This window comes from Ornithodoros turicata, chromosome 2 (genome assembly GCF_037126465.1).
Source record: "Ornithodoros turicata isolate Travis chromosome 2, ASM3712646v1, whole genome shotgun sequence".
NCBI classification, from domain to species: Eukaryota; Metazoa; Arthropoda; class Arachnida; order Ixodida; family Argasidae; genus Ornithodoros; species Ornithodoros turicata.
In genome coordinates this window covers 134,572,429-134,633,376 of record NC_088202.1, presented here as the reverse complement: position 1 = coordinate 134,633,376, position 60,948 = coordinate 134,572,429, and the positions used below count along the sequence as shown (strand labels likewise).

The window sequence follows — 60,948 nt, the reverse complement described above, 5'->3', positions numbered from 1 at the left end:
GATATCCGAGCATCCACAGGACGCCGCCTATGGGGTGAAGACTATAGTGACTCTGTGAGGACCAAGAGCCTAATACCGCCAAACGATTGAATGGAACGTAAATTGCGTCTTTCAGATTGAGTGCAGACTATATCCAGTGCCGCGATCGAGGTGTGAAGGTGACACCGAGTGGACCTTCACGTGAGTGCGTAGCAGGGCCAGAACTCGATCATGCCTTATCAGATGACTGTGATCGTGAGTTTCGAATGCCCGGAACGCCCAGCTACGCTGATAAGACACTTGCCAGCCACACCCATGGACTTTGAGTTGCCTAATTTGTGGCACTTGAGATGGAAGTCTTCCCAAGCAGCACAATGTACTGAAAGTCGAATACAATGGGGGTGGACGGGTGGGTCTAGGACATTTCGGTGCACGGACATTTCGGTGCACGGAGATTTCGGTGCAAAGCGTTACAGCATCGGGGGCGGGGGATCACTGCAACGTCGGTTCTGGGAAAAATGGTCCCGGAAACGGCTGTCACAATGTCGACATATCGTAATAAAGCAAAGGGAAAGAGGCGGCTTGGCATCAAAAGTAGTGTTGTCAAGAAATTTTGTTTACATTGAGAAGAACGTGCTTTATGTATTTTTTGTACTATTATAGATTTAAGACCTGACCTGCATGTGATCGTGGTCTGTCGTGACTTTGGGGGCATTTTCTTTTTTAATATTTAGCGCCCCATGTTCTAGTCGGTGCTGTACAGATATTCAATCTTTATTTCTTTTTTCAAGAGTAGGTGAAGAATTGCTTTGTCATTTTGTAGTGAGTATATTGTCTCGAAAAGGGTATCTTCAAGGTACGGATATTATGCAATTTGAATTCCATTCGTTGAGGACGATGATGTTGAGGACGAAGGGGGATAACGTCTAATGAAATGCTTCCACCAAAGATGTAACCGGCACGTCCTCAACGAATGGAATTCAAATTGCATAATATCCGTACCTTGAAGACACCCTTTTCGAGATAATACTCACTACAAAATGACAAAGCAATTCTTCATCTACTCTTGAAAAAAAAAAAAAAAAAGAAATAATAAAATGAATATCTGTACAGCGCCTACCAGAACGTGGGGCGCAAAAGATTAAATGAAAAGAAAATGCCCCAAAAGTTTAAAAGCCACGAGAGATCACGAACACATGCAGGTCAGGTCTTACATCTATAATAATACAGAAAAAATACATGAAGCATGTTCTTCTCTATAAAAACCAAGTCCCTTGACAACACCTTTTTTGATGCCAAGCTACCCTTTTCCCTTTGTTTTATTACGATATGTCGACATCGTGACAGCCATTCCAGAGGCCATTTTTCCGGGACACCTCAGCAACGTTTTGATCCGGAATGTCCGTGCACCGAAATGTCCGGACCGCGGACGGGTAGGTGCAAGGCCTTGAATCAAGGTGTATATATAAACAGGTAGCGCAACTCCCATAGGCCCTTGTGTCTTCAGAGTGACGCCATGATAGAGACTGTCAGCGCCATCCATCCGTTGCACGGACTACTACGATCGTAAATAAATGACGTCAGAGGTGACGTCAGCAGTAGGAATAATAAGTAGTGCATAATTAGCCATGGCACGTTTGCGTTCGCGCACTTCGTTTGCGTTGTATTCCCTTATCCTCACCCAGGCAATAACACCAGACGAGAACACAGAAAAATAAATCATATCAGGTTTAATGAAACATATCAATTCGAAATCCATACAGTTATCACAGATTTTGACAACTTCAAACAGAAGGGCATCGTGATGACCACACAGAAATTGGGAAGGTTCACTTAAGGTCCATTTCTCACCTAGAGCTATACGTACACGTAGCGATTAGAGGTTTGTATTTATTCAAGGAGTGGCCATTATAGGCCCATTGCAACACGTTCGTTGCAAATCGTTGGTGCACAGCTGATTCCTCATAACACTCACGCTATCATGGCCACCCATCCCATGAATTTTTGTTCGCAAGGCCAGCAACAGGGGATGCATTGTATTCATCTGTTCACACGTACTAATCTTCGTCTACAGCTCCGAGATATGAAAGTCGCTTCCTGTTTAACCCAAAAAGTGTACGAACTCCGTATTACAATGCACGGACACACGGCACGGACACACGGTACGGATACAGAGATGCACGAATAAACACCCACTGTGACACATGCGCAAAGGAGCAGGACACCGAAATGTACTTGGGTGGTAGATGATTTCGTTTATGTGCACCAGTGGGGCGACAGACAATTTTTTCTGCATTGAAATTATGAATAACCTATTAGTACACACACAAGCCATGCCCATCTTGTGAAGTTTTTTTTGTTTATGATCGTACCTCTACTACCAACACCCAGGATCGCTCGCGCCTCATGATGGTAGCCTTGCCAATGGGTCTGATTTGGTATTTTCGCTTGTTTTCGCTACCAGTTTAGATATACCTTGCATTGAACAGACTGCTGAAACTAAAGGACATAGATAAGACACCTACTCTCCACCCCTATTGCACTCGACTTTCAATACATTGTGCTGCTTGGGTTTGCTCGCGACGACTAATGGCGGCCTTGGACTAATAAGGTGGCCTTAGAAGCACATTGTCTACCGCATCCAATCAATGAATAAAATTCTGAGTCACGCACAATGCGACTGGTTCTAGTATGGGCACGACAACAAGACGTCGGCGTTACCAACGGCCAACCAAAATGGCCTAATGACAAGTACTGGGGTTGGGCATCATCCGTGCCTTGCGTGGTCTTCGCGCAGAAAGCTTTAAGCCACTGCGGGCAACATTAGCTTGCATGTAGTATGACAGTATTTCGAGCATGTCGATGTTCAACAGATGGATGGCCACAGTGGTGTAATCGAATTTGCTTGAATGATTGAGGCGAACACTTGAATATTGCACAGACCTTTCGAGACGAGAAACGATTTATCCGCCGCACAGAGGACAAATTTAAAAGCTAATATTAGTGTTTCAAATGCCTAAGGTCGCGCCTGTTCGGGTTTGCGGGATTTCTTCTTTGCGTTCTTTTCATAGTTTCCTGTCCTTCTATATATCTGTGAGAATGATATAGCCACATCCAATCATTAAAAGTACCGTTATATTTCTCGTAAATATTTCACGTGACCAGAGAACGGCACACGTGTGTGTCCTGTAAGGTGAGCAATAACACCAGTCTTAAAACAGTTGTGTGATATAGTTATCACTCTTAACTTGTGGCAAGCGCGAGACGTCACTGCCAAGACCGAAAAAAAAAAGAAAAAAAAGAACATGACATGGAGAGAGGTGTTTCACTGCTCCTTTAATACCACGCCGTAACTTTTATTGCTGAATCAGTTGTCAATACAATGTTAGTCTCGGAATTGGTGGGTACACGTATTCAGAGTCTTTGAGAATTGACTCCAAAGTATAGTGCGGTTGGGTGATTTCACGCCGAATCAGGCAGGGTGGTCCGGACGACCTCTCCGACTCTTTTCGTTCAAACATATATTAAGGCCTTGTTAGTAGGAGGCATATTGGCGCTGAAAGTAGTTGAAAATAATTGGTGGTTATTTTTAATTAATCATTCGACCACTGCGCTTCCTACGAAGTTTGACGCCACGTATCTTCATAACTATTCAACATATTCAGCTGAAGTGCTCCTTTTTTGTGTGTTTTTTTTTTTTTTTTCACATATTGTCAGGGATAGTTAGCATTGCATCCTGAGTTCTGAAGATTCTAAAGGTTGCCTTTGAGAAGATAAAAAATCGCAAAGGTGCCTCATTTGTAAAATATGGTACGTTTTGAGAACCCCACTAGTTGTCTCCAATTCGTGATACCCGAAAGTAATCTACATCATTGTGTTCGTCTCGAAATGCCCTTCGTTCTCATGGTAAGTACATCGTATTGTGACTTGTTGCAACGCACCCGACAGTCTTTTTGTGAGGGGTGTCTACCGAAAATGCGTAAATTCGACAGCGCGCATCCCATATATTCCCACTCGTGACATCGTTGATATTACTCACAAACGTTCTTCATGACGACTCAAAACAGCATATCAAAAACATTTTTGCTTCAGAGATTCGAAGCAAAAGAGATCTGGAGCATCTCTGAAGTAAAACTTTTTTATGTGTTGTTTTAAGTCGTTATGAAGAACGTTTGTGATGCAGCGAGATGCAGCATAGAATGTAGCATAGTAAAGTGCCTATGATGCTACTCTGTCGTACCTCTGGCTTAATGTGGATAAAAATTTAAATGTTAGTGATCTAAGGTAACGAGATGACAGCAGTGAGAGAGACGGATCGGAAGAACAAAATACTATCCCCACGAACACCATAATGATTTAGTTTAGCAAAGAGAAGGCAATGATTAAGTGTGTTGACAGCTTTTTAAAAATCCGTGTATCTAGCGTGACTTTTTTTTTCTTCGAAATTGAATTCTCTCTGTCGAATGAGAGCAAGTGCTGGGAACTTGTTATGTCTAAAAGTGCAATGTCTTGATGAAAGACTGCACTTACTCACTGCACTTACTGCACTGTAACGAGCTACTCTCTCGTAAATGATCTCCTGCAAGACCTTGAAGAAGTGGGACAAGATAAATACTGGTATATGGTTCTTTTGTCTATTGTGTGGAATTGCCCTTGTTGAAAACAAAGGTTACATACATAGGAAAGTGATAGGGCAATTACGTGTGACATGCGCATATGCACCAGCATTACACAAGTCCCTAAATACATGGGTATTGCCATCAAGTAGGATAGAAGACCCCCTTACAAGATTCTATCTCTCATAAGTAACTCTCAAAGAAACCGTTAGAAAAAGAAAAAAAAAAAAAAGAACGCTGGCGCAGGCGCGGGATAACAACTCCGTGTGAGTTCGCTTTGTGAGATTGCTGCTCACAATTATCATGCCTTGTGAACAGTCCTGAAGATTCGGAGGGGTCACTACGCAATGAAGCTCGCGCAAAGATTTCAGGTATATCATCGCACCCAATCGCCCATACACCAAGATGCCCAGTCCCCGTTCTGGATCTTCATCCCCAGTTCTTTCTTTCCAACCGCTTCAGGCTTTGGACTCCTGGAGTCGGGCTGCGTCACGAGGAAGAACGAGGTCAACATCATGGTGAAGAACGCCGTCGACGTCGTCTTTGGAGGCCTTGGCTATTGGATGTTCGGCTACGGGTTCAGCTTCGGAACAGATGCCGGAACCAACGGTTTCATTGCTTTCGGCAAGTTCTTCCTGGACAGTGACGAAGAGGACATGGGAGTGGTATTCGCTACCTACATCTTCCAGCTGTCGTTCGCAACAACAGCCACGACGATCGTCTCTGGGGCCATGGCTGAGAGGTGTGTATCTAAAAATATCGCAGGGGTGCACAACTGTATACCCCTCCTTAGAAAATAGCTGACCGGATGAAGGCAATGCGTTCGGGACAGGACCTGGCCCCACGCCATTGCAAACATGAACGTATACGCGTGATAAAAAAAAACAAAAAAAAAACGACGGTGTCCGTTTGGAAACAGCGCATTTGCTGTTTAGTATTGTGACGCCTTTAGGTCTCATTAATTAGTTTTGTCCAATATTCTTACCCTTGAACAGGTACACTCTAAATCTTTTCACACCTTTAAAGGTGTAATAGCGTGCTTGGCGCACGCCTTTTTAGGTGTAATTTTTGTAACACCATAATGGAGCACGGTTTCGCACAAATTTTCTTTACTCGAGTGTTGTCTGTCCTCCAAAAATTCAGTCTTGCAACATCTCAACATTGTTCAACAGTACTGTAGACACTTGCGCGCGCTCCATTATCGATAGCGATGCATATATGCATTAGCTCATACCTACAATATCCAAGACATAATGAAAGCAAGATTTGCACTGACACTTGATCTTTACTAATGCTTTCCAAATTTTGTAAAATACCACCCTGGAGATGCAATGTTACGCCACCAGGTTGAATGTTCATAGCGCACACCTTTAAAGGTGTGAAAAAGTTTACAGTGTAGTCTTGCGAACGTGGCCTCGTAGTGCTCGCCGTTCACAACGAAGTGAGGACTCACTCAGTTGATGCGATGCAGTAAGAATTTGCAGGAATAAGCTATTACGTCGTGTTAGAAACACTTTGCAAGGTACATCAGCAAAATACTCTTGCCAAATGATATTACGCTGGCCTGGACATGTCGGCCAGCGCCAAAACAGAACAAAAAGAAACAAGGTCAAATGACATTAAAATGACGTTGCCCCTGACGTGGGACCAGGACAAGACGGCGATTTTGCAACCAGCGACCTCTTGAGGGTGGTTACGAAGATGAGGACGTACGGCATGCCTTCGAAAAATATAGCTAGTCTTCATCTCTTCAAGGATGTTCTCGATCGTATCCCCGTTCACAAATCATGCGTGCCTTTGATGTATTCCAGGTGCAACTTTGTGGCATACTGCGTGTTCTCCTTCCTGAACACGGTGGTGTTCTGTCTACCCGCTGGTTGGGTCTGGGGCGAGCACGGCTTCCTCAACAACTTACGGGTCGTCGACATCGCGGGTTGTGCAGCCGTACATCTTGTTGGAGGGACGTCTTCTTTGGTGGCTGCAGTGATGCTGAAGCCAAGGAGAGGCAGATACGATCATGGAACGGAACCTCCCCCAATGGGTTCTCCGACGAATGCACTTGTCGGCATGTTTATGCTCTGGTTAGTTAGCAGAATGTACTTTCAAAAAGCTGGGAGCCGTGAAGAAATCGCACGCTGTATTTCATGTCCAGAATGTTGATTTCTCGCAAGAGCGAAACATGGAAGTTAAATGAGGATTTAGTATCTTTTTCCTTTAGTTGCCTTTAGTTTTCCTTGCCTTGTTGCCTTTAGTTAGTGCCCTTAGTTTTCCTTTAGTTAGTTTAGTTTAGTCCTCATTGAAGAGTGGCACAAGTATTAAGAAATATATATGCATTTGGGGAAGAATAAGATGGAGTGAGCGTAATTTGAATGGTAATCTGAATGGCAGCTTGACATTCATTTACATGCGTTGTCAGTAGAATTTATGTGCGTAAGTGTGGACTACAGTAAGCGCAGTGTTGTACCCGTTACCGCAACAGTTACTTAAAAACAGTAACGCGATACTTTGGGCGATACTTTTGTTTGAAATACAGAGGTGACACAACATAGAAATATCGCTTACGTGAGCAGTTTTGCAGTGAAACGACAGCATATTTCATATGTAGCTCGAAAACGTTACGCATAACTTTTATCAATAGCTGGTTCTTGAAATCGTCTTCTGCCATCCTTGCAAGCCGCGCTCTCTCCGGCAGCTGACAGAGGCCGGTGTGACAGTTACGTTAGTGTCGGGCCCACACATACCATGGAGTCCAATGACCAAGGAATCCTATCCGAAGTTAACAGTGCCACAGTATATGTGAGCGTGACTCAGTGCGGCACGGCAGCTTAGCAGTGGAATTCAGAGCGCACTGTCAAAGACTTGACCTCTGTTCTTTGACCTCAACTCTTTTGTTGGACACAGCGTGGTTATTTCCTTCCCTTTCAAAGAAAAACGATGAACACGTGATTGGTATAATTTCATAATTCCGGTTACTGAGCACGTAGGCGTGTCCACAAGCTTCTTGTCGAGGGCTAGGCGGGCCATTGATGAATAAGAGTGACAAATATGGTCGGTGAAGAAAGGGTGGGGCACTAAAAAGTATCGGAATCGGTAACGATACAGAGATCGCGTTACCACAAATTTGTAACGAAAATACATTTCCGATACCGACTTCCGATAACGAAAAAGTATCGATTACTGTAACGGCGATACGTACAACACTGAGTAAGCGTCACTCCCGCTGGGTTTCTGAAGACTTTTGCATCGAGATTCCCCAGTTACCAGGTCATCCTTCACCACAATATTGACTTGAGCTGAAACTTTTCTTTGCCTGAGGGAGTCAACAACCCTGGGTGGCGATGCTCGATACAGCAGCACCTGAAATAGGAGCGGAAATGAAGCTACGATCAAGAACGGGGAGGGGGTTAGATGACGTGTTCGTATTTCATTTATCCAAGCTTGCTTTATTGGCATGGTTCCTGCCATGTGCGCATGCGCTACACCGAGAGAAATTGCTCGCGGTAACCGCTTTGATACTTGTTTCAGGTGGGGTTGGCTAGGTTTCAACTGCGGAAGTACATTCGGTGTTTCCGGCCATAAATGGAAGTACGCCGCCAGGTGAGGTAATTTATTCATCACTATTCCTCATTTATGCATCGAAGGGTGTGACTTTCATTAGCAAGCTGCTCTTGAATGATGCCATAAAGACGCCGGTTAACGCCGGTGATGTCCCACAATCAAACAACATTCGCATAACGATCGCATGCGAGATACACAAGCCCAACGACTGACCCGTCACGCTCGCCCGTTATTTTACATACCCGTTCGGCTGATCTTTCTCTCTTTCTTTCTTTCTTTCTCCTCGATTGTAATAAATATGGTAATATACCCCCCGCACACACACACACACACACGTTAGTTGACTAATTTTCTGGTCTGCGGCAGACATCATGGCGATGTCTTGGTAGCTCACAACTGTAGTTTGCTGCGAGCTCGGCCATGAACAGCGATATCAAGTAAACATCCTATTTCAAGTCTTAGCAACAACGAACAGTGACAATACATGACATTACATGGAGGCAGAAAGAACAGAAGTGAATAAATTCCCAGACAGAAGATTTTGTGCAACAATATTCCCATATCGACCATTCACGTCTTGATCCTGGGCTCGATTCCCAAGGAAACCAGTCGATCCTGAGTAGTACCTAAGTTTTAAGTAATTGTAACTGTAACTAACGTTTTGCAATAACTACTTACTTTCTACAACAGTAACTTGTTACTGCTAGTTACTACACTCTTAGAAATGAACTTCACCACATAGCACGGTCGTAGCCAACCATCATCCCGAATGACAACGTTCTCGCTCCTGATTTGCTAAAAATGGGAGGAGGAGCCTATTTTATGTCCATTATGCACGGCACAAAATAGGCTCCTCCTCCCGTTTTCAACAAATCTATGGCGAGAACGTTGTCATTCGGGGTGATGGTTGGCTAGGAGCGTGCTATGTGGTGAAGTTCATTTTTAAGAGTGTAGTTACTGCTTTCGGTTAAAGTAACCGTAAAATGTAACTAAGTTACTCAGGCATTGCAATATTTTAAACGCGTCACTCCCCTTGTGAAATGTTGTCGAGGCTTCAAATGCCCTGCCGTTCTTCCCAAGCAGGAATTCCACGAACTTTCCAATCTCATACGTAGCAAACATGGTAACCAAGATGACCTCTAAGGGCTAGTTCCCACATACAGCATTTTTCTAAACCACCCCATTTCTAAAGCTATATTCAAGCTGTTCGATAATGGTCCGTTATTAAGGTGAGAAAACGGATACACCTGTGCCAGTCTTGGCTTTGACCAGTCTATCGTGGGTCCTCGGTGTGGCCATACACAAAGAAGGAAGAAGTAACAATAAACTGTAGCATAAATTATACTCAAAGTGAACATTACATTCTAAAAAGGTATGTAAATGCATTGGGCAATATGCCATAGTCATTTTACAGAATGCTGTAAATAAACTGACATTTTGACGGCCTCTCGTGCGAAGCGAAAACGAAATGCCCAAGCCACGAGAGCGTGCCTCGCCCAGACATCATTCCGTGCAAGGCGTTCTAGATCGCGCTTAGGCTTGGAGCCTCATGCAGCTCGCTGCCTCAGCGGCTTAGAGCCTCACTGGCACAGTCTACGACCTGCAGTTCTACTCATCAGCTCACCGATGGCAGAACCCTGTGAAGCGACAGCTACTCCACAAGGAGACCCTGAGACCCGCGACCTGGGAGACCTCGAGGCGCCTGGAAAGGACGAGAAGGGCGATGTGGTCGACACCGGAGATGGCGTCGCCCAGCCGCACATCGAAGGCGTCGGCTATCAAACGCGAAAGAAGGCTCATGACGGCCAGCCGGTTGACGTCCAGGAAGCGGCCGAGGACGCGCAAGAGGTTCCTGTTGTCCTGGCACCGGGCTCTCCTGCTCTAGCGAAGGAACCTGAAGCCGCCCAGGAGGTCAACGAGGTGTCAGCGGGGACTGAGGAATCCGGTGAGATTGAGTCGTCTGAAGACGATGCAGACGACGATAGTTCGGAATACTCCGAAGAGCCGTCCGAAAGTGATGACAGTGAAGCAGCTTACTCAGACGAGCAACCTGCCACGTGAAGTTCGAAGCTCCTTGCCCGAGGTCTAATGAACAGTCGGAATTCTTGATTGTCTCGATTAAGCCCAAATAAAATCCTCTCAGGTGCGGGATTTGTGTTGCGCTTCTTTCGTGCACATCGTGGCCAAGTTATAGAATATGCTGGTTGGTATAAGAGCATGTGTCTCGCGCAAAGCGCCCTGTAAACGTGCATTGGCTCAATGTGCAAACTCGTCGCTCCTAGGGTTCCTTGAGATGGACGTCGGTGACTGCAATGGAACGCAGCTCTTCTTGCGTGTGCAAATAGAGGATAGCGATGAAATAATTTCTCTCATGGATGCAACTACCTAGGACGACTGCTTTGTGGGCTCAGTTTTCCAGCAGCTTTTTTGGCTGTACATAGCTTTTCTGCTTTATTTACAGCATGAGAAAGTCCAACACCTTCGTACATGGAATGTCAATACTACTGTGTGCTTTCATTGCATTAACACAAACTATGCGCTGCTCTCCATTAGATAACGATGTATCTCATTTCAGATCCGCCATAGTGACAATAAATTCTTCTGTAGGCGGAGGGATCACTGCATTAATAGTCAGGTAGGACTAACACCAACGTGATCGATTGTTCTGGTCACGGCACTTCCTCTTCCAGTTACTTCGCAAACAGAAAAAAGTTTTCAGTCATTCGACTCATCAACGGCATTTTGGCATCCCTAGTAGCAATCACAGGTACGGTATGATTTTAACACCATAGAGCACAAGAGATCAAATTTGAGGAACATGATACGATCCGAAGTCTCTGTCCATATTTTTCTACATCTTTCTTGCAAGGAAACATGAACTCAGCAGGATATAACAGTAAGGCGTCAACGACTATCAGAATTTATCAACGGCGGGGCAACCGTGTCGTTATCGCCACCTGATTCCTGCGCCTGAAGAAACAGATGGCATTTCATTTTGTTTCAGATAAAAATACATTTGTGTGCACAGAATGCCACCTCCTTTTTTGATAGCATTCATGAACGCTCGCTTCGCGATGACATCGTTCGTAGCTGAGCTGAAATGTCATCTTCGTCTTCTCTCCCTATTATTTTTTTCACCAACATCCAACATCAACCTCGTCTTTTTCTTCTTTTTTAGCACTCGGATGAAATCAAAACCTCGTCTTTTTCTTCTTTTTTAGCACTCGGATGAAATCAAAACCTCATCTTTTTCTCACTCAGCGTTATATTGGCCAAGATCGCCACACTAGCCAGAATAGAAAACAATCAGGCAAGGCTGCGTTGGAGACAAATTGGAAACACTAAATTTGCGACCTGCAACATGCCGACGACTCTCTTACGTAAACTTCGGTGTGAAACAGACAAGAAACAAGTGGGTTGAGGCGGGGTGGTTGGTTGAAGTACATACCCGAGTGGGAGTGCAGCGAGGGACGCGGTCAAGAGGGTTAAGCATAAACGACAGGAGACCTGCAGACTCGCAACTATAGCAGAAGATTAATGGAAGGAGAGAAGTATGTACATTACGCAAGGCCAACAACCTGGAACTAAGCTGAAAAAAGATTTCCTTGCTTGTTAAGATTATACACGTAGAGATGCCTTTTGTTATCGCTCCACGTGCTACTACTGTGTTGCAATAGACCACTACCAGAGGGACGTCATCATGACGTTGGTAGACAGACTGAAACCGAAACAAATCGGAAGGGGAGGGCTGGGTTCGCTGCTTCCTATTGAAAGAAAAGTAGGACTGGAGGTCGCGTCCCTGACCACCGTAATACCCTCAAGACCGTGGCTTTCGGGCGCGGCCTTATTCGCCTCTAGCGTAGCGTAGCTTCGAGCGTAGTTCAAGTCTACCAAACTGGTGACGCTGTCGAACGGTATGACGTCATTTGTTTACAAACAGGGAGAGATGTATTGGTTGTTGGCCTTGTGTAATGTATATATTTGTCTCCTTCCATTAAACTTCTGGTGGTTGCGAGTCCACGTGTCTCCTGTCGTTTATGTTTTATCCGTCTTGTCCGCGTCCCTTGCTGCAGTACCACTCGAGTATATATAGACAAGAAGTCGCTAATCCCAGGGGGGGGGGGATATGTTTACTAAAAATCCCAGGGATCATCGACTGGATTGGATCTATACATACAGCAGAACCGTACACGAGGGAAACCCCAGATTAGATAGTTAGAAAAAATATTAGTGAGAAATTGGCAAGGCTATCAAGTGGCTTCTCCTGTACTCCAACTCCCACACAGCTGTTGTCACCCATGGTTATAGACCGCTATCACTCGCTATCATTATCATCGCTATCACCGTCACATCTTCAGATGTGTCGGGTGTACGCCTCTCAGAGCAATACCCGATTTCCACACAGACGGATGTGAATGTTTCGACTTGTATCGAGCAGGGGAAGTACACTCCTGACAATGACAGTTCCCCTGCTGTCGTTACCAGGGGCGGCGCAACGTCCTGAATTCAGCGGGACCCCAGATCCCAACGGGCGCCCACTTTCCGTCCCCCTCAGCCACCACCAATCACGCAGGGGCCCCACAAAGGCAAAGGAAAGGGGTTACTGCGTTTTATTCGCACAAATTCAGGGGGTCTACAGTAACCCCTGTAGCCCCCCCCCCCTTTTTTTTCCGCCGTCCCTGGTCGTTACTATCATCGATTGACGACGTAGAAGCACTCTTTCACCCAGGTTGACCGAACCGTTAGCACATAGGTTTGAGGAGGTCGAGAGTTAATTTCCGCAGTTGCAGCAGAAGAAACAGAGAAACGGTACAGGCTGCATCCGAGAATTCTCTTGGGACGCGCAGTGCCGTCAGCGGCGATCGTCTGCGAGATTGAAGTCGGCTAATAATCCTTGGGGAACCCACGCCTGTGCAAACGGCGAAAGTCATTCGTCGCGCCGCAATAACGTCTGGCGCGGTAAATCAATGTTTGTCCGAGTGGACGCGTGGAACTGATGGATAACGATGGTTTGCATGACAGGGTGACTCGATAATACACACAAAAAGGGGTAACAGAAAGGTTACAGTCTCTAACCAGTACTAAGGCATGTCCTAGCGCCTATCACAGACATTATGTAGTGCCGGACTCCCCTGATTATAGGCGTGGGTTCACGTATCGATCGTTTACTCATTCTAGTAGATGGTACGTATAAAGAGAAGTGAAACGCTCTCTATTCTTCAGTACCTTTGCTTTTTATTGTCAATGTCATATGACTTGCGATTGAATCATATGTAGATGATGTACCAGACAACAACATACTGGGAAACGGACCACACTTCTTGTTCTGCTTTTAACATGCTCTTTCTGCTTCCTCTTCCTTGCAAATATATCCTCGAGACAGCTTTGCGAAAACGGGACGGGGAGAGCCAGTTATGAGCGCTATAGACATGCTGCTCCGACGATTGCTCTGGGTTTTAGGTTCTCGAGCTGTTCGTAGCGCATAGCCGAACAAATAATGCGCTGTTGTCAAGGGTATACTTTAAGTCAGCGTAGTAGTAGTGTCATGGTATAGTAGAATGACCTAACACTGTAGATGCTACCCTCCGTAGTACTGATATGACCTTTTAATGTGCCTCCATGCAGCGGGTTGCGCTTTATACCACCCATGGGAAGCCCTGGTCGTGGGCGCTGTCGGCTCACTTCTGGCCAACGGTGCCATGCCACTGCTGGATCACCTCAGGGTTGATGACCCCGTGGGAGCTATAGCAGTGCACGGGGTCAGTTCTGTGTGGGGTATGCTCGCCGTGGGTTTGTTCGTCGAGAGTGACACCCTCCTGTGCCTCAGCAAAAACGGTGCCGGTGTCTTTCGCGGAGGAGGCGGCAGACTACTGGGGGTGCAGTCTCTCGCTGTCATCACAATTTCATCGTGGAGTTGCGTTTCTACGTTCGCAATTCTGTGGGTAAGTGTTCAATGCAAATATGCGATAAGGGGCGCTGTTTGAAGAACAGTGAATTCGTGAAAAAGGGTTTCTAACCATGACGCTTCTGTTGCTATGCACTACATCTTACTTGACAGGAAGAATGTGCTCATAATACTTCGTTGCGCTGCCGTACCCCACATTAGATGAACAACAGTGAAGTTCCATTCGGAATAACGAATTAATTTTTGAGAAATTTAAAAGCAACGCGTTACGATAAGTCGCATAGAACAAAATGCTAGTTTGTGCAGCGAGTTCCTATCAGGTAGACGTGCAACATTCTTGCAGACACCACCCTTGACGTCGTGACCTCCTCTACCTTCCTTCTTCCAGTCTATCAACCGATTCATTCCCATACGCATGAGCCCCGAGGAAGAAATGGTTGGAGCAGACTTTGTGGAACACGGTATCCAGTACTTCCAAGGGACCAGCGAATGTGCCGTCCTGGAGTCCAACAAGACGAACACCGACATCGCTACGCTTAGCAATGGCAAGATGGCTGTCAACATGACCATACTGTCCGTCTCGCACGACGAGAGAAGAGCAACAATCTCGACCCAGACCGAGGCTTGTCCCCAAGGTCACATCTTAACACCGAGGCGGCTCGTTGGAGCTCCGGTGGACCGTCCAGAACTCAGAGACGCCTGGCCAGAGAGGCCAAACACGTAGCATTACAAATGCCGTGCTCTAATAAAATGATCTTTTTTTTTTGCAGTCGATCTAGGAAGTGCTTAACAATTTCCGCGCGTTTTGGAACGGAACGGTTCCGACGTTGTTCTGTAAGATATTCGGAGAAAATAAAATATTGTCAGATTCATTTTTCGAAGAAACGAAGAATGCACATATTTGCTGCTTTAATATGTAACGACCAGGCTCTCAAGAATTTGCACTTGGTCAGCGTCATGGGATTACTGAACTATCCTGTATACTGTTTCGACGCGTGGCGTAGTAGCAGGCCGAAGAAGAGCCTGCGAGGAAAAGGTGAAGACGTACGGGTTTATTCACATAAGGACATAGGAATCAGAGGGATGAGCCAACGCCATGTAAAGCCCTTGGCTCGCAAATATGGCATGGTTCTCATGCACAGCAGAGTTTGGCGCATTTCATCTCCAGCCCGCGGCGGACAATTGATCTCGGACGACAAAGGTACCTTCGCATTCTCAAAGTTGCTCAGAGTCGCTGCAGCGCGTCCCTGTGCCCTCATATATGTGCTGGCTTGGCCAACGTCGTGTCCTTCGGTATGGCGCCCAATTATAACAGTACGAATTCCAAAACATCTAACAAAAAAAACAACTAACCGCGAAACCCAAACTGCAAGCGAATTTTTAGTATTGTCTTGCTCTTCGGTTGGCAGACCTCCTCCGTGCTGCGCTCCCTTTGTGGAGTTTGTCGTTTCTTTATTATTTCTGTCGGCGTTTCCCAGGTAGAAACTGAAATCCTAAGTGCATCCATTTGAGAACCAAAACCGTAATAAGTGGATCCTTTTGAGAGTAAAGTGGTTCCACTTGGCTGGAAAACGGTTTCAAACTTGTTCTAACCATGCTCCGCTTGCGTGCCAAGAGATTTTCATGCAGGAGCAAAGTGGTTGCATTTCACCTGTAAGTGGCTTTCATCTGTTTCCAACTAAGGTCCAACTCACTGGCAGTTGGTTTTCATTTATATCAGTGTGGTAGTTCCACTTCTCTGGCAAATGGACTTGTCCCAGCTCCACTGTAACTTCAACTACGTGCGCTAGAGACCTGGGAATCTCGACCAGGATGAATTGAAAACGCTATGCATTGTTTGTGCATACTGATGCCCGGGTGGTACATGCAGCGTCTATGCAAGGACAATTGTAATCTTAATTTACTTTTTATAACATATCAATCGCCTATGACCCTTATCTTTTACATTTATTATCTTTTTTGTTATTTTGTTTGTATTATTTCGTGTTTTTGTTATTATTTGTTATTTTTGCACAGGTGAATATATCAGAAATAATCGCGCACAGTACTGAAATCTGAAAGCCTTCGTGATTTTCACTTGAATTTGAAACCGAAATTTTACTGGCTTGTCGTCGGGTCGCAGGCTGGTAAATTACCGTTTCCTCCTCTCCTTCAACTCTTCAGAACGTGTAAAAATGTGAAAGTTATTGAAACTGCGTCGTGAGGCGCTATACCACGTATAGTATCTCGTCTTACAACATTTTGCACCAGCTAAATCGTGAGAAACTATATACAAGCGACGCATATAGTACTGTAATTATATCAGCTAGGTGAGTAGTAGTGATTTGATAATTACGAGGGCGTGCTAAAAAGTTCTCGTCCGACCAATCTTCCAGATACATGAACGCGATCCCGCAGCTGCAGAAGCAGCGCTGGTCTTTAAAATTCGTTTATTTAACATGTAAAAACTTTGCGTATGAAAAAAAAAAAACAAGCATAGATTGTTGACCGATGCCGAACATAGTGGTGTCTGTTTCATACATGGGTTTCTGGATGCGGCTGTCCCTTTAAAGGGACTATCGCATCCGGAAAGGTGTGTATGAGACCGATACGGTAATGTTCGTCATGGTTCCACAATCTACTTGGCCACGTTTCTCTTCCGAAAACGGCGTATTTATTAAATAAACGGGTTTTAAAGATTCACACTCCCTCTGCAGCTAAACCAGAATGACGTAAGCCGGGCACACGAATGGGAGCGCAGCGCAGGTGAAGGTCTCCGAGGTCGTCTGCTTCGCCTTCGCGCCGCAACATACTAAGTGAAAAGACCTCGGTGAAGGCGCCGACTTTCGCTTACCAGTGTGAGTGCTGACTTGACCATGTTCCGTGGAATACGGTGTTACGCTCCTGGCTGTACAGATCCCGACAAAAGTCTACGGAACACCACAGCGACGTATTTCTTGATCGGAGCGACACCCTAGCAGCGAACGGTAGTGGGCACACTTACTCAGAGGTGCATGGAGTACCCTGTCACCGGTTTGTAAGTCTATCTGCTTCCGTTTGCAGCTACGGTATCGCTGCGATGGCTATAAACGCCACTGCGGTGTTCCGCAAACTTTTGTCGGAAACTGTACAAACACGTACGACGCTAACCAGAAACAGCATGCCACGAGCCGATCTCAGAACACTCCGCGACCTGCGGTCGCCATCACTCCCGCCCGGCGGTCGGACGCCAAGGTCTCTGCCGCTCCCTGATTGGCCTTGTTCGCGACAAAGGGCGCACATTGATTCGCCTTGTCCAAGTGACGTTCCCAGAGAGGGAATTCTGTAATGCTTTCAACATCCGTCGTCTGCTCTAGCCATGCATTGCATCAAATTGCGCAGAAAACACTCCACTAATTCGCGTCGGGTTTTCGGCGTCATTGTCGGTGACGAACGTTAAGTAAAATGACACTGTATAGTTTCGGAATCAACCGCGACGAATGCGATAGCCCCTTTAAAAAAAAAAGCAGCGCGAGAAGCGATGGAAAAGCTGTCTCCTTTTGCAGGACAATGCATCGGCTCACAAAGCAGGGAAGACGATTCAGGTTCTGAAGGACTTGCGATTTGAATGCGGTGTACATCCGCCGCACTACCCGGATCTTGCCCCATCGGACTGTTTTTCGTTTTCAAGCCTGAAAAAAAGGTTTGGAAGGAGAGAGATTCTTGGACGACTAGGAGGTGATACGAGCAGACGAAACAGGTATTTAAGCAGCTATTTCGGATATTTAACTTCCAGTTGGCTTAAAAGATACCACGTAGATAGGGCAAACTGTATAATGAGGTAAAATGATTGTTTTCAATTCATGGTATGCTTTGTCATAAATTCTAGTAAGATTGCGTCACTGGAGAGCTGCTGTAGCAACAACGATCACAGGTGGGAGGTAAGGGCTGCCGTTAATAGAACATTTGTCAATCTTTCAACGATATTAAATGAGCCATAATACGAGTGAGACGGCAGGCGATAAAGAGGGGGATCCAGTTGGCAGCTGTCCGTCGAACTTATAGGGGTTGGGACACCTTCATAGATGTGGTTCTACGTCTTGTGCGCATTGTGCTACATACCAGAATACTGAGGAAAAAATAATTATTCTTCTACGTGGCGTACTTAGCGAGATACAAGTCCTCGAACACATTCCCGAGCACAGCGCAGACGTCACAGAGCTCAGAGCTGCGTCCATTCCCATTGGTAGCCGTAAGCACGTGACTTCTCGTGCGCTGCCTCACTGGCGGCGGCGAGGGCTGTGATGTCAGAGCTGCAGGAGTTTCGGTGTTCGCGGTGCCCGTTTTCTCCGCTTCGATTACCCGCTTCTCTGTGAAACTTTCAATGCAGGTTCACATCGGTATAGAAAGAACCGTCTCTTACGTTTATCTGGGATAACGTGGGTTGTGATGTCGCAACCCCTTAAGACATGCGTGCATCAGGTTCAATTAAGGCAATATAATAACGTATTGCTTTTTATTGCCAGAGGTTGCCCTGTAGAACATGTAAGATATGCGTACATTTTATACATGCATATTTTTTTAAGGATCGTACTAGCTTACGCTACGATCCGTATGGTCTCACAATCTGTATACAGGGTGGCCCACCAACCATGATAGAAATTCATAATAAAAAACGTAGGCCCCGGAAAGACATGCGGTCAAGGGATTTTTTTCTGCCAATAACTTTTGCCACATATTGGTAACATTTTTATTTCATTTCAATTGACGGAAAGTTAATTTCTTGAATTGAACTCTGAAATTTCCCGAGGCAACCTAACGTTTTCTTTGCGGAAATGGGTTCCCCGTGGTCATTTTACTCAGTATAGCACATAATCCCACTCGTAATGCAATGGCAATTGCCGAAATAAATTCACCGAAAATTCGTGGAAATGAGCTCTTGGCTCCGCCTCTTTTTTGACGGCTCGTAGTTTGGAGCGCAAAGCTGCGAAGAAAGGAGGTTACATTGACACGCCACACGAGGGGGGAAAGGGTTACAAGCCGTCGGGTGACCTCATTTTTGGTAAGATAGCTCTGATTCCCGCACTCACCGCGCGTGTTTGTTCCGTGGGTAAGGCTTGTAACCCCTTCCCCCCTCGTGTGGCGTGTCAATGTAACCTCCTTTCTTCGCAGCTTTGCGCTCAAACTACGAGGCGTCAAAAGGGAGGCGGAGCCAAGGGCTCATTTCCACGGCGAATTTATTTCCGTAATTGCTATTGCATTACGAGTGGGATTATGTGCTATACTGAGTAAAATGACCACGGAGAACCCATTTTCGCAAAGAAAACATTAGGTTGCCTTGGGAAATCTCAGAGTTCAATTCAAGAAATTAACTTTCCGTCAATTGAAATGAAATAAAAATGTTACCTATATGTGGCAAAAGTTATTTGCGAAAAAAAAATCCCTTGACCGAATCTCCGAACCAGCGCAGCAAGTTGCACAGAACTCCTTTTCTTTGGTGATAATAGCCACTGGTAAGGAGTCTCCAGGTCGGCTGATAGCGTCGCCCTTTTCTTCCCAGAGGGCATCACAGTTGGGGCAGTAGCTTGATTGGAGGAAGTCGTTATGACACCGCCTGAAGAGCTGTCGCTATCCCCGGTGGTGCAAAGTCCGTAGGTCCAAGCTTCCGTACTGGCGGAAGTACCGCTCTATCTGCCCCCGTCTTCACCCGGAGGTGTTCTATCGGCGCGCGACTTCTGGCACATCTAAACCAAACTTGACTGGTGTTATACTAATCACGTGTACCTCGTATAGCTAAGCTGAGCTAGAGAGCTCCATGTCTAATGACACCATGGGCTAGATTTTGAACTTTTCGCTATCCCGTAACGCTTGCTAAACACTCGTGCTTCCCGATTGACGGCCAATGCGCATGACGGAATGAACGCGCAAATTTTGAAAAATAGCTATAACGATCGCTATGTGTACATCAAGATTGAGGCCCATGTCGTATGGCGATTCATAAAAACGCCATGCGGCAGTGGAACCCTGCCACAAAAGAACAATAAATGACTTTCTCTTTGGGACTTGGATGACAGGAACTTAATGAATTCGAAAAATCAGGATCCATCAGGATCGGCTATCAGGGAGGCTGACCGCTCAGTTAAACAACGACCGTCGTGACGATGCCCACTTGAGTGCGGCCAACAACGGAAAGCTACTTCGATCCCCCCCCCCCCCCCTAAACAATGACCACCACCACTACTACCGTGCCGACTTCGCGTGAGTTGTAGGCCACGAAAAAAGCCAAGTAAAATTTTTAGACACGATAGTGCCACGGTGAAAATGCGAGTGGTAGTGCAGCCCCTTTATATACAGGGTGATTCACGAACAATGTCATTTGAGGTTTATAAGAAAACGGTAAAACGGGAAAATATGCGGTCAACGGCTTCCGTGCGACAATTAAGTTTGCCATCTTCAAAAAATACTTTTGTGGAACTTCAGTTGCAATAAATTGAAATTTCTGTATTGAACTTAGAAATTTGCCTAGTCAATATAAGTTTTTTTTTACAGAATACACCGGAAGCCGAAATCGCTAATGCTACAGCGAATGCGAAAAAAAAAAAAAGAACACATACAATTGTGAAAATCGGCTTTTTCCGACACGCCCTGCACCAATGGGAATCCATGTAGTTTCAGATTACTATCGCGATGTCTCTCCCTTTCCCTTTCCTTTTTTTTTTTTTTTTTTTTGCAGTGTTCTGTCTATAATCTGGGCAGGCGCATGTCCTCCTCTCATCGCATCTTTGCGGCAGATTTAGTGCGCCGATTAAATACGCGCGTCAGCAAAAAACGATTTACACAATGTCTTTTTCTCCTTGTTTTTGCACTCGCCGTAGCACTAGAGATTTCGGCTTCCGGTGTATTCGACTAAGTTCGCCACGGGCTTCCCAACCCTGTAAAAAAAAAAAAAAAAAGAAAGAAAACGCTATGTTGACTAGGCGAATTTCAGAGTTCAATTCAGAAATTTCAATTTATTGCAATTGAAATTGCACAAAAATATTTTTGAAGATGGGAAACTTAATTGCCGCGCGGGAGTCGTTGACTGCATGTTTTTCCGTTATACCGTTTTCTTATAACCCACAAATGACATGGTTCGTGAATCACCCTGTATGACACGGGTACGCTAGCGAGTTAATAACGAATGATTTCAAGTGTGACTTACTGTGAAATAATAACATGGTTGTACCCTGGTAATAATAACCCTGGTATTTTTGTTGGAATAATAATGGAACACCCTGCGTGTCCCTCTCATGACCTTTAGGAGATCAAATACATTCTCAGTTTGCTCTCCCGTTACTACATTGTCGAAAATGCCGTTCAGAACCTCTTTACAGTCCCACTGTAAGGCCCCCCCTCTGTTCAGACTCCAGGCAGTTTTCTTTTTGCAGCGGGGATACATTTGGTTGATATACATGTACAGGTACACTACACAAACAAGGAGAAATATATCAGATGCAAGTTGTTTATTACCAAGAGCAATAAAGCATTGTTTTGAGGCACCGTAATAGGTACACGGTAAAATACTGGTTGATGAAACATAAAATGCTGAAGAATTACTGCTATACCGAGGATTTCGCACCCTTCTCTCCAGCTGCCACTTCCCGTATTGCTAAAATCTCCCACTGCGAAAATATTATCACTCCTTATCTTTTCATTACTGCTGGTGTGAAACAGGCCCCGCACACACCTGGCACCGGCCCTGATGATAGAGAGCGTTAAGTTTGGGTGCCTGGCCGCCCCAGAAAATTTAAGGGGGGGGGAGGCAAGTCCAAGTCCCCACGCAGTCTGCGCCTCTACCCACTTTACTTATACAATATACCAATCTTTATATCTTTACCCATCACCGGGGGCACTCAAGTGGACGATGATGATGATGTCGATTCGGTTGTTTTTTGCGCATTGACAACTAGACGGTCCACTGAAATGGAGCGAAACCTCGTTGATCCAGAGCACGGAGACCCCAGGCCCCAGGCCACGTCCGTGTCTGTAGCCCCGTCTCTTTTCGCGTTCTTAACATGTTGAACGCAGACACAGCTACCACAAGAAAACGAACCACACACGCGCAGCTTCGTAGCTTCGTCTCCAGCTGCCGACCGGCGGAGGAAGGAAGAGCAGGTGGTGGGTGGAGCCACAGCGCTGCCCAAGGAGGCGCATGCGTAGAAGCGCGGAGCCAAGTCTCTCTCGAGATGCAGGTCCAGGCCAGTGATCCGGAGGATGGCAGATGCCCAAAGACCAGTGGCTCCACCTTATGACTTTATGAGATTTCAATTTTACGGCTTCGATAACAAGCCAGCGCGAGAAGCCATGGCAAGAGTAGAGTAGTCGACATCAGCCGCATAGGTAGCCGCAGCAGATAGCAGTTGTTTGAGAACGTCTGCATGAGCTCGTGCATCACCTGATCAAAGAATCCAGCACGTTCTGTTTTCATGTTCAAGATCGGTTTATTTCGCCTTCACCTGCACGGCTTGTCACGTGCGAGACCAGATCAATATTTTACATCATTCTGCATTTCACACAAGCTTCGCTCTGTTGCTGCTCAGCGACTATTTGTGTCCACTGAAATATCGTCGAGAATGACCGCCCCGGAAATATTCGTACTATCTCGAATTCCGTACCTCGCCGAAGATCTCAGAAAGGAACTACACGGCCGGGCAAATGTCGTCGAGATCGTTGCGAAGTGTAAGTATACTTCACCACATTCTGGTGTTCAACAGAGAGCACGGTTTTCTGTGGTCAGTTTCCGTTTAATAGTTTACCAATATTTATGTATATTTATTCGACATTTAAGCTCTCTATGTAGCACGGATATAAAACTCCACACTATAGTTGACAGAAGTGTCAAGACATATATGTCAACCGTTGATACTTGCTCAATCTTATTTGTATGAGATTTATATGCCCGTCATGTACACTTGCCCAGTCGTGCTTTTCTCATTCTAGTCACAGTTCACGACGAGGAACCACAGCTGAAGCATCAAGTGACTGAACGACTTGCCACTACTCAAATTCTTGTAACAGATGTCCATATCTTGAAGGACGTGTTGTATAAGCTACCCAGCATGAAGTGGATACAGCTGACATCAGCAGGTATTTTCTTTGTGACTATGGTATGCATGCTACTTTTCGGTATCAAACGCTATCTCGTATCACTGCAGGCGTGGACAGCTTGCTTCCTCACATTGACCCTTCACAAGTAAGTAGCAAATATGAACTCTGGAGTACATGCTATGCCATGCCATGCCAGTGCACAGTGATAGGAGCTGATCCAGAGTGATTTTGCAAACACTGGATAGATAGCTCAACGTAGTAAAAACAAGGAAATGTGGCTCCTTAATTTGCGTGTCAGCAGTTGAATAAGATCACATGAGGTACTGTGGCTAATCCATTGATTGCTGTGATTTATGTTCCCTGGCCAAGTAGTGAGAATATGGTGATTTGATTCAAAACCAAATTTGAGCTTCCAAGTGGTGCAACGTTAGGAAGATTCCCTATGAAAAGAGTACTTTGAAAATGCAACACGAAACTACCTTGCCTAAAACTTAGACAGCTGGAACATATGACAATGGTTGGGCACATATGTCTTAATGAAATTCTGTGTAAATTTTGTCACAGGACTACTGAAATGCCAAAATTACATTACAGAAACGATAAGGGAAAGCAGTAAATTATCACTGTCTCTCACTTCTGCGACTCATTAGTTATGCAGGGTAACTTTAAGATACGACTCAGTATCTTGCGTATATGGGAGTACTTATAAAGTATTTACAAAAATAAATACCCAAAAAATGGTATTGAAACATAATTATAAATACATTTCTCAACTCTGTATTTAAATACAAAATATAAATACTATTTTAATTACGATGTATTTAAATACTAGCCATCCCTGAGGCAGCGTCACTGGCTCATTGGTTCGTAACAACACTACATCCGTACGACAACCCGCCAGCGGGAGCGGAGATATCCAAGCAGTTTTGTCGTGCTGCAACATGTCGTAGAGAGCTGCGGCGACAATGAGCTATTTCACCAGAGTCTGTCCCAGGATGCTTTGCGCTGTGACGCATCGCACGACATGTCCCACATGTGTCTGGGCCTCTAGGCACTTGGGCACACTCATACAAAACAAGAGCCCATATCGCAAACATACATGTCTCTATCATACATGCACTGGAGACATGTTTCACTTTTATTAACACCTCGTCAGCTGTGCATACCTAGGCAGTGTTTGAGGAAGCAGTCCCAGAAGGTTATGTGAAATATGATGCTATCCCATTCAGATTGACAAACTTCCTCAGGTGGGATCTCTGTGGAAACCATAGAAACATAATTGCAAAAGCAGTCAAATGCCCATTGGCTGCACAGTAATGCGCGAGTTAAATGCACAAGTGGTGTCTCAGTTGTAAGCTTGTGTACGCTTGGATACTTCTGCATTCACAGATAAATACTCTTTCTGTGACTGTGATGTTAACGGAGACATTGTTCTGCAGAAAATTGACACCTTGGAGACGAAACGGTGGAAAGCATGGTTTAAAAATTAAGACTGCAACCCCCTTCCATGCATTCCTAAGGAAATTGTGCCACCCTAACTTTCGAGTAAAAAGTTGCTTATGAACACTACAAAAATAAAAGTTCACTTTTGTGTCTCTTGTGCAGCCCACTCCAACGTACATGATAACACGTGCCTCCTGCTTTGGAATCCTCATTGCAGAATACGTCATTGCTGGGATAATCAACTTTGAAAGAGGACTCTACAGGTATTTCGAATACCAGCAAAAGAAGGAATGGTGAGTACTAAAACTAGCATATCACTAACAGTAGTGCACCTACTTGCTTAGGCACTCTTTATCCTGTCTTCTTTCACAGTGTGATACCACTTAAAGGGACGGTCACATCTGAAAACCCGATCTATGAAACCGGTACTACTACGTTTCACATCGGTTAGCAATCTACTCTCATTTTTTTTGTCCAAAAAGTGCTTAGATATTAAACAAATTCTAAAGATCAGCATTGTTACCTTGGTTCACTAGGAATAAAATAGAGCTGTGCAAACATTCGAAATTTCGAATACCAATCGAATATCTGACGCTATTCGAATGCTATTCGCAAACCTATTTTCAGTATTCCAAATTTTCGAATATTTTTTCGAATAGTACTGAAGCGATGTATCGCTATCGCCATTCTGCAAGTTCACTTCGCCTCCTGGCATCCAAGAGTTAAGTGAAGCCCACTTCACAGTACGGCCATTCTCTTTGGCTCCGTTCTGCAAGTCTGCTTCACATCATTACGCTCGAGCGTTAGGTGAAGCCCGCTTTACACTTCTTACAGTATTCTGTCACTAATGTCTACAACTTCTGTGCCCTCATGGTCAACACTGTACTCTGGGCACTGCATGTTCCAGTAAATGTACTCCGAACTTTCAGAATTATGTCCAGTAACAGATGGAAATATGTGCAGTTTCTAAGAAAAAGTACAGGAAATTCATGATGTAACCATAGAAATGAGGAGATGCACACAAAGCAGGCTGCATGGATCATGTTGACTAACTTTCAATGGAGTTCATCCCACTAATGCAGTCTACCATACACAACATAGAGGGACCCTTCTCTCACGATATGTTATGCTGCACGAAAAGGCTGACAAGTTTGGAGCAGAACATCATTGAATGAGCACAATACCATAAAATATTTCATCATGAGGTATTCGAAATTATTCGAATTGGGACTTTTCTGATTATTCGAATGCGATTCGGCTTCTGAATAAATTATTCGGATTCGATTTGCAATGGAAAGTTTGCTATTCGCACAGCTCTATAATAAAATGACACTACACTTCTGAAATTGATTTAAACGGATTCGACCGTCCCTTTAATGGGACATGATAGTGCCTAACTGGTAGATGGCTGCCACTTTGCAAAGTACATCAACCAGGGAAACTACTGCAAAACTGTTCATAAATGTCATTTGCTGCTTCAGGAACGATTCAATGTCCACCAGATTCCGAACCCTTCCAGATCTAGCAGTCGGCATTTTAGGCGCTGGAGTCATAGGAAATGAAGGTGTGTATGTTACAACTTTGTGAATGTTATGAGCAAGAGCTTTCCAAGAGCTATAAGCTTTAGTAAGAGCTCTGTGTTAAGGTTGTGATGAAGTGCGCTGAAATTTAAATGGCGTTGAACAAAAGTGTGCAGACGATCGCGGAAGGTGTTGCGATTTTCATCGGCGGCTGTTACGAAACGTTGCCACGACGACACTGTGTTGCCATGACGACATGCCTACACGATGTGCGATATACCGGCGCCACTCTATTTACACAGTAGCTATGATGCCTTTGTCGGTCCGAGAATTGATTGCTGATGATGTTGATGTGGTGAACCGAGACCACGTTCGGTCCGGTCACCACAAATTTTATGCAGGCGCCGTTGAGCGTCGTCTGATGGGTGACGTCGTTTTGGAGCACAAATCCCATTCGCTTGTAGACGTTTCCCGTGAAGGTGATGACGATGACGATGGTGACTAAGGTTTTTTTGGCACACACTCAACTGAGGCTATGGTGTTCTGTGAAGGTGGACATCTTGACTATGTCTGCGTTAAAGACGCAGAGTACTATCAGTATCATACGGCAATGTACTGTAAATGTGTAACGCATGAAGCGTAAGGCTGGGGCGATTCGATCCATGCTATGCGAGCAGCTGTCACTCCCTCTCACTACGCACCCCCTCGCCCAACACCACCTAGATAGATAAACCCTGCTTACTCGTCGCTGTGACGTAACAACTATGAGTCGGCTAATGAGGATCGTGTTTTCAACGGCCGTAGCCAATTGCGAAACGTGCTTTCAGCGGTCGTAGCCATGGAGACGAGCCACCGTCAGCCGCACGTGCAGCCACTGTCGTCTGCAAGTAACGAACGTCCCCGCCTACTAAATGGGAAAACAAAATAAAGTGCAAAACGGTCCCATATTTTTCTCGAGACTGATTTTCCAGAAAGCGTGTCTTACTTTCAGTGTACAGGTATATAAATTTGCGGGTTCTTGAATCGACAGAATGGCGAATCGCTGTAGCAGACGACGTCTGACTATACGTGTCCATGTAGCGAAGGAGGGAGAGGAGGCAATAAGCATGCCTTCCGTATCTAGGTGGTGTTGGTACTTGTCACTCTCTGCTTGCCTCCTCTCTGACTCGGATAGGCGAGGGGGTCTTGTGCCACAGACATGGCGATCTCCTGTCACCTTCCCGTTAACAGCTGTCCCCGTAAAAAGTGACGGCCTGTGCAGTTTGAAGCAACAAAAAAAATGTGTTCCCCTCTCAGCTCCTTTGGTCTTTGAAGTAGTCTGTGTCAGTTTGAACTATGTACTGCAATGTTACCATATCCTATCTTTGACACTTCTATCACTCCTATTACAAAACAACACACATATGACTCCAAAGACCAAAATTGCTCACATTTGGGGGCCCCCTTGCACATAGCTATGTAGAATTAACTGCAGTGTAGCATTAATGGTACAGGGTTAGAGAGTGGGTAACGTGCACCAGAGAGGCCAGGGTTGTAATCTGACAGACGAAAAATTTGCTGTAGTACTAAATTTAAAGTGCATTTTTGTCTTTTACAGTTGCCACTACGTTAAGGCAGTTTGGAAGTAATGTCTATGGCCTCGCCCGAAGACGTCGAAATGTTGCTGAGATGTCGCATTCATCATTTCAGCAGTGAGTTATTTAATTTTAAATTGAGTTTGACTGCATATTGATTGTTTCTTACAAACAGCTCTGGTACTCTAGTACTCTTAGCTACTCTTCTAGTCTACTTAGCTACTCTTAGCTCTCTCTGGTAGCTCTGGTAGTATAGTACAGTGCAGTCCTACTAATTCAAAATCTTTTAATTCTAACTTCCGTGTAATGTGAACTAAGACTTGTGCCCCATCGCCATGTGTATTTGAATGGAAGAAGACACCCAGTATTCAAACGAAGTTGCATGGTTGTGCCTGACTTTTTAGGGTTACATACCCGATTATGCCCAATATTTACCTCCCGATTCAAATCAGAAAAAGCAGGGTTGAACCCGGTATTTCCCCAAAAGCTGCTGGACCAGGGGGATCCGAAGTCATCACAACTATCACAGAACTTTGGAAACTGTGTTGTAAATGCATCGGCTTATACGCATGAAATTACAGTAAGCCTCGATTTTTTAAGGGTGGTATCATAACCCTCCCTGTTGACAACGCAGCCAATAAAAAGGTGTGGACGATGGGCGATACTTTTTTTCTTAATCGGGTAGAGTCGCGGCTGAAGAAATGCCATTACGTAATAATTCGCGACTCTACATTGTGGGACAACTGTGATTGTGAGCGACGCCACAGTGGTTGGTTTGTGGGTTAATCTTCTTCTTTAACATTTGCCGAAAGCTCAGCAAAATGGCACACTGTATATAACGTCCCTCGCGGAAAACTGCGTGTGCCTGCAACTTGTACCCTGCGTACTGACCTGAGTTCTGCAATTCGCCAGAAACACTGCGGTTTGTGAACCAAGGGTGTTTTACTTCAGCATAACAACGCACTCCCTCGCACCGCTGGCAAAATGAATCGCAACCATCCACAATCTCCAAATAGAATGTTCCCAACGTCCTGCTTATTCCTCTGACCTAGAACCTTCAGATATTTTGAGCCCTTAAAGGAGCAGTCTAGAGGCCCACAACTTTGTTTCTGTTTTTGGCCAGTATGGAATGTTAGGTGGCCGAAAACAGTTTTCTCACAATTAGTGGAACCGTAGCGAAAATGGGACGCCTGCAATAGCTCCCCGAACCTCCCGTGCGCGAAACACCCTCCTTCGCCTTCACGATAGACACGTGATGAGCGCCACCACGCGCGTCACTGTGTGATGCAAGTGGTGAGGACGCTCCTCATTGGACCTGGGATCACATGATCGAGGTGAGCGACATCGCGCAGGCCGGAGCGTCTGCTACCACTTTGGAGACGCCGTGCGTTTTCCGGCTACGTGATGTCCGAAACGGAGGGTTTGAAGGCTGTCCACGACACAACCACGACTTTTTGGGACCGCAGACACCACGGGAAGAACGAGTGGTGCAGCCCAAAATTAACTGCGCTTGTAGAGCGAAAACCCCGTGCTCCCCGACCGTGTGCAGCCTGTCCGACCGTTTTCACTGCGCAGTTGGTTCAGTGGCTAACAGGTGGCGCCACAATACCGCCGCAATCGCTTGCTTTCTGCTACTGTCAATTCTGAGATTGCACAGAAGCCACGGATATATATTGCTCTTGTGATCGTAATCTTATTTTCTCAGGCTGCATATATGCTTTTTTTTTTAGAAAATCATATAAAGACTAGAAGTCAACAAGAAACGGCTCGCAATGTTCGTAGCAGACGGTTTTTCCTGCGAACGAATGAGGGGCTCTCTACCACCAACGTCGCACTAGAGTGGGTGTGGTCTGCAGTTGGAGCGCTCCGGCCTGTCACCGCGACAGCGACTTTTCCAAATTACAGTCGAACCCGCATATATCGAACTCCAAGGGGATCGGCAAATAATTCGATATATCGATAATTCGATATATAAAGCGTTCGTATTTTAACAGACATTCGCGTGTGCCATATTAATTACCATTTAATTGGGATAGTATGAAACAGGAGCTTACCGATCTGCATGAACGAGAACAGAAACTGCACAAACAAAGCGGGCAACAAGACAGTTAACAACATTTATTTGGGACGAAAGAACTCCGTGAGTTGGGCTTGTCTCTTGTTGCGAGCCATGAAGTCCATTACACTATTTTTGATCTTCTCGAGGCCTCCTAAATGAGAAAGTCCAGCTCCTTCTATTGCCCCGCAGCAGCGACGAATGGTAGCGAAAGCCGAAGCGATCTCAGTGGCTGTGGGCACGACATCGTCGCTGTTAACACCTCCCAGTGAGCCTTCATCGCCGCTTGAATCGCCGTCGTCACCAGCAACGTCCGCTATGATGTCCGCATCCGTCATCTCTGCCACAACGTGCACATTGTCGTCGGCGCTTACAAAATCATGTGCCGTCAGATCAGTGGGAACGGCTTCTGGGAACTCTGCGACCTTTCGAAGCTCGTCGTCAGGAGCGTACTCGAAGTCGTCATCGTCCAAGGCATCCGCACACGCCTCGTCTGCAACTGCTACGAAGCTTTTTCAATCAGCGTTGGTCCATCTACGGGAAGGTTCCTGGCCTGGATATCAAGGAACCATGCATACAGCGCCTTCTCGATCCTTTCAAACGCCGGCATCCTCAAGCGGCATGCTCCCTTGCGAGATTGTCCTGCTGCTTTCATTCTGATGTCCGCCTTGTTCCGAAGAAGCGTAGTCAGCGTGCTCCGTGGGATGCCGAATGCTTCTGCTACCGAAGACTTCTTTTCTCCATTCTCAACACGTCGGATGATGTCGAGCTTGGTCGCGAAGTCCAGGTTCTTCCTTTTCTTAGCGTCCATAGCTGCCTGATTCGTGCCAACTTTCAAATGGTGTCGACTACCAAAGGAATGCTCCGACGCCAGTCGCCACTGCGCACGTCTCGGCCACGCGCTGCGCACGGCCGGCATGGACGATTCCATTGCAGGTCGCGTGCGTGGGGAAGGTAGCATGACCCCGTGATTTCTCACTTCGGAGCGTGCGAAACAAAGCTCCGCGGGGTCACTAACTTCTCCCGTTGGCAGCCTGCCCTCATTTCCAACTCCTTTTCGTGTGGATGACTTCATCCCTAATCTCCAAGCCGCGCTTTGTCCTTTTCATTCGCGAAAAATGTGCGGAAGTTACGAAGGGCGCGTCATAGGATTTTAGCGGTAGTGTGATATAGCCGATGACAGCGGTGCCGGCTGTTCGATGTAGACGTACAGCACGCCTATACATTTACATGCTATTTTCAAGGGGATGTTTCGGATGTTCGATATAGGCAATAATTTGATATAACCGGGTTCGATATAGTCGGGTTCAACTGTAATTGCACCGTGGTGAAACAACTTTGGACAGAAATATTTTGTGGGAATGTTTTCACATACTGCTTTGCAAGATGACAGCACTTTTTGGCCATGTTAGATACCACTTTAATGCTCCTTTAAAAGAGCACCTTGGTGGCACGAGGTTCCAGGACACGTTGGTGAAGTCTGAAGAGTGTGGTGCATGATTTGTTGCACACACGTTCGAGAGACTATTTTTTATGCTTTAGTACGCCGTTGGCACAGGGGCATTCACATTGGAGTGATTTTGTTGGAAAAATGTTGCATGCAGTTCTGATCAACCTTTAAAGGAGTACAGAGGGACATCAACAAAAAATTTCAGATTAAGACGTCTTATGAAAGTGTGGGTCATTTTACCGATCAGTGCGGAAGGTTTTGATGTGTGCAATTTGTTTCCCAGAAAAAAAAAAGAAAAGAAAACATACAAGGAAAACAGGGCATTGAAAATGACTTCTGTGCCACTTTAATGAATACGGTTAGTACAGATTCATTTGGAGGTTTCATTTGAATAACCTTCATACATGCATGTCCACGTGCCATGGCACCATGATCGAAGTATTGCAGCCTCATTATTGTTCATGCAGCCTCGTGTATCAGGTTCATATTTCTCTCAACCAGTTGCTAAAAATTTATTGTTTCAGCATATTCGACTCACTTCATGACCTTCTAAAGGAGTGTGATTACATCATCAACGTTCTTCCAAGTACCCCAGAAACTACTGGAATGCTGAATGGAGACGTTTTAGAGCAATGTGTAAAGGTAAGACACGTGTAAAGCACGATACCAACATGACACAACAAAGCCAAAGTGGTAAATGGCAGGCAGCAAATTTTACATGGTTTATGGCACCCACAATAGCAGTAACAGTCGCTGAAACGGAGTGCGGGTGCCCTTTAAAGCGTGCTACGTCCCTTGTTGTAAGTCTTTTAAAAGTGACAACCAACGGATTTAATCAGACTTTGCTGAGAATTGACCGCCACAAATGGGATATAAAACCTTGAAGCACAGATCATCACCCCTTTAAACTGCACTATAACATAGTGTGTGCCACCGGTACCAAACTGGTAATAGGTGGATGCAACATAGGCCCTCGCTCAAAACCCATCATCAGAATTCGACTTCAGAACCCACCACCAGCCTCACACCTGATCATAGGAATTCAACTTCAAAAACATGATGGGAACTGAACTTGAATGAGGGGCTGTGATTTGATGGCCTGTGAAGCTGAAGTTGAATGATGGTTTATGATGGTGATGTGATGTGATGGATTGATCGGAAATCCGATCATGATGCAATGTCGAATGAATTCTTAGGAAAATGCCGACCTATGGTTCCAGTCAGCTTGCCCATTGGAATATGTGTAAACAAGACTACGATACCACAATCATCTTGAAGCACTTTCCTACTCAGTTGCAGTGACAGGAAATTTTTTTCAATAGTAGATTTTAACCGTCTCATTTTTCAATAAAACGCAAAGGGAGGATCCCAATTTACAACAATGTAAGCTTGTTTAAATCAGAGCATGTTGTGTTTACCTGCACACAACAGAAGGAGCTAGTCATGTGCATTGTAGAGCATGCAACTTCAAGGGTGGTCACAAGAAGTTGTGCAAGTTGATCCCTTTCCATAGTTGTTGATGCGCCATAAAAACTCAAATCGTCATCATCATTGATCCCTTTCCACTCCGCACTTTCGTAGCTGAAGTTTTACAGCGATCTCAGTCATTGACCATATTTTCCGAGTCGCTATATCTTCGTTCAACAGGAAGTGTTTGAAGGTTAAAGGCAAATGCCTCGAAATTAAGGTGTGCATTCTTCACGGTTTTTGTACTGGTGTTTTTGTGCAAGACTTTGTTAGGAAGGGCAGTCTCTTCCCCAACGTGGGTCGGCAGACAGCTGCTTGTGGACAAGGTGTGGGCTGACAGAGTCTCGAGAGTGTGTGTGTTGATGACGAATGTGACTACGACAGATTCGAAACAGTGCACAGTTAAAGCAACCATCGTTCTCACAAGGCTTGGTGACTCACTCACATGATCTCGACAGGGGCATTGTGGTCTTCGGGTTGTCTTAGCATTGCACAAGCTCTGCAGGAGCATGGAAGGCACCTCAAACACACATTTCTTTACCCCTTCGTATGAACATGCTATCTTCAGGAACTGTCATGCAAAATACATGTATTTCCTTTGGGGAGCTCATAGTTCCTAAATCTGTCTACCAGAATGCACATGCTCCGTGCACTTTTATTCCACGGTTCCCACTGGTCCTTGAAAACCGTGAATACCCTTGAATTTCAAGGTCTAGAAAACCCTGGAATTTTCCCACAGGCCCTTGAAAACCTTTGATTTTGCATCTTTTTCTTGTTCTCGTGGAGTTGCAAGTGCAGATTCTGCTTTTCCACGGTCTGAACTATAGCTTCAAAACCACAGGTGTCAGCACTCATTGCAATATGAATCACTCGCAGAAACCAGAAGTGCATGAAATGAATGGAGCCGTACGTTGTATTCATTAGCATTCCTTTCTATCCTATGATCTTTAAGGTTCAGTAGTCATCAATCGCGTGTGTGGTGGAGTGATCACTATTGTCTCCATGTATTTGCTCGTGTGGTGTCTGTAGCTTATAAACATTTTAGTGAAATGTTCAAGCCCTGGTCATAAACTGTGTTTTACATCCCATGCAAAACTGTTGCTGAGCCCTTGAAAGACCCTCGAATATTTGTTTCAAAATTCAGTGGGAACCATGTTATTTGTTGACAAAAATGTGTCCGCTGCAATGTGGGAGCAACACGCCTGCAACCTACCTCAGGCTTTTTGCCTGTTGCAGCTTGCGGGCAAACTCGCCTGCAATCTGCCCAGTTGGCATCAAAAAAAGACCTCAAGCAAAAAAGTAGTTTGCCTCACAATCGGTTGCACGCATACCTGCCAACTCTCCCGGATTATCCGGGAGACTCCCGAATTTCTTTCAGTTTCCCCGATTGTACGGACGTGCCCTCCAATCTCCCGGAAAATTGGGGCCTTGGTCTTTTCTTCTCTCATTCTCCTTTAAAAGCTGTCCAAACGTATTCCTGAAGAATTAGACAGCCCGTAACACGTGTTTCGCGACATGACCATCGTTGACTGGAGGTCGCGGCAGATTGCGTGCTCCGTTGTGTCAGTGTTTCTCGAGAAGACGCGCTATCGTCCTATCGTTAGTCCAGTCTCGTAGAGTAGTTTCATCTCCTCCTATCGCGCTCGCCAAACAGAAGAAAGACCTGCACGTGTTCCTCATACGTGCCAAGTGCCTTTTTAACTGGTTTTCTGGCTGAGCAGAAGCATCCGCGGAGCGTAAGCGGCCACGTGTGACCGCTGTTCCCGAAGATGTTCCCAAATTGTGACTAAGCGAAGTGCTACAGGTGCGGGCTGACATCATCGGTTAAATGGCTGTGGCCGTGCCAATTGCAATGTCGGAGAGCGTGAGACTTTGTCCGACTACGAGCCGACGATAGCGCAGTCTCAGCTCCACCCGATAGTGGCTACATACGACGTAAAGGAATCGCAATACAGTCGACGGCAATGCTATTCGGAGTGTACAAAATTATTGCGCAGCGCGTGTGTTCTGTTCTCGACTTGTGTGTTCTGTTCCAATTCGGAATCGATTACAAAATTCTATATTCACACTCCTAATCGAAGGTATGTCTCTTTTTTTAAAGCGAATGTGTTTAAATACAATTCCAAAGCTGCATGCGTAAGCTGGAAAACGATATGTAACAAAGTGAGTGCTGCTGCACATATAATCATACAAAGATCCACTTTGATTTGCTTCAATTCTGAAATTATTAGTTGCACAGGCCTATTTATTGACATGGACAGGTCTGCTATTCAGCAGATGTATTTTCCATAAAACATCATGCACCATGTAAGCATCATGTAATTTCCATAAAATCGAGGATCGCAGAGCAAGAAATCGTCCAGATTGTTTCAAGTGGTTGAGTCATTGTTTCAGACTGTTATGTACTAGAACATTTTATTTATTTATTTTCTAGTGCCCACCAATGGAGAAATGAATCCTTTGGATTTATAATTCAGATTTAAGACATTAATATTGTAAATTTCTTGGAGTTGTCACATGGTCATATGAGTCTTGTATTAGGCATATTTCTGTAACCGCCTTAGTTGTCAAATACCTAGCGCTCAGCTAGACTCAAGTGGTATATTACATACACATAGTCTCTCTCTCGTACGGTGGTTTCACACATAAAAATTTTCCTATTGACATATGTACTCAGATTGTACAGTACTGCCTGACACCAGCTATGCGAGATAGGTAGTGCCCAGAGTACAATACAGTCGCCATCCGATTTTTCGGACTCGGCGGGGATCGCGCAAGAGTCCGAATAATCGAGCAGTCCGAAAAAACGAATTTTGCTTCAAAATAAACTTTACTAAGCCCTACTAGGCGGGAAAAATTTGTCGATGCTTTCCTAACGCGCTTCCAGCTCTGCCTGATAACATCAGCTTCTATTTCCCGAAGCGACATTTCGTCACTGTAAGTACACTGACAGAGGCACCCCCGTCATCAAGTCCGCAAGTCGGCTTCACCTAACGCATGCGTGCTTTAGGTGAAGCTCGCTTTACAGCGCTGTCGCGCTATCGCGCGACTCGCGGGCGGACAGCACGTGCTGGGCCGTTGGCCAAAAACGAAGACGCAAAACCGCTACGACAGACCTCTTCTACTCAGAGGAATGGAAAATCAACAATCATCACTGCCCATTTTTTTTTTCTTCAATATTCTAGTTAGTTGATTTCTTTTGATACGAATTTCAGATGATACCAATGTTTTCCGTCACCCCATGAGAGAAATTCGCGGGTTGGGCAAACAGAGTCCGAAATATCGAGCGACGGAGCTGCACGACGTCCCAAATTTTGGACGTTCTTATGCATCATCTCTATGTGACCCGCGGCCGTTCCGCGAACGAGTCCGAATAATCGAGCATGTCCGAAAAATCGGGGTCCGAAAAATTGGTTGGCGACTGTATACTAGTAATAGTCATAACAATACACTGGGCAAGTAAACAATCACTGAACCACACAAGTCTAGGGATGCCATGTTAGTCTTTACTGATGTTGGAAGCAAAATTAAAATCAGTTAAATAAATAAATGACAACTTCTTCTTGCAGAAGCCAGTGTTCATAAATATAGGGAGAGGCACCATTATCAATGAAGAAAGCCTCATCAATGCTTTGAGGTAAGTAAATTCCTACACAGGTAGCAAGCTTTTTCTGATCTTTCTGAACTTCGATTATCCAGTGAAACAAGCGAGTACGCATCCATTATAAGCCTTCATGTGCACCGTCTCATTGCTTTTGCAATGTTTTTATCAGCTGTAATGAATTTGTATAAACATGTATTTTTGACACAGGTACTAAATCTGAAATGCAGGTTTGGGGAAAGCCACTCACCTGAGGCTTTGCCATCACACCGTTTTACATGCAGTTTTAATATTGTGCTTGGTTCATACTTCTATGAAAGATGACACCAAAAGCATTTGGTATATCATGCAAGAAACACGTTGGTGCATATTTGTTTTTAATTTCAGAAATAAATGGATCTCTGGGGCGATACTTGATGTGCATACGGTTGAGCCTCTTCCTCGGGAAAGCCTGTTATGGACCGCACCTAACGTAAGTGAATGGGAATGCTAATGTAAGCCACTGGTGTAAACCACTACCGAAACTAAGTAATTGAATACTGTTACCCAATACTCCACTCAAAAGCAGCACAGTACATAATTAATTACCATAACCAGAAATACTAAAATGTAACGTGACACTGCTACCGCTACCAAAGAAAAGTAACGCAAATACTTTCCCATCGTTTTCCTGCTACCTGTCCTCGTGGGCCAGTGTATCTACTACGGTGTTTGCTATTTAAATTTCTTCGGTTAGCCAACATGCAGACACAATACTCTGTGTGGTTTGCCGCCTTCGCGTTGTGTGCACTTACATTGTTTTGTACAGTGCAACAATTTTTTGAGACAATTGTTCTGTAATAACAGTCCTGTGCTTGAAGTGCCCAAAGTTCTCAACCTCAAAAGATTTTACCTGTACACCAGATTGGTTCTCCCTGTATGAGACTGTTATACAGGGTGGTCCACCACCCATGATAGAAATTCAGAGTAAAAATAATGTAGGCAACGGAGAGACGTGCGGTCGAGGGATTTTTTTTTCTGCCAGGAACATTTGCCATTTATTGGTACCATTTTTATTTCATTCCAATTGTGGAAATTTAATTTCTTGAATTGAACTGCGAAATTTTCCAAGTCATCCTAACGATTTCTTTGCAGAAATAGGTTCCTTGTGGTCATTTTATTCAGTATAGCACCTGTAACGCTGACATAAATGACAATTGCCAAAATAAATTGCCCGAAAATCAGTGTAAATTAGTCCTTGGCTCCGCCTCTTTTCTGTCTGCTTTAGTTTGAGCACCAAAGTACGACGAAAGGAGGTTACATTGACAAGCGATACGAGGTGGGGGAGAGGGTTAGAATCCCAACCCGGAAATGCTGACCGTCTGTCAAGAGTTTCATGAGACCCTGATTCAGATTTCCACGCTGTAATGGCAGACGACGACCTCTTTGTCGGAGCTATTGACTCGAAATGGGAAGCATATCCTCGGGGCTGAGGAAGAAGCACGAGACGCTGCTACATAAAAACACAACCAGATGGGATGAGGCTCAATTGTCTATAGTAGCCAACCAATTTTCCAGGCTTGACGGTGACCGGAAAAAAGTATGAATAATACAGCAGTCTGAAAAATCCGATGATCACTTTGTTTCACCTCAACTGCACAAAAGACATCTGTAACTGTGCGCTGCTGCATGTGGCATGTGTGTGTGATCAGTGATTTATCCAGACTCCCCCGTATACTGTCCTAACTCCCAAATGTTTGGTGGCACCCCTGGCTTTTTTACCTGTGCACCCCTTAAATGGGATGCACTTGCTATTTCAGCTTTTAAACACATGTCAGTAATGATATGTTGAGCTGAATCATGTAATGTGTAGTGGCCATGAACGGACGGTGACATTGACATCTGGCATTTGTAACTTAACAAGAGGAACTTTTGTGCAGAGTCTGACTTGTTGTTACGACGACATCACCCATTCACTTGATCACAAGCGCGATATCGACAGGAACTCAGTTAGGATTCCACTGTGAGGGACAGAGCTTTTGCTGCTCAAGAACAAGTTTGGGTGATAGATAAGCCTATCAAGAACCACTGCCTTAAGGGTGCCATTTTGTGTTGTTTGGGAGTTGTCACATGTTAAGTGGTGACAGAGGACCTGAAGCAACAGAACGCGCATGCTGACAGTCTAAAGAGACGACTACCAGATCTTCTGATAGGAACTCCTGTACAGATCTCAGCTTGTATCGTGTGTTACGTTGTGGCATGAAACCGAGACTACAGCATGAGTGTTTTTTGTACTTCACACACTCTTGAACTCTGTTAAGGGGACAGTTTTTACCACGCCGTTTTTTTTCTTTTCTGCTTTAAAAAAGCCTAGAAGTAATTTTTAACACCCTGTTTTCTTTCTATAAAACTGTTAAGTAGGCCAGTAAAATAGCAACATGTGAAGTAATTCACCCCACAATCCTAATGATCGTAGAAACTGAATTTAAACTACGTCGCAAAAAGCAACCGTACGCAGTTGGAGAGCAGTACCAGCCTGTGACCTTGCGCTGACGCTACACTGTCCACGCTTGCTGATTGGTTCAGAGTATAGTCTGCTTGTCAGCTGTTGAGGGCTCTGAAGAAGCATTGCCCACAGGGAAACTCCTACGAGACAATGAAATCCTTCATGCCCACGGTGACCCTTTCAATTCCTAATTCCCCAAGGGAACACGCTTACCGGCCACAAAATAAAGTCCCCATGCACAAAAAGAAAGACAGGCGCTACCGTGCAGACGTTATGACGTCATAAGTCGTCCCTCTCCTCCTCGTTACACCCCAGGGGACGAGTCGAGAGTGAATGAATGAGGCTGTGTTTGTGTCTGTTTTTTTCTGGGAAAAAACATTTTTCTGCGAAAAAAAAACTGCATCCATCAAAACCCTTTGTGCTGTTTGGCAAATTGACACATATACTTTCATCAGATGTCTTACATTGAAAATATTTGGATGACCCTCCGTACTCCTTCAAATGCAAAACATAGCAAGCCGTTCCAACTTCGACATCGACCGCGGCACTGCGGCCAAGTTCACTTTAGGTGAAGATCGCTGGGACAGCAGTCCCCTCCCGCGTAACCTTCAGTACGTGTAACAGCTGCATTGAATTTGACTTCCCAATTGACTTCCCGATTGACTTCCCAATGCAAAAAATATCTGGATATGAAACACACACATGTGGTACCCTTATATTCTGTGAATGTGAAGCAAGATACGATGCCTCAGTGTGGCACCAGAACTGGTTACAGACTGCATCAACTGCAGCAGCTGTTGTGCTAGATGATGCCCTTTGAAATGTGCTTCCTTGCAGGTCAACGAAATTGTATCAGGTGTTAAACTTTAATGAAACATTTTATTTTCAGGTCATCATAACTCCCCACATTTCTGGTCCATCAAGATCACATGAGGTAACGTTGTTCCATGATAATATGTTATATACAGGGTGTTCAAAATTAAGCTTTCACGAGCGCTACGCAAACACAGCGATGACAGGAAACAGGATAACTTTACGCTACTTGTGTACGAAACGGTGTGTACGGTGCTGCTAATTATGTAGCACCTGTTTCTTACTCAAGGAACAGAAGAAGTAGCACCAGTTTTCTTTTGTTCGCGTATCTATGAAGTGCTAGTGAAAGCTTAATTTTTAACACCCTGTATGATGTAATATTCGAATGGCGAATTCTATTAACTTGAATTAAACTGCTTTGGATCAGTAAAAAGCTCACCGTATTTATGCGCATACTTTGCACATTTTTTTTTCCCCAAAAAACAGTGGCCAAAGTTAAGGGTGCACAAATTGCGCGGGACATTTTGAGAGCAATTTTTTGAAGGCTCGACACGCACACATAGAATGCAAAAAAAGAAACAACAGTACCTTTATCTAGTTTACATTACTCACTGTCACTGCTACTATATGTTAGTTCCAATTTTCTGATTGAAAACCGTTGTTCAAGTCGGCACTGTCCCACACAAGGTCATCTTCCGTACCGCCTAGTTGACTGGTTATTCCAATCTTTTAAACCTTACGAAAACTATATCGGGAGATACCATCTCCTACGCCACACAAATCCGCTCGCACACAGACCTTGGCAAAACTCACTCATGAGCGCACTCACTCATGCTCACTTGCGCTCAATTCGGCTAATGAACTGAGCGTGAGTGAGTAATCCAAGAGCTGAGTAGGCGGTGAGTGAGTCTGAGTGAGCGAGCCGAGAGCTGAGTGGACCATGAGTGAACCCGAGTGAGCGTGCCGTGAATTGAACGGGCGGTGAGTGAACGTGAGTGAGCGGGCCGAGAGCTGAGCGAGCTGTGAGTGAGCGGGAAGAGAAGTGAATGGGTAGTGACTGAGCTTGGGTGAGCGAGCCCAGAGCTGAGCGGGCAGTGAGTGAGTGAGCGTGAGCTAGCGATTCGAGATTTGAGCCGCCAGTGACTGAGCATGAGTGCGCGAGTCTGGAGCTGAGTGGCCAGTGGGGCTATGAACTGAGTAGTGACCGGCTCATTTGGATATGCTCACTAATTAAATAAACATAATTACTTTAAAATTTTACTTCGCACGCCTACGGAACCTCTGTTTTACGTACCGGGACCTTCAGCGAAAAACATTGCAAGAAAAAGAACGCGTCGACACTTAGTGATTTTTCCGAGTAATTAATTGGTTTCGGTTTACATATTTCTTTTGCGGAGCAGTGCACCAATGCGCTCTTTGGATCAGCAAGTCGGCTGTCAATTTCGTGTTCATCCGCTCGGTTGACACACGGGGGTGACGGAAGATAAGTAACAGCCGTAAGACCGCAAGACCCTCAGCAGGCGGTGAGTGGGCGTTAATGCGCGAGCCGAGAGCTGGGGGGACGGTCAGTGAGCGTGAGTGAGCGAGCTGAAAACTGAGCGTGTGGTGAATGAACTTGAGTGAGCGAAAGTCAAAACTGCTGAGGTCTGCTCGCACACGAGTCTGAGCGATCTTTGCTTAATACGTCCCTGACATCCACTCCACATACAGTTTGTGCAAGCCGTCCTTGAACGGCTTATTCACGGCGACGTCAAGTGGCTGAAGGGTAGATGTCAGACCGCATGGGATCACAGCCAAATCAGTTTTCATTTCTGCAAGAGTCTTCTTCACTCTGTGTACAAGGTGGCCCCTAAAACTGTCCATAACAAGCAGTCACGGCAACTTTACCATGGCGCCGACTCTAGCGTCCCGCACAGTACAAATCCAGTCCTGCACAAGGCATTCATCCATCCATCCTCCTCCTCCTCCTCTTCGTACCCGTACATGGATCTTCTTTAGTAATTGTTGTTTTGGCATAGGTTATCTTTTGAAGAAAACAAATGGGAGCAGCTTTCTTCCATGGGCAGTTACTGCCAGTATCACTGTGCACCGTTCCTTCTCATTCCCCATTGTTCGTCTGGTTACACTGGATCCACCTTTCTCATTTACAGTTGTGTTCAGCGGCATAGCGAAGTTAAACGGAGCTTGATTCACCAATTTGCGACAGTACGTACATACAGTACGTACAGTACAGTACAGTACGTTTCCCTCTGGTTGTATATAATTCTTGTATGTGAAGTAAAATTTTCAGCTGTGTTTGAGACTTCGTGTTTGTGTCTGTCCTTTCGTGTTCCCTAGTCTCGGGGTTTTACATTATGCATCATCTTCACCAGCTCGCTTGCTTCCTAGCCGTTTTTTCATTGTAGTACAATAACCATTTGACTTGTGCTTCTCAATCAAATGGCAATGAAACGCACCTACTTTGTACTCGTTATCCGAAGGAAGTCTTGGACAAATTGTGGTTAGTCTTCGAAGTGAGAGGTCTTTTCATTTAATAAAACTCGTTATCTAGCCTATACTACTTGCCTTGAAGCACATGATTGGTATGCCTTTGACATTGGTGATTCGACCTGCAACATTTCGACAGACATTGCACACTTCATGTTCCTGATTTGCTGGGTATACTTCAACAGGCCCTCCTCTACGGCTGGTTAGTTGCCCTTTGGTCCTCGGAATGCCTTCCTGCCTGGGTTGGTCGTTAACCAGCCGGTCTTTTTCGTTTCGCTAATAGTGCTCGTGGCTTTCGTTGGCAAGAAAAACTGCGCCGCAGCTCTATTTACCTCGTCTTCTGCGAGCTGTATCACACACAACTTAAAATTTGCTGCATAGTTGTTGTAGCCCTTGCTTGTAAGAGGTTGTAAGCACACATGCACACACAAACCAAATGCCGAAAGGAAAACCTGGCAAAGCTCAGCATGACACGAAGGGCTGCAGGGGCACTGTACGCGTAGGGTAGGCCATTAAAATCACTTTTTGTGTGCCCACTACCAGTTCAGAATGCTGGACCAAGTCATAGCAGATGCGCAGGGTGTGCAGATTACGCAATTTAAATTTACACCCCCTTGAAATGTGTAACTGAGCCAGACAAATGGGGGTCGGACTACTTCCCTATAGTACTCACCCGGCTTGCCGAGGCTGCCGCTTCAAGAAAACAGAGCATTTTGAACTGGAATAAATTCAGACATTAGGGGTGCACAAATTATGCTGTGGTGCAAATTATGGGCATAAACACGATATTACTTGCCAAAGAATGAAAAAGCCATTCCAGATCAACAAGTGCAATTCGCCAGTGCAGCTCATGACGTAACACTTGCGGTACACTGTCGCATTTTGATTGTACGGATCGAAATTGAAATAGACAACAAAAATGCCCGATTCCGGCTTTACGAACCTGCAGGCTTAAAATGATAGTCGCATCTGTTCCAGTGAATTTCAAAACTATGGTGTCATTCTATTCCTCATTGACCATAGTATAGGAAGTCCCACGCAAAATAGTGGCACACTTTGATTGCTATTTGATGGAATGCATGACAAAAGTAGACACAGGATGTTGAGAGTATGCTGGAATTCCCTTTCTAGAAAAAGGCAAAAACGTCATCCCCTACACCACCAATCAGAGCACGGCCTTGAGAAAAGGGACGCCACTGTGGTGGGGCGTCTGTACGCCTGGTGGGGCGCCTTTCCCCTCTGAGAGAGGCCCTCACTTCTGTTAGGGAGTGATGTCACGCTGATCTCGGTATCGCTGGAACCTCTGTAGCCCCAGAAGCAGCGTTGATCTTTAATATTTGTTTATTTAATATCTAAGCACTTTTTGGATGAGCCAAGTAGTCAAATTAACCAGGTAGGCAAATTAGCCAAGTAGTCAAATTAGCCAAGTAGCCAAATTAACCAAGTAGTCAAATTAGCCAAGTAGCTAAATTAGCCAAGTAGCCAAATTAGCCAAGTAGTCAAGTTAGCCAAGTAGCCAAATTAGCCAAGTAGATTGTCGCTAGTGCCGAAATTAGTGGTATCTGTTTCATACATGGGTTTCTGGATGCGACAGGCCCTTTAACGAAAAATGTAGGCGTGGATATTGGCATTAGTCTGATGCAGACACCAACACTGTTACTTGCATTGGGTATTTAATGTATATTTTTGTGACTTCTTTCTTCCCAGATTGTGAAGAGCTTCATGATCAACTTTGAACATTTCATGAAGAATGAAGAGCTCGAGCATGTCTTCAGTTTCAAGACTGGGTACTAGACACGAGGGTATTTTTGTGTTAATTTGCATTCTGAAATATCAGGGGGATAAGTTTCATACCAGTGAACAGATTGTAAAATTCTTAATATGTACCATGAAGTGCTTCTAGTCTATGATTTTCCTGGGTAGTGGAGATGTTTTCTCTCCAGAAAGCTATGTCATAGGGTATGCAGTGTTCATTCAAAAGGCTGACCAACATTGCCACTACAGTTCACCAAGCAGTCAGTGCAGCAGTCATACCAAATGTGACGTATCAAACCAAGGTTCATGTTGCATGACACAGTGTGCTACATTAATTTTGGAAATGTTCATGCTGAATTTACAAGCGTTTATGTTAAATATTGTTACACGTTCAAATAAACCATTATATAAAATTTACAATGATTTGCAAGTGACTTGACAATGACAAAATATTCTTTGGGCTTACAAGGCTTGGACAGTGAGTAGGGGCGTCGGAAGGTGGGGGCAGAGGGGGGCGATCACCCCCCCCCCCCCCCCCTCGAGTTTTTGCTCCAGGAGTGCTGCCCCGCCTGAACTTTCGCTTTGAGGGACTCGCCACGCCGTTTTTCCTCTGTAGGTGTCTTCCGAGACAGGCTTGCTTTCAGCTCTGGCACCGCACAGAGTGAAAACGAACACCCGTTTAAAAAGCAGAAGACTAAATTCCCCTGAATAGGTACTATCCACCTGATTATGCTATGTGATACTGTATGTGCAGACCTGCTGTGCAAAGAGTAGCGACACACCATTCAGCAGCCTTGCTCATACGATGCAGGAAAATGCAGATTTCGCTCCAGCAAAGCACGTCGACTTGTTTTTGATCAACGCAGAGAAACTCTTAATCATGCAGCGAGGAGCCTTTAAAGTAGCACAGAAGTCATTTTTTAACACCCTGTTTTCTTCCTATAAAATTGTTAAGTAGGCCAGTAAGATACACCATGCGAAGTAATTCACACCACAGAGTTATCGCAGAAATTGAATTTAAAGCACGCCGAAAAAAGCGACCGTGCGCAACAGCGGTGGAGAGCAGTACCAGCCTGTGATCTGCCTGGAACCTCTTGCTGGCTCTACAAGGATCACGCCCGCTGATTGGTCCAGAGAAATGTCTGCTACTCGGCTGTTCGGGGTTCTGAAAAAACATTGCTCCTGGCTCGGTCATGATTCGGCCGCTCCTCCTATCTGCAGTTCTCCGGGAGAACTGGCAAAATTGGTTTACGCCGGCAAAGGGACGAGGCGCTCTGACCGGCGAACCAGAATGAGTTCTCCTTCTAACGTCATTGGTGACGTGCCATCATACCTTCTCCTCCTCGTTATACCCGGAGTGGTGAGTTAAAGGTGAAATGACACACACTTTCATCAAACGTCCTAATCTGAAATTTTTTTGGATGGCCCACTGTACTCCTTTAAGCAATTTTAAGCCTGCCCTGCTATGAGGGACTTCCAACGCCCCTGACAATGAGAAAAGATGCCAGTACTGCAGTCTCCATAACGCATGTAAGCAAAACACTTCCGCTTTGCGCTGCTGCCATGGATCATTTGAAGTAATGGGAACAATTTGGTCATCCTGACAGGAGTCAGGTTCCTGGTCTTGGCATTTGCTGCAACTCGCATTCACCTAGAAGGTGCTTACCCTTCACAAAATCCATCAATAAACCTCTACCCGAGAAACGTCATCATGACGTTGGTCGACAGACTGAAACCGCAACAAATCGGGAGGGGATGGCTGGGTTCCAAGAATGGACACTTGTTCGCTGCCTCCTATTGAAAGAAAACTAGGACCGAAGGTACGTCGCGTCCCTTCTAGGAACCATAGTAATTCCCTCAACACCGTGGCTTTCGGGCGAGACCTTGTTCGCCTGTAGCTTCGAGCGTAGTTCAATTCTACTAAATTGGTGTCGCTGTCGAACACTATGACGTCATTTGTTTACGAACGGGGAGAGGTCTCCCTCTTTTCACCTGTGCTTACAAGGAGGTGCGGGGTGCGAATTCGCCCGTGTTTAGGCCCTGTTGCATATTATGATTAAAGAACAACCTATGGTGAAAACTGTCCCGCTGCTGATGCCTGTTCATCAGCTGCCACTTTTAATTATAATATGCAAACGGCTGTTATGAGACTTACGTTGAAGTCCGTGTGGTTGATTGGGGGGGGGGGGGTTATTGACAGGCGATCTGCCTGTCGGTGTGGCGGCATGTTCGGGGTATCGTGCCTCCTAGGTTGACTTCACAGTGAGCTGTGCCGACACACATGACACACTGTGCCTTGAAGGAACTATCGCATCCGTCCCAATGTATTCTGAAACTATATGCCGTTTGACTCTTCGTTCATCACCGCCAACAACGCCGAAAATCCGAGAATTCGATGTAATGCATGGTAAGAGTAGAAGACGGATGCTGAGAGTATGCCGGAATTCCCTCTCTCGAAATCTGACAAAACGTCACTCGGACAGGGCAAATCAGGGAGGGCCCTTATGTCACTTCTGGGAAAGCGTCGGTACGTGTTTGTACAGCCAGGAGCGCAACACTTACCGTGTTCCACGCGATATGGTCGCGGTGGAACTCACACTGGTAAGCGAAAGTCTGAGTATTTACTCTGCGTATTTACCGATTACTTTTCACTGAGTATATTGCGGTGCGAATGCGAGGTAGACGAGCTCGGAGACAGTCGCCTGTGCTGCGAGCTGTCTTCGGAAGAGTATGCTGTGAAGCGGTGTCGAACATTACGGTATCTGTCTCACCCACGTGTTTCTGGATGCGATAGTCCCTTTAATGTGTGTGAGGGAAACCCAGGGAGAACACGGCCCAGACAGCACAACCGGTGCCTGGATTGGAATCCGGTTCATTTCCCAATCTTAGTGCTAATGTGACTATATTCCTCCGACCCCCAAGGCGGGACAGCAAATCAAATACATTTCACTTCCCAATTCCTAATGCTGTTATGAATCATTTACTTTACAATTTTTGTGTGTATTTATTTATCGTTTTTTGTAAGCAACTGAATTGTGCAGTGTGTTTCGCTGAAGACTAACGAGGACGATAAAAAAGGTGTGAGCGAGTCTCGGGCACGCGATAGTTGTCCAGATTGTATTCTGTCTGAAACGCGCGGCGAGATTAACCGTTATTACAGTTTGCAATGTTCGTACTGACATAGCGCGCACGTTACATGCTTTGACTAGAATGTGTTCTGTTTATTGTGTTCGCATACTTGTACGGAGGTAACGGAAAATATCGCCCGAACTCGCTTCATTTCCATTTCGTCATTATCGTCAGCGTCGCGAAGATTGATCATTATATTATAATTATATCAAAGCCATTCTCCTCCCACCGATGCAGCTTGATGAGCAAATCCTGCGCAGGCGAAGTTTTCCTTCCACGAAGTACTGTAAAAGGGACGGGTTATTAGCCGACACATCATAATATTCCATTTGCCAGATCGTGGAAAGATGCGAGCCGGAAGAGGGCAACGTGGGAGTAGGAAACCACTGTTTAGCCACATTTTGTTTCCCATTTGTAAATCGTTCCAACCAAAAGCGGAATAAAAATACCGTCCCCAAGCAGGCTGGTGGGACGGGGGACCATGACCGCAAAAACGGGACCTGTCCCACCTAAATCGGGGCGCGTCTGGTCACATTATCTTAGCCACAAAGCCATAGGCGCGCGTGTTAGAAGCAGGGAAGGGCAACGGGCATATTTTCCTTACTAGTTTCGCTACTGCAATAGTTTCGTTTCCATTACCAGTTTCTGATACCAGCCTCTCAATATCGTTTCCGTTACATTTCTGGTACTGTTCCCGGTAATAGAACGACTGTTATAAAGCTGCGGGAGGACAGCCCTTTCAGCACCCCGTTTTGCCTAAGCGCTGCATCGGTGTCACGCGTACGCACCACTACCAGTAATTTTGTAGCTGTGGGATCCGTACATATCGGGATTTAAAAAAATACAGAAACAGGTCTTCATTCCGTAGTGTCGTGCTCAAACTCGGAGTCCAGCAACTCAAGATGGGTGTGTCCGGACCACATTCCAATATCGCTTACAATGCTGCAATAGCCAAGTGAAATAAAAAAGCAGAACAGAAGTATAGGCTCGCATCCTCGTACTATGTGGTGGAATCTGTTGTGTAGGTCACGTGTTGGCGTCGTGGGTTATGCGGTCTGGGACGAGTAAGCGACGGATGCACTGTGAAGATCCCATTGCGCTTCCCATGCTCTCGTGTGGTATTCAGGGCATATGTTACTGGGAATGGAGTCACTAAAACAGTAAAAAATGTCGTGGTCGATCCATTGGTGGATCCGACGGAAACGCGTTACCATTAAAACCCTTTGACAACACCCCTTCACAATGCTAACGCAAGACAGCGTCCGCAGCCAAACGAGCCTTTCGGGCTTCCTCCGATTCTGGGCGCTGTCTCGCAGTCCCAGCCTTCTTTCGCCACCGCTCCTCCGCACAGCTTTCATAACCCATGGTGCACCCACGCAGACATGTCTGAACCTGTCGACCACAACAGCTGCCAGCTGCTCTCCACGCGCCATCTCCTTCCCTCTCCACTCAGTGCGCCTCGCCGTCCACCTCTCCCCCGTGACCTACGTCCGTGCGCGCTCCACCTGTACTCCCTCTCCACAGGGCACCTTCTCTCCTCCTCTCCCCTTTAGCGCCTCTCCACTGCCGTGGCTACGGGTAGACCACGCCGCGATACTTTCGTAGCGAGGACTTTAATGCCGATACAGTAAAAATGAAAATTCACTCTACTCTTTGGCGCACTGCCAAACACGTACGAAATGCGATAGCTTTACAGCAGACGAAGGACTGTGCCAGCGCTGTGACCGTGCATGATTTGCGTGTGGCGTACCGCCAAACCCGACCATAGGCTGCCATGGGCCACGTGCAGAAGCAGGTGCCACGTGCAAACGTGCATCTGTATGATTCAATTATAATCCCCCAGTAAAAAAAGCCATCCAATCTGAATCCAAGTCGCCCTGTAAATCCTGATGCAGTCCAAACCCTACCATTAGTTGGTCGTCAATCAAATTCAAATTAAACCCTATTTCAATCCGGCTTGAAATCAAGTCCAGGCTTTCAAATACACAACACTGGTCTGCATGCAGTGGTATTATGCAACTATTGGCATCTACAGAATAAATAGAGCTCTCGTGCAACGTCTAAGCGACATCGAAGAAATGCAGTGAGATGTCGGCCGAAGAAGACACACCCACATTTCTGTATTATTCGGCAACATTGCAGAGGCGAGCATTTTGTGACCAGCGCTGCTCGTGACGGCTGTCACAACTTTTCTAGTGCCGTAGGATGCACCATGGCAGTGGCGTATCTAGAGCTACCTGCGCCCATGGCAACATGGTTAACATGATGTCCTTGGGGACGCGTTTTCGTGTGGTCCGCACTAGGTTTCACACTACAACCTCCCTAATGGCGGGTGCTTTAGATCATTTATGAATGTGCCAGGTTGAGTGCCCGACCTGGCACATTCACACCCGACCACATAATGGCGCCCCTGTTCACCTGGCGCCCATGGCACTTGTCCACACCTGCCACACCCTAGATACGCCACTGCACCATGGACATGGCTGATGAGCGGTTAACAAACAACGTACCTCACACACGCTAGAGCAATTTTGTGTCATCGGGAATGCTGAAGTTGTAGCTTGTACTCCGTGCTGGGTCGCGTCACAGAGAAATCGTTTGAATTCACGCGGAATACAGTGAACGTGAGAAGACAAAATTGAAGCCCGTCAGCCGAGCTTCCGTCACCAGTGCCAAACAGTGACTCTTGACTACATTACACCACAGAATGTACTCCACCTGACGTTCCCACCTTTCAACATCAACTTCCTCAAATGTTGTGCAACATGTAAGATGACGAGCTTCTGTGCTCTATCGAACTTCGTACTTTCATGGTTGACTACAAATACCACATGATCTTCAGGTCTGCATTGACGCCATGACTGTAGGCACGGCTGCAATGAAAAGGACTCGAAGCATTTGGAACCTCAACATGAATTTGACGGTTCCTGCACTTCATCGGAGCAGCAAGTCTTTGCGCAGACCTCAGACGTTCCTTGTTAAGAGACACGAGGTACACACACACACACATTAATGCAATGTTACGAACGTGACCTGGACCTCTGGCAGTGGAGGCTTGACAGACGTCGCAGCTATACTGACGAAGCTAGCCTCACAGACCTCATCCTCCACATGAGCATATCGGTTCATGCCTCTCTGTGCCCCGTCATTCCCCGTAGGAGGAATAGTTGGACGTCACTCCACCTTGCCACGACATCTTCACCAAAATTTGTCTGCTACGCCGCCTTTTCGGTTACGAGGCTTTTGGCACAACATGCGGATTGCACGAGAAACACTCTTCAACAAATCGTGCAAGCCCTCAACATGCTTCTGATTCAAGTCAATAAGTTTCGGATCCAGCCAACAGCACACATATCCTGAGTCATATTTGGGCAAAGGTGCACTCAGCTTGCTGGTATTTTGCGGCTCGGTGCACCGACGGAAGAGTGACAACTATTTGATGAAAAAGGCTCTGGTGGTACAGGAGAAGAAAGGGTATGCATCCCCTTTGCACGGGGATGTTGCAACACGTACGTGCAGCGAGTCCCATACAGCTGTGTTTTCTGCAGCCCAACCGAAAGCTTCCATCGCGGAGTTATACGGTGTTCTGCTGCAACCTTTTGTAAATCTGTGGTGCGTGCGAGACATACTGAGACAGACGATATATTCTTGAGTCTGAGGGGAGTAGACCTCTCCCTGTTTGTAATCAAATGACGTGTTAGTGTTCGACAGAGCCACCAATTTGGTAGGGTTGAACTACGCTCGAAGCTAGGGGCGCGAACGAAGTCCCGCCCGAAAGCCACGGTCTTGAGGGTATTACGATGGGCCTTGAAAGGGACGCGACCTTCGGTCCTACTTTTCTTTGAGTAGGAGGCAGCAAACTAGTGCCCATTCGTGGAACCCAGCCATCCCCTTCAGATTTGTTTCGGTTTCAGTCCGTCTACCAATGTCGTGATGACGTTTCTCGGGTAGAGGTCTATAAACACACATACTGCTTTTATATTTTTTTTATCGTCCTGATGGAAACTATGTAGTATTTGTAGGGACCGCCAGGTCACGGTATCCAAAGAGAATGACGACCATGCACCAGCGTGTCCCGAGATCGAATCATGTCGTCTGCATTGTCTTGCATCCTTACAACAACAACGCCATCTCACGGCATGATCACTAACCATTCTGCATTTCCCCTTCCGGAACATATTACATTTGTCAGAAGGATGAGCAGTTAATCGTTGCATGTTCACAGATGGATTTGAAATGTAAATAAAAGCACCCCGCACACATATACGGGGTGTTAGCTCTAACGTGTCCAGACATTATGTGTAAAGCGTGCGATAAAAGAAAAGCAAGTGGTACTTTTCTGCTACTTGAGTAAGAAACAGGTACTGCTTCACTAGTAGCACCTGTTTCTTAGTCAAGTAGCTGAAAAGTAGCGCTCGTTTCTCTCTTATCGCTCGCTTTCAATAAAATTTCTGGACACATTAGAGCAAACACCCTGTATATGGACAGCTTCACTAGACCAGTCTCTTCTGACTTTTTAACTCGCCGTCGTGTATCTCGTTACCGTAGCTCTGTCTGCTTCTCCGTACCAGGGTACGGAGAAGCGAAGCAGCACCAGGGTCTGCCGTAGCCGACTCTGGTGCTGGCGAGGAGCACGGACTGGGAGGGCACTATCCGGAGCTACCTAGCGTCCTCCGATTTCGCTGCAAACCCCTCTTCATTGTTATCATTAAACATATCCCCCCCCCCCCCCCCCCCCCCATAGTTTGTTTCTTCCACGTACGAGCGAGGTCGTGCCGCAGCTGCGAGGACATGGCCAGTGTGCTCACGTGTCACTACTCCGTCCCCAACCTCTTTCTCTTTTGCCGGTGTTGGCGCATGCGCTTTGAAGCTTCTTGTAATGCCTGTAATGTGTTGCGTCAAAGTAATGCGGTTTAGATTCTATTACCGTAGCATTCTAGATTTACCATCCATTCTAGATTACCATAGTCAAACTGTACGAGCGTCGCCATGATCGTTGGCATGAAAACATGGCATGTTATGAATATATGCCTTAAAGGGAGACAAGGATTTAAAAAAAATATATATAGGTGAGCATCACACCGAACACGAATCACCTTCTCGATACCGAATACAACATTCGCATTTATTTTGCGCGTGTAATTAATTCGTAAATGATGACAATAGCAAACCGAAACCAAACTGCGAAGAGCTCCATACTACGGCGGTTCATCCGGAGGCTGATGCCGTGACGTCACCCAGCATTGTCGTCTGCTTCGAAACCTGCATTCCTCACTTGCGTTTTGAAGGAAACAAAAAAGGACGTCCAATGTAGTTGCCGTTTCCGTCGTGTAGCGAATAAGTTGCCGCAACCACTCACGTAACATATATTGAGCCGACCATTACGGCGTCGATTGACACGGGACAGAAGTGAGTACGCTTTGGGAAAAGGTTGCATCCTTCGAAAACACGAGCAGGTCAAATGAAGCAGCGCCAGGAAAAGATGCCGGTTGATGTCAGCAGTGCGTTGCTTTCAGCGCCCACTCGCTTCACAATAGGCGACGCGCTCGCTTCGTAATAAATTCGTTTGAAAAAATATGTGCAGTTTTGGAACGAGATATTTCGTACACATGCAAAATGTTCCTGACATCCCCAAGCTTACGGATATACCGAACCTTTGTGATTTCGCCGCTGGAGCGTCGCACATGGAGATGGTCAGAAGTGGAGATGGTGGACAGCTTTGTCGGCCTTATTGGGCCATCGTCAGCAGTACGCATGCATTTTCATTTCATTTCGTCATTTCTAGTGAGATGGCATCTAAAATGTGGTATTGTGGGACGTGTTTTTCCTCTCCAAAGAAAATAGTGAAGGTGCTAACGCGTACAATGATGTCCGTATTCTGGTGAGTTTGAAATCCTGAATTGAACAGTAGAATGCATAGCGAATCTTCATAGTGTTGGAGGAGGAGAACCACATTGCCAGACCTTTGGCTCTGTGCTGCTTGGGCACACGGGCTAGAGTGTTCGGAGTTTCGTTAGATCATACAAAGCCACGATCGGAGCTCATGTTGACATATTACGGGAACGTCGCCAGGCACATGGAAATGCTTCCAGATACCAGATAGTTTAAGTCTGTACGGGATTTGTACAAGGTTCACTTTTACCAGTGCAAGCGTTCTGTCAACTCACACGTGTCAGAGCACAGAGGTTTCCTGTATCGAACATACTGTGGGGGGATAGGGCGGATGTAGGAGGGGAGCTGTCACACTCAGACTTGTGCCCGTTACCAAAAAAAAAAGGAACTAAATACCGTTACCCGTTACTTCAGAAAAAAGTAACTAAATACGTTACTCGTTACCAACATACAAAAGTAACGAGTTCTCGTTACTCACAGGTAACGAGTTACTTTTACGTTAGCGCAGCATAGTTAAAGGAGCCAACGAACATGCCGTCACTTGCCTTCAACTCTTTAATAATGAGGAATTGCACTTAAGAAGCTGATACTCGAAATTTGTCGTCCGTCCTTCGTGTCTCTCGGCCCGTTACCATGAGTCTATATCAGTTTGCCTGGTCCTTCTCCCTTGTTTCCGAAGTGGGGGTGATCGGAGATTACGAAAACACAAGAAAAAAACACTGGTTTTCGTGCCACCGATCACTAACGGTTCCCAAAAACAGACGAGGGGGGGGGGGATATGTTTGTTATATATAAAAAAATAAGAGGGAAAGGTTAGCCACCGGTATGGCGGCTTGCTATTCCCAGGAAAAAAGGGGAAAAATAAAGGCAAACAAAAAGAAAAACAAAGGAAAAGAGGGACTGCGTCATAATTTAGACTCAGAAGCTTAGCAAAGGCAAGAAAAGGCTAGAAATCGAAACGCGTTTTTTGTAACCATAGCACAGTTGGTGGCCATTCTTGGGAAGGAGTGATGGTCGGAGATTACGGAAAACAAGAGAAATGACAACAACACATCCAGCGAGGGACTGCAATAATACTTTGAGTCACATGTCACGCAGGTCAAATCTGCATGCATTGCGCCACACAGAGTGCCGAAATGTGCTCCCCCGCGCTGAAGAAAAGGAACGAGTAACGACAGTAACGAGTTACCAATTTTTGTAACTGATTCCGTTACTATTACCATTTTTTAAAAAAGTAACTGAATCGTTACTTCGTTACCAAAAAAAGTAACCGTTACCAAGTAACGAGTTACTTGTAACGAGTTAGGCACAACTCTGGTCACACTGCATACTGCTGGTTAACACCAGACTGCACAGATATTTTGGCTCCTCGACACATTGTATAGCATGTGGAGCCCTTGAAAACCACAAACGTGTTTTTTGACTGTGCTATCCCCGCCTCTTTGTGGCGGAAGGTATAGCGGAAGTCTTTGGTGTATATTGAATTTTGTACACGACCGTCTTGTACAGTCACCCACTTCCAGTTCAAAAAAAGAGCACCCGCCTTTACCTTGGCAATGGGAGAAATAAAATTTCAATTGTGGAAATCACGGAACAGGCGAGTGGACAAAAAGTGGAATCCTTAAGAAAGGGTCTCTTTTATGTTAGGCTTGAACTTGAAACGCAGTTACAGAGGGAATGATAATGGTTATAGGCCCTAAGGAATTTAAAAGAAAATGGAAAGCCCACTGGCAGTTATTTCTACGAGTTAATGGGAGACATGTAATGAAAATGTAACCAATGTGTCTTGACATGTGGGTCATGCAAGCCTACATAGTATGTCTTCGGTGCAAGTGTAAAGATGTAACGTCTAAATGCAAGTGTACAGATTACCACACCCCACAATGGTGGTACAGATGTAAAGTGTAATTAGATCGTATGAGTATTTGTAAAGTGTACATATGTTGGAATGTAAATATGTTCGATGAGGTAACTTATTCGGAATGTACTTGTTAACAGGTAGGAATGTAAGTGTAAATGATGTAAAATTATGTTGAATAGTTGAATAGCATACTGGGAACACAAGTGTGCAATTTTAAGGTTGAACTGTGTGATAAAAAACTGCTAATATAATGTAGACGAATTTTTTTTGAAATTTCGTGTTGGCGCCGCGAAGCAACTGTGGCTATGAGCGGCGTACAGACGTGGACAGATGGAGAGAGGACAGCAGGAAGGAATGGAAGACAGGGGGGTTAGAATGCGTCCTGGGCCGACTTCAGGAGGAACTGTGCCGACATTCCTCTGGAAAGCCTTCGGAAAACCCAGGGGAAAACCTCAGACAGCACAGCCGGTGACAGGATTCGAACCCGTGTCACCTCCCAGTCTCAGCGTGGAAAGCGATCGGAAGGCTGGTGTTTAGACGAAGTATTAGCGCATTTGGATGATGGGCAGGGTGATTTCACAGCACTTTCAATAGAGTCGAAACAGCTGTTGCTGTCTCCCTTCATATTTGCCATGGAGGAAGGAAAGAGAGGAGGAGCCCTATTGCACTGAGAAGTGAAGCCGAGATTGGGGACCACTCCAGTGACATCACCGCTCGGCTTCCGGTTTCGGTTACATATATCTCTATGGGAGCCCCCAACGCATAGTTTCGGAATACCTGGAGAGTCGTGGTGGTAGCGCGCCGAAGTGGCCCCCAAAGTGGCGTGTGCAAAGCGACCTCATTGGGCTATTCAGGTAACGTGACCCTCGCGTGGCTCCAAAGAAGCTACAGCTCACCTCCTGTCCTCACGTCACTTGCCCCCCGTTTCTCTCTTCTGTCGAAGAGCCGTTGGGGCGCCTCCTGTTCTTATTTCCCCCGGGTGTATCCCGTTCGAAACCATTAAAAATAATCTTTCAAAAATAAACGCGTAAATACCCACTGTTAAAAATATATCTCCCAGAATATACGCTTAAAAATCAACGCATCAAAATAATCGCCGAAATATCCCCGTTTAAATAAAAACGCTAAGGAATCCACGGTTAAAAATATATCGTTAAAAATAAATCGTTTCAGAATCCCCCCAAATCCACCCTACAGTCGCTAGAGTCATGTGGTATGGCCCAAATCAAGGTGAACTGCAAGCAAGCGGCTTAAACTAACCTCACAGGACCAAACTAGCCTAAACTACCCCAAACTAACCTAACATAACCTGATCTAACCCGGCGCAAGTTGCAATCAGTCCGCCTCCGTGCTAGATGGTGAGGGGATTTTGAAACAGTTTATTTTAAATGGTGGATTATTAAACGGTGATCTCTAAGCGGGGATAGTAATCGATTTATTTTAGGAGATATATTTTTAACCGTGTATTTTTTTAAGCGGATTATTCTTGAATGTTTTATTCTTACGCGTTTATTCTAAATGGTGGATTTCGGGGACCCCCCTTTCCCCATGATATCCGCGTTCTTTCATATGTTCGCCGGGGAGGGAGACGAATGAGTAAGTGCCCGCTCTTCGTTTTGAGGGCGAGAGCAGTACTATTTTTGGAGCTCGATGTGGGCAAGCATTGCGCTTGTCCCATCCTACAGCTTGCAATACAAACAGCTGTCCAGTACTGGTACGGCGACGTTTGAGCACTTACAAACGGGTCGCTTTGTATCAGGTGCTTTCCCGCCTTTATCAACAGAGGTTCGTCGGAATGCAGAGACCAAGTTAGCGCTCGTTTTATTGTGCAACACCAGAACGACATTTCAGGACACACATACACAAAGTAAACCACAACCAGACACAAAGGAATCGTTTTTTAGTTTTAGTCCCGCTATTCATACGTGGTTACTGCTCCGTGGAAAAATGCATCAGCTACACAGAGACTGAGCATCTTTATCAGCGCCACGGCTGTGAGGAGGATGATGCAATAAAACAATGAGGGATCCCTTCATTATTGCCTTCATGCTTGTTAGGGCGCTCGCAAAAGAAGGCTTGACAATAAGCGATTCCCCGCGAAACGCGGACCTGTTAACAAGACACTGCCGCGACCCGCCGCCATTATTGGGCATATCGTGCCATGCCCCAAAGAGTAATGACACCTAAGCCTTACCCCGGGGGAATTGTGGCGCGCAATTATGAATGACGATGACCAGGCGTGATCGGGATGCTCTTGCGGATTTTTTTGGTTTGTTTGTTTTTTGTTCCGTGCACTTATTTTCCTATCGGCGGATGGAGGGGTTGTCGGGGGAAATGCAAGCAATCAACTATCAATGTGATGGAATAGTTATTGCTTGGCTCCCAATAGTATGCAAAGAGATAGTGAAAGAAAAAGAACGTAAATAGCAAAAGTGTGCGAGTACTTCCACTGTACTTGCGTCGGGTCGCGCTTTTGTGAGACATTCTTTCACGTTATTTAATCCTCAACATTCGCTTTGAAAGCAAGGCCCTTCCTCCGTCTTTCTCTTAAAACGCTAGAACATAGGTGTCGCGTTATTCTCGACTTTGCCTTGTTGAGGATCACGCCTTTCCCGCGGCGCGCACAGCAGACAGGAGCGCGAGACTCGACGTCAACGTGTTGCTGCACAACCGCACCAATAGCTGCCCTTGCGTCTTCCAGGTATGTGTGATTTGCGCTGTGTTTTATGAGTCTCTACAGTATGAATTGAACCTACTGGACGGATCGTATTACAAGTCTTCCTATGCAGCTGCGGGCCGGGCCGAGTTCTCGGCAGCCGGGTCGGGCTAAGGACGGGTAAGCCTCCGTGTCGTCGGGTACGGTACAGGCCGGGCCGGCCTGAGTTTGCGGCAGGCGGGTCAGGCTAAGGTCGGATAAGACTCCGTGGCTTCGGGTACGGGCCGGTAAATTGAGGTCCGTGCAGTGCTCCAGTCCACTCCTTTCTTGGTGGCAGTACCAACGAAGTGGTGCGCACTCATCCAGAGAATTTCCCAGCGCCCCTCCCCCACACGTCCGAAGAAAAAAAAATCCGGTACGAATGGGTATTTTACACGAAGACACACTGCACTGGTCGGCTCATGTTGGCTCATGTTGGCCCATGACTGTGGCGCGCAGTACCTTGCGTACGTGCTCTAATTCACCACTAATGTCAAAGCGATATAAGTTTATCTTTGATCAAAATAATGGAAACCAGGTGCCAGCAGTGTCACCAGAGCACGTCATAGCGAAATCCATAACCTTTCATGGAGAATGGACAAGGCGCAGGCTAGCTAGTGAAGCATGACAATGAAGGAATACCCTACTACACAGGACGAAGAACTTGTGAAGAACGGCTTCGGTAGCTCAGTCCATACCAGGGCAGTAATGTCACTATACTGTAATGAAATTACAGTACTGACAATAAGTAATTAATCGCAAGTAATTAAGTACAGTAGCCTAACCGACGGCCACTTCGAAAGTCCGTTGCTTCTACGCTGCAACGAGAGCTTTTTGCCATAAGACAGAGTGACAATCCTTGTAACGCACACATTAAAACATATCTTGTTGTTACAACATAGTGTTGTCTGACAATTAATTTCCACATCAATATCGATACGATTAAGCTCGGAGTAATGACTTTGTAATGTTATTATTTTTTCGTGGGTAGTTGTAATGTAACTTCATTACATTTCAGTTGCAGTAATGAGTAATGTAATTTAATTAAATTCTAACAGGAGCAATGAGTAATCTAACTTAATTACATTTTAGAAGTAATTTACCCAGGTATATGGCTCAGTCGGTAACGTGTTGGATTGCTCAACTCTCGATCCCAGCCGAGGACGGTAGCAATGTGGGGTGAGGGGTAAAGGAAATCACACATATTCAAGATAGGGCATGCCGCCATCTTGACCCTGGGAACGAGGCCAACCGGAAGTCGCACGTACGCTAGTAATGAATTGCGCTGTTATTTGCAAATTTCTTAGTGAGGTTAGGTCAGTACATATTACATGCGGGGGGGGGGGTCCGGGGGGTATCCCCCCCCCCGCAGTTGTTCGAGACCGTGCTCACTTCCGTCTAAGCCTCTTTCCCAGGGTTAGATCTGAGCGTGCCCTATCTTGAAAATGTGTTCCATCCGTGAGGTAAACATCGCTTTGAGCACAGTGTGTCGGAGATTTTCGGAGCACGTCAAAGGAACCCCCGGTGGTCCAAATTATCCGCGGTCCTACCCAGCGGCATGTGCAGGATGTCGCCACACAAATAGGCCGACTCACCTTACGTGTAAATCCACTCCCAACTATTAAGAAGTTGTGTCGTCGTCTTCTTCGTTCCGTGTCTCAGGGCACTCTTCCATCGTCATACGTAACCTTTGCTTGTCTAAGAAAATGTCACCCGGAATAATGACTTCAATGTTGCGGAAATGACTTTTAAGGCTTTCATTCTGCGCAAATGTCAGGAGTCGCAGCACTCGTCAGAAAACGTGAGGCAGGGAACCAATTACCTTATATGCCAGGGCTACTTAAATTTTTAACGATTGTTAGAGGCAACGTTCTGATTACCTGACAGGTGGGTGTACTCCGGAATAGTGCAGAGTTCAGTTGGCCACACAATGGTACCACGGCTTTGTCGTCGCAGGAATACTGAAACGTATTTTTATTCGCGATGCATTAATTTTCGCGCATCGCGCATTCAGTCGTTTGCGAAGTTATTCGCGACTATTTAATTTCGCGTTTGCAGGTCTGTTTCTTTTCGCGGAAAAAACGTCAATCAGTGTTCGCGAGTACAATTTTTCGCGATTTTTTAGCGGTCGCTAAATTTGCAAAAAAAAAAAAACAAAAATAAAAGATAGAATACATCGCGAATAAAAATGCGTTTACAGTACGCATCTCCCGGAATTCTGATAATTGAAAAGCAGGGTTAGTGTGTGACTACTTCGAAAAGTACATAATGTAATGGCGGTATGTTTAATAAGTACATCCTGCTCATGCAAAAAAGAGAACTTCCGTGCACGTGAATGGAGAAAGGAAGAGAAATAACTTCCGGGCCACGTTTGAAAAATAGAATCCGGACTACTGCCGTGATATCATTCGCCGCGGAGCGGTCCCAGGGTGAACCCTTCATAATGAAAAGTGATGATGATGATGATGATTTGGGTTTTTATGGAGTAATTGCAACTCGTGATGAAAAGACCTGTGCGTCGGCGACACATTATTAGAACACACCAAGACAGTTAATTATACGTTGCCCGTCACGATCATGCCTTTTTATTCATGAAGCCTGCCCACCAGCTCGCCTCCTTTTACTCTATTCGTATTTGAACAGATTGGACGTTGCGTTAGCGGCTCCCTTCCTATTTCTCTCATTCAGCCTTGCATCATGCAGGGGTGCTTCAAAATCCCTTCGCATGGTGCACAAAAGCCAGTAATGACCACTAACTACTCCTACAGTAGTTTAACTATAACTACAAACTACTTCGCGATGGAGTAGTTTAACTAGTAGTTCAACTAATTTTCAGGGGAGGTAGTTAAAACTACTTCTTTAGCTAGCGCAATGTATTTTAACTACATCTATAACCACTTAACGTTGTCCATCAACACCAATCCCATTCTGTAGTTTGGACACCTAAATATGAATCACAAGCAGTGGTAAAAGTGACGATTTAGTACACATGCACGGCGCAATTGCTCTGCACCTCCATTCTCATCAAACAAGTAGCACAAGGTAAAAGTCGGAAGCACAATCGTGCCGTAAAGCTTGCGGCAAAATCGGAAGTAGTTGGCGCCTGCAGTAACCTAACTACTGTAGTTAACTACTCGAAATAGTAGTTTAACTAGTAGTTGCCACTACATTTCTGCAAGTAGTTGATAACTACTGTTTAACTACAATCAGGTAGTTTAACTAGTAGTTTAACTACATGTAGTTAACTACTGGCCATCACTGACAAAAGCACAATTTCAAATGACATACCCCACATAAACAGCATTTCAGCGTGTGTATTCCATTTAAAACACTGTTGGAATACGTTTGTTTGTTTGTTTCTTCAATTCAATTAAAACACACAAACACAGCGATAGGGGTCCAGTAGCATAGCTAGTTAAGGATAACAATATTACGTGCTGTACAAAAGGAAGGTGATGGCAAATAAAAAGTGAAGCATACAAGATTCAAGAGCCCTCATATTAACTGAAATGCAACGTTGAGGCCAAAAGCTTGGGGCCAAGAGACGCAATTAGTCGTGCACCGTATACATTATTAGGACAAAATAGCGTATATTGATCCAATACCACACTTCTATT

The 60,948-nt window shown here is 45.6% G+C and overlaps 2 protein-coding genes across 3 annotated transcripts; both read left to right on the top strand.

The window, feature by feature from the left end:
* Positions 1-4,942: 4,942 nt before the first annotated feature.
* On the top strand, positions 4,943-14,899 carry LOC135386451 (putative ammonium transporter 3). The gene is made up of 7 exons (XM_064616356.1): positions 4,943-5,337; positions 6,407-6,676; positions 8,121-8,192; positions 10,729-10,788; positions 10,844-10,920; positions 13,779-14,095; positions 14,447-14,899. The coding sequence occupies exons 1-7, from the start codon at positions 4,943-4,945 to the stop codon at positions 14,780-14,782; spliced, it is 1,527 nt and encodes a 508-aa protein (XP_064472426.1). The 3' UTR covers positions 14,783-14,899.
* Positions 14,900-22,370: 7,471 nt separating this feature from the next.
* Positions 22,371-43,888, top strand: LOC135386168 (glyoxylate/hydroxypyruvate reductase A-like). Of its 2 annotated transcripts, XM_064615933.1 has the most exons (11): positions 22,371-22,734; positions 22,996-23,142; positions 23,211-23,248; positions 24,709-24,839; positions 26,028-26,110; positions 27,664-27,757; positions 31,671-31,788; positions 36,183-36,250; positions 36,602-36,686; positions 39,589-39,633; positions 43,707-43,888. In XM_064615933.1, exons 1-11 carry the CDS (start codon positions 22,482-22,484, stop codon positions 43,791-43,793), a joined length of 1,149 nt encoding a protein of 382 aa, XP_064472003.1. In that variant the 5' UTR covers positions 22,371-22,481; the 3' UTR covers positions 43,794-43,888. The 2 variants fall into 2 exon arrangements, with proteins under 2 accessions (XP_064472003.1, XP_064472004.1); XM_064615934.1 differs by lacking the exon at positions 23,211-23,248 and having other exon boundaries at positions 24,764-24,839.
* The last annotated feature ends 17,060 nt before the right edge of the window (positions 43,889-60,948 follow it).

Bases quoted from the DNA above. Each gene is read 5' to 3' on its own strand.
- LOC135386168 (XM_064615933.1), top strand. From the start codon at position 22,482: ATGTTCAAGATCGGTTTATTTCGCCTTCACCTGCACGGCTTGTCACGT. The intron at 23,143-23,210 runs GTATTTTCTTTG...GTATCACTGCAG, and splicing joins GATACAGCTGACATCAGCAG to GCGTGGACAGCTTGCTTCCT. The intron at 26,111-27,663 runs GTGTGTATGTTA...TGTCTTTTACAG, and splicing joins TGGAGTCATAGGAAATGAAG to TTGCCACTACGTTAAGGCAG.
- LOC135386451 (XM_064616356.1), top strand. From the start codon at position 4,943: ATGAAGCTCGCGCAAAGATTTCAGGTATATCATCGCACCCAATCGCCC. The intron at 5,338-6,406 runs GTGTGTATCTAA...GATGTATTCCAG, and splicing joins TCTGGGGCCATGGCTGAGAG to GTGCAACTTTGTGGCATACT. The intron at 10,789-10,843 runs GTAGGACTAACA...TTCCTCTTCCAG, and splicing joins ATCACTGCATTAATAGTCAG to TTACTTCGCAAACAGAAAAA.